Source organism: Phaseolus vulgaris, chromosome 4, assembly GCF_051622355.1.
Source record: "Phaseolus vulgaris cultivar YP4 chromosome 4, ASM5162235v1, whole genome shotgun sequence".
In the NCBI taxonomy this organism is placed as follows: Eukaryota; Viridiplantae; Streptophyta; class Magnoliopsida; order Fabales; family Fabaceae; genus Phaseolus; species Phaseolus vulgaris.
The window spans coordinates 28,524,073-28,596,161 of record NC_143501.1 but is presented as its reverse complement, the minus strand read 5'-3'; the positions used below and the strand labels follow the sequence as shown (position 1 = coordinate 28,596,161).

The following is a 72,089-nucleotide window of genomic DNA, read 5'->3' as shown; positions in this document are numbered from 1 at the left end:
TGGTGTTGATGGAGAACCATCCAAACATATTCAAACACCACACTAGGGCTAAGAGAAGAGACATAGTAGAAGATATTTTCTCTCTTAAACCTTGTAAAAACTTTAAATAGTAGAATAGGGTTTCCAGTTTTTGGCCTTGTATTCTAGGCCAAATATATAGTAGGAGTAACCTTAACCCTATGAGTCTAAAAGGCCCATTGAGAGATTCTAGAAACCTTAACTTGTTTTACAAGCTAGGGTTTGAAGAAGCTTGAGCGGCAAGGCACAAAACCCTAACTCTAACTTGTCAGGTAGCTTCCATGGCATGCTACTCCTCTCCTTTTCTCCTATAAATTTTGCATTCATCCTCTTGTAAATTCATACTTATTTTAGTAATGAAACTCTAGCTAAATTTAGAACCATTCATTCTCTTGTCTCAACTCTCTCTTTGCTAGAGTTCAAGTGAACCTGGGCTAGAAGAAACCGAGAAGTAAGACTCTACTTTCTCAAACTTCTACTCCAATCCTTCCTTCATTCAAATACACTTCCGCTAGCCTCATTTCATTCCAATCGGCTTGAAAATGCATGGAGCATCAAGAACTCAATCGAGGGGTATCAGAGCAAGCTCACAGTCCAACTAAGTGTTCTTAGCTTGTTCTACAATTTTTCATCGTTTAATTTTGCATTTCCATGTTTAATTATTATTTACATGTTTTCTTCAACTTTTACCCATTAAAATTAGGAATTGATCATTTTAATCAGTTAAAACATGTTTCCTTCTTGAATTGTCCAAAACACTAACGCATAGGTCAAATTCTACATGCATTGTACATTTTGAATTTTTTTAATCTTTTAAGTGATTTCAATCGGTGAAAGTTGCTTAGATTCGGTTCATTTTTCATTTCATAATCTGACCTAGTCATGTCAAAGTAATTTGATTCAATTCATTTCATAAATTCATGTGTTTAGCTTGAGTTCATTGCTTGTTTGATGAAATGCCACATAGAAGCATGTTAGGTGTTTGATAAAATGTTTCTCAATTTTTTTATTTTGTATAAGTTGTTGTGTGCTTTTTCAGATTTATGTCTTGAGTTATTGACTTCTTTTTAGCTTCATAACAAGTCTCATATTACACAAACTCTATTATCTCTTGAAGTTTTGTTCCAATTCATTGAGCTCTTTAGGTTTCCTTTTCCTGAAACTATGGATAACAATTGCTTTGGATTGGAATATTACTTCAAAATAATTTATGTTGAATTTTGATGGGAAATTTTAAACCTAGGCATTTCAAGATTTTTAAAACATTGTCTTATAAAGGCACATCTTAATTCCAAACAAAAAAATTGTAAAACTTAGATGCTTAGTGTTGATGAGTTGTAGCGTGGTGAGCGATTTGACTCTCCATTATTGATTTGTTTAAACTAATTCAATGAATGTTTTGATATGAAGTTTGTACCACTTCATTCCTTATTTTTTTATGCATTTGTGGTTAAATTTTGGGACCAAAATTTGTCCTAGAAAAATTTACACAATTTTTGGAAGTATGATTGCCAAAGTTGTGTTTAGTGCTAAAATATTGTGATCAAAGTTACCTTTTTTCTTGTGGTCTCCAATTTATTTCTTGTCATTTCAATGACTGTTTTGTCTCAAATATTTTTTTCCTCGGTTCAAAAATTGTGATAAAAATTTTGTGATTAAATTCGGCTTCCAAAAATTTACCCAATTTTTACAAGCCAATTTCAGAACTCTTAAGAATAATTTTTTGGTTTACTTAATCTATTTATAGTTTTTGGTTGGTGTACTGGAAAAGAGTGCTCGGGACCTCGGTTCAAGCATTTTGGTAGAGTCAGCTCAGCTTTTGGGCCAACATGGGCCCAGAGGGTGGGCCATGCGCTCGGTTCAAACGCTGGTAAGACAACTCAAAAAGATAGTTAAAATAGAAGGAATTTTTTGTTTCTTTATAACACATACTTTAAATGTAAAATAAAAACCGTTGAGAATAATGTTGTTAGCACCCGAGAATAATGGTGCACGAGTAAATATAATATTTTCATGTTGTTAGCACTCGAAGACAAGAGGTTCACGTGAATAGGTGGTTTTTTTGTTATGTTCTCATTAGTAGAAGTTATTGAAGGGAAATCTATAAAAGGGGCTTGAGACCCCCGGTAAAGGTACACTGTTTCTAAATACGTAAGACTGAAACTGATTACTTATTTTGTATGCTCTCACTGACTTGATCGTCGGAGTGTGATCAACAGGTAGAGACCCCCTTTTCCTAGCGGAGAGTTGTTCTAGTACACCAAGAGGAGACAGATTAGAAGAGGATCTCTCCATCCAGTCCAACTAAGGTCAACCGGCAAGAACATTTGGCGCCCACCATGGGGCCCGATAAAACTTGATCTCATCCACACTTGTGATTGAGCCTCTTGACGTGATGAGAAACACAAGACAAATCTTGTAGGGATATGAAGAAAGCGATGCCCCCGTCTTACAACAACTCATGGGTGCCATGAATGCCCTCCAAGAGGCAAACGAGGAGCACATAAAAAAGCAAGAGCGAATCCAAGAAAAAGACAAGGCCGAGCAAGAGAGGCTACGAGCGGAAGCTTGAGTTGAGCAAAAGCTTTTGCAGGATCATCTGATGGCAGAAATCCAGGCCTTCCGGATAGCCATGGGGGAGCACGCACAAACCAATAAGGAGTTGTGCAAAACAAATGAGGAATTACGCAAGAGTCTGCACCAATGTGCCTGACGTTCAACTAGGGAACGATCTCTAAACTTTCTAGCGAGAGATAATCCCAAGCCATTCTTGCAGGAAATCATGGATAAGTCTGTGCTAACTCATTACATTACACCTAAAATTGCCTTTTTCACAAGAATAGAGGATCTTGAAAATCATCTTAGGGCATTTAACGCTAAGATGATTATCTTTGGAGGAACCAATGTAATCCGAGATGTTCATGGGCACTTTTACAGGGACAACCCCACAATGGTTCAGTAAGATCCCAGATGGTCAGATCAACTCTTTCTCTCAGTTCTTCAGGATGTTTTAAGAACAGTTCTTAGTCAACAATGTCAAACCCTCGAGGTTGTATGACCTTTTTGACGTGAGGTAAAGGGAGGGAGAGTTTTTAAAAGATTATCTGAATAGTTTCTACGCGGTTACGGTAAGACTTCAAAAACATGATGAATATATGATGATCATCGCTTTTGAGCAAGGGATCGCAGCGGGACCATTCAATTATTTGTTAATTAGGAATCTAGCGGAGACCTTTTCCGAGGTACGTGAGAGAGCTCAGGAAGAAATCGTGCTCAGGAAGAACGATAGCTCGCACTCAAGGCAACCTAGGTCTAAGGAGAGCAACCGAAGGCCCCTGTGGGTCAACAAAACCTCTGCCGAGAAGAGAACACACTTGAGGTATGTACCATACGTAGGCAGGAAAGATGAGCCCAAAATGAAGGCCAGAGAAGAGTTAATAGCTCGACCCAAGTTTCAAGTATCCTATAAAGAACTCTTGAGCATGCTAGGGGTAGCAAACAAGCTAAAGTTTCCCCAAAAGATGGATCAGAACTTGGGATCGCGGAGAGATGCCTGGTGCGAGTTCCACAAAGCATTTGAGCACAACATTGAATGATGCATAGCCTTCTGAAGGAAGGTTTCCTGAAGGAGTATCTCGAGGATAACCAAGAAGAGCCAAAAGGAGAGATTGTTGTCGGGGATCAAGCACATGAGACACCAGTCCATGGAGAGCAAAACACCACCTTGGGAGGATTTTCCGAAGGAGGAAGCTCTGCCTCCAAACGTAAAAGATATGCATGAGCAGCGATGTGCTTGGATATAAGGAGACCTGATCACTCTAGATCCCACTCTTTGCTTCACGCGTTGCGACCTGGAAGTCATGGTTCCTCGTGAGGATGACCTGGTGGTGATATATGTAGTCACTGTAAGAAGGAAGGTGCATAGAGTCTTAATCAATCAAGGGAGCTCGACTGACATAATGTTCTGGGAACATTCACCAATTTGCAGTTGTCCCCCGACCAGTTACAGCCAATAACCAGGTGTATTCTATTCCTTTCTTTCTTGATCAATGTAATTCTGTGTGATTTGGTGTTGTGCAGTTTCATAGGTTGTTTTGAAAATTGTGTTGTTTGCCAAAGGTGGTGTGTTTTCTTGAAGGGTTCAAGATCACCACTTTGGTGTGTTGTTTGTAATCAAGGTTTGATTACTTAGTGAATTCTCAGTGGTTTCTGAGGACTGGATGTAGCTCTTGGTAAAGAGTGAACCAGTATAAATATTATGTGTTAAGCTCTCTATCCTTACTCTTTTAAAACTGCTTTAGCTTTGATTTTATAAATTGCTGGTATAAACAACCGGTTGTTTCGCAAAAACAACAGGTTGATTTTCTACAATCAAACTAAAAACAATTTTCTAATTCGCTGAACTGATTTCTAATTGATTGATTCTTCATTGTCTTTCAATCTACCTTCAATATTTGCGAAAATCTTTCATAAACAATTCCCCCTTATTCTCTTGTTTAAGGTCTATATTTCTAACAGGATAAGAGCTAGAGTAAGAATTTTCTTTCCGACTTGACTCTTTTCTCAAATTTTGTTGTTCAAACTTTATACAAAGTTAGACCAAGTCATTCAGATCCCTGTAGGGGAAATTTTTACTTTATCTCTGATCTCAAGACTTAGACTACTCAAAAACCTAGAGATAGTGGTGGTTTTTTCCTTCCTAATGGATGCTTTCATCATGTATAGCTCCATTTTTTTGCCTATACTCCTCTACACTCGTGTTCTTTTGTTGGAGTCTTTGGATTTTGTCCATCAACTCCCTATTGTAGTAAGAAGGAATATGGTGACGTCTCAAGACTCCCCTAAGGTTATTCCAATAAGTAATGAGAGGGTCCTTATGGAGACGTCTCTCTCTTTGTAGGGTTGTCCACCAATACATAGCATTTGATTGAAAACTTGAGGTTGCTAAGGGTACTTTCCTTTCCTCACTAACATGATGGTAATCCAAAAGTTGTTCTACTTTCATTTCTCGATATAAATAGACTTCAACATTTTCCTTCCCATAAAAATACAGTAAGTCGACTCTAGTTGTAGTTTTTGGGTTTTCATTGATTCTAAGACTCTCTTCCTCAGCATGAGAATCACTAGACCTATAACTAGATGGATGAGACTGTTTATTTTTTTTTTCTAACATATTCATCTCTTTATTTAAAAAATGTTAACTTTTCAAGAATTGCAAGATGAGAATCCCTTTCTTTCTTTTCTTCAATAATTTGATTCTCATGTTGTGATTGTCTTACTTAAGTGATTGGAGATCTCTAGCCATTTGTTTCAAAATAGAATTTGTAGAGCTCAAATCACTTTCACTAAGATGATAAGTATGTTTAGACACATTTAAAGCTTGTGTTAAGAACAATTCCCAAAGAGAAAAATAGGCTCAATGCACTAGGTAGTTTCCTAGGAAAGGGAGGTGGACCACTAGGATCGCTTAAGTAAGAAGTCTTTATTAGAATTGATGGCTTAAACAAGAGGGGAGGGGGGGGGGGGGGGTGAATTGTTTCTAAAAGATTTTCGCAATTACTTTACTTTAGAATGAATCTTTAACAATCAACTCAGATAAGCATTCCAGAAATTCAATCAAACAGACTAACAGAAACAGATATCAGAATTTCAATCGGTTAAAACACGATTTAATCGGTTGTTTATGGCAGCGAAAATATCAAACAGTTAAAGAGTTTGAGAGAGAGAGATATATATACACACAAGGTTTATATTGGTTCATTCAATTCCTGAGCTACATCCAATCCTCAGTCAAACCACTGAGTATTCCACTAAGTAACCAAACACAGATTACAAACACCCACAAATGGGTGATCTTGAAACTACAAGACCTACTCACCCTTTTTGCACACATCACACACCTCAAGCCAGAATCACACTGACTTTACAGGATTTTACAAACACGTTTACAGAAAGTAATTTGAACAATTACAAGAAACTTGTTAGAATATATGGCTTTAAACTAGAGGGGGGTGAATTGTTTAAAGAGGGTTTTTATAAACTTTTAAGCCTTGAATGAAAATACTTCAAGAAAACCTTGATTAAGAAATCAGTTTTTCAAAACATAAAGCAAAAGCACAACACTGGAAAAATAATCTGTTGTTTTACCGAAACAATCGGTTGTTTATACTAGTTATCAAATAACAAAACTGAATTTAAAGAGATAGGGATAGAGAGATTGTACACAGATGTTTATACTGGTTCACTCCAAACCCAGAGCTACATCCAATCTTCTCAGAAACCCTGAGGAAATCCACTAAGCAACCACAACTTAATCACTTACACAACAACCAAGAGAATGACCTTGAACACCTCAGGAAACACACTCTCCTTGGCCAACACACCAACACCAAGATTGCTGATCTTGATCCCCTCAAGAACACACAGCCAATCTCAGCAAACACAGAAACGAAACTTGTTTTTCAGAGTACAAGGATTACACTTGTTACAGAAGATAATCTGAAATCAATACAAGCAGAATCCTATTCCACAATCTTTGATCAATCACAAACTTTCAGCAATCTCAGCTCTTTTAAAAACTCAAAAACTCTTAGCAAAAACTTGTCAAAGATTAATTCTCAAATCTGTTTTTTTGAATTTATTCAAAGATGTAGTTTGTTATCAAATCTTAACAAACTCTTAAATTGCATTAAAAGATTGGTCAAAGCATTTAATGACTGGAGCGTAAGCAGTTAAATCATTTAAAGCTCAGTCAAAGATAAAACAGTTTTTCTGTTATGGTCCCAAAACAAACAATTGGTTGTTTGCTCGAATCAATCGGTTGTTTTGGTTCTTAACTGTTCAACCATTTGAAAAACAGTTTTCAATCTTTTTCTCAAAACACCTAAGTACAAACAATCGGTTGTTTCGACAAAACAATCGGTTGTTTTAACTTAGTTTGAAAACATTTTATCTTCACAAAGATTGAGATGTTTTATGCTTTAGATTCGATCAAGGGGTGGATTACAAAACGCAAACTACCCCAGAACTATACTAAACCAGCATAGCAACAACAAGCACAGCCAAGGCTTCAACATCCTTCAAAGGGTTTGGATTCTTCAAAGCTTGAACACCACTTGGTTCAACAAAACTAAGACAGGGTAGAAAACACCTAGAATAACAGTAAACCAGAAGCCCTATGATCAGTTCTTGAATCACAGCAAAGCTCAAAAGCAATCTTGCTAAACTTGAAAAACCCCTTTTCACAAACAGATTGTAATCTCTCTTTTTGATCTCAAATCAGAGTGTAAAACTTCTATATTTCTCTCGTATGAAACATTTGAAAGAAGGCTATATTTATAACCTTTGAAAGGCTACCGTTTAAAGAAGATTTGAACAACTTAATCAGTTAAAACAGGTTTTCAAAATAATGTTATGAAAACTTACTTTTAATCGGTTGAAACCACGGTATAACCGGTTGAATGGTTTCAGCAGTTACACAACTGATTCAAAAAGCAGTTTCAAAACTCCTTTGCCAGCTCAGTGACAAACAACCGATTGTCTCGAAACTTTAATCGGTTGTTTTTCCCTTTGCATGGAAAAAACACTTAGTTCTTTAAAACAGATTGAAACAAACTTTCTGTTGGAATCAAGACTGATCTTACAAAGATTCTAAACCCCATAACTAAACCCAAACCTAAACCACAACACAGTTTCAGGTTCCATGAGGATTTGATACATCAAAGCTTCCCATCTTCAATAGTCTTTCCTAACTAGATACTATCCTAACACACTTCACAAAATTTTCTCTAAGCAAATTCTTAGAAACACAACCAAGATGAAAACACTATATAAATCAAAAAATGAAAAGAAATAAATCAATTAAAATTGTTAAGTCTAGAAAGCTTTTATACTAGACGATTTCCTATGTGAGGCTTCTTGACACCTTGGATCTTTAAGACACACTCACCGAACTAAGGCTTAAAATTTAATCCACTAAGAAAAATTTTAAAGAAAATACAACTCAAAGAAATACAATGAAATTAAGTCAACAAATTTTAATGCACTAAAATATTTCTGATACTATGCACCCCAAAATTTGCTCCTCTTGCTTTTGTTTGTGGTATTTTTAGGTTGTTTCTCTCTTGCTTCACCTCTTTAGGATATTCAACCTAATTGATTATTGGCCTTTGCTTCTCCAATGATTTAGTTTTGGACCAATTTTCAACTCCACTAATCACCAAAGATATTCGGCTACTCTAATTTAGAGGTCAAAAAAATTTAAAGCATCAAAAGCTCAATTTAAAACGAGGACTACTTCAAAAGGAGTTTATGACATACATTACTCAAATGATTAGACAATAAAATTGACAAACAAGAAATTAAGGTTCACAAAGAAAAGCTAGCACAAAAATTGAATCCTAAAGAAAGGGTTTAGAATAGATGAATAAACCCAAAAAGCACTACAGAATTTAGTAAGATATTTTCACGAGCTTGCTGGATTTATGTTGAAATTTATATTTAGATTCAACCTTTGAAATTTTTATTACCGAAACTTTAGTGAATTAACTAAATATTGAAGCAGGAATTTTACAAAATCAGTGCTCCAATTAATTGCAATAAATTGTTCAAACTCGCTGCTCAATTCAAATTTCTAAAAACAACTCTTTTGCACTTTGTTCATTTTTTTTTTCATTTTGTTTTCTCTTTTGAATTTTGATGTAATTATTTAAAAAAAAAAATTCTCAACACAACAAAGTACTCAATACCATAATTTCATAATTTTTTATCAAAAACTCAAATTATGATAAATATTTTCATCCATCAATGAATTATGGAAAACAGATGAATCCTTATTGAATTCAAAAATAGATTTCACAACTCAAGATATAATAAATTGATGAAACCGGAACTTGTTTGGAACTAACTGTTAGGTTTGATGGCTACAACAACAATGGGGGGGGGAATGCTTTTGATTAAAATGAAGCTCTAACAAACAACTCAGAAAACCAATTCAATAGTCAAATAGAAACTGAAATCAGAAAATCAATCAGTTAAAATTGCAATTTAACCAGTTGTTTATGACAGCAGAAAATACAAACTGTTTAATGAAAGATGAGATAAAGAGAATCACACATAGAGATTATACTGGTTCACTCAATCATAGAGCTACATCCAGTCCTCATTCAAAACACTAAGTATCCATTAAGTAATCAATCACATATTACACAAACACCACACACAAATAGGTGACTTTAAATCCCACAAAGCCTACTCACCCTTTGTGCACACAACAACCACCTCAAGACAATATCCCACTGACTTTATAGGATTTTACACAGTTATACAGAATATCATATGAACAATTACAAGAACTTGAACATTATTAGAAAACCCCTGGTAAAACACAATACACCACCTATAGATCAGTTCTTTTAACCGCAACAAAGCACAAAGCAATCTTGCTAAAAACTTGGTAGAAACCTTTTCACAAATAGTTTTGTAATCTCTCAAATCAATCTCAACTCAGACTATCAAAAGATTTTTCTTTCATCAATCATTAAACGTTTGAATCAAAAACATATTTATAATACTTGAAATGCTAACGTTGAAGCAAATCTAAACAACCAAATCAGTTAAAACAAATTTTCAAAAAGTTGTTACAAGGACATACATTTAATCGGTTAAAACCACGATTTAACCGGTTGAATGCTCTTGTCAGTTATAAAACAGTTTCAAAACCTTCTTTCCCAGCTAAGTTACAAACAACCGATTATTTCGAAACTTTAATCGGTTGTTTTCCCTTTGCATGGAAAAACTTTTTAGTCTTTACACTAATTGAAATGAGCTTTGTCTAAGATTCAAAACTGATCTTAAAAAGATTCTAAACCCCAAACCAAAACCTAAACCTAAAACATCACACAGCTTCAGGTTTAATTTGGATTTGACACATCAAAGCTTCCCATCTTCAACAATCTCCCCCTATTTGATGGAGACAAATCCCTGGGATGCTTTTAGAAATGTTATTTGTTTAGAATATGTTGAATCCTGTAAACACGGAACAAAAACATAACAGTCTAGTCCAAACAGATATGCACTTTATATCAGTTTTCAAAACTAGCAAAATCTGCGTAAGAACAATCGGTTATAATACAAAGATAACCGGTTGAAATTCTGCTGAAAACTAGAAATAAAAACTAAACAACAAGCCAGATACAACAGATAATGCAGTTTATAAAAGCAAGTAATAAAGCAACCAATATTAAGACCATTACAATCTCCCAATACTTCTCCCCCTATTAGTCTCATCAAATAGACAAATGGTAGGATTAAAAACAACATAAAAGAAATTTAAAACTTTTTAAGCTAAAACGAAGGGTTATCCTCCCTTTGAAATTGCAGTTCCAGAATCTGCCTCTGAACTTCTTCAATCTGTTCATCCAGAGTAGAGAACCTTGTGTCCATGTTTGTAAACCTTGATTCGCACATCTCATAAAGGTTCCTTTGATTGTCAGCAAAGGTGTCCATTCTATTAAGCATTTGCATTTCAAAGGATGACATGCTTGGCATCTTTTCCTCCATGTTGATGTCATGATGCATTTCTTCTTGAGTTCCAACAGCAGGATCATCTTGCATTGCTACCTCTTGAGTTTCATCTCCTTCATTGGTTCCACTTGGGTTAGCATAATCACCATCTTTGCTTACCCATCTTCCATCAATCTTAGTAAACCCCATCTTGCTTAGCGATCCACTATTGATTTCACTGGAGGGCTTGATAACTTTTGCTAGCTCTCCTTCTATATCCACTTCAAAATAAAGAAGGAACTTAGAAATCAAAATAGCATAAGGATAATGAAAGTCACATAACCTCATGGCTTTTTGCATATGCTCTTTGATAGTGTAAATCCAGCTGATCTTCACTTTATTCATGATGCAGTAGATCATGAGAAGATCTTCTTCAGAAAGAGTTGAATGGTTGCTCCCCCTAGGTGTGAGAATCCATGAAACTATGAAGACCACAAGCCTTTCATCAAGCTTCAACCCTCCAACAGAAAAATTCCTCACTTTGGAGTGGGGATTCTTGAGACAACTTTTGTAAAACTGGATTTTGTTGAAATCTTCCACAACTCCAAGGTTTCCTTATTAATTCTTAGTCCATAAGACTTCAGCCCGGTCACAGCAGACCATACCTCACTTGTAATAACCATATCTACACCTTTGACATGAGAAACAAATGAGTCACCATCAAAACTAAGGTTAGTGTAGAATACCTTTACAAGATCAGGATAAATGTTACCTGTGAGTTCCAGAAATCTTTTCAACTTTTTTTCTTTGAGGACACTCGTTACAGAATCTAACTTCTGTTGTTTCATCCAAGTGAAGGAAACAACTTTTGGAGTATTCACATTCTTTCTACTAGTTTCTAGTAGGTACTTGTTGATGACATTGGTATCTCCTACAAACCAACCTTCAGGCTTTCCAGAGCTTTTGACGCCCCTGGACTTTATTCTTTTTGCAAATGGAGGAGATCTAGCCATTGCTTGAATCAAAAATAGTTTCTACAACGAGAACTTTTGAAGAAAGATACAAATAACAGTTCTAGTTTAACCGGTTATTTTTTAGTGGAAACAACAGCTAAATGCATTGGGTTTTATAGTAGAGAATCCCTGGTCAAAGCTGATTGTATTTAACATAAAAACGAATCAAATTTGAACAATAAAGTTGACATGGTCAATCAAATCAGAAAGTACAGATTCACATGTGATATTTGTCCAAGCATTTAAGACATATTTGATTTTCAAGATAGGTAGAGATCTGATCTATTAAAAGCTAATATACCAGAGTTAAATTGTATTCAAACATCAATTAAAGCTAGTTTGACCATACACATCACTAGGTTTGACAGAATCACAAATCTCAAAATTAAAAATAAAAAACAGATTCATCCAGAGCTTATCTGACAGAAATAATCGGTTGTTTTGAGGAAACAATCGGTTAAATCTTTGTTCTGAAAAAAAAATTGTTTTAAGCCAGAACCACATGTTGCATGTAATTATTAGATTTTCACATAACTGCAAGTTATAAAACATATGGAGAGAAGATGGAGCACATAGAGATCATTCATAGAAACATAGAGAAGCATATTGAAATGAATTTTGTACATTGATAGCTCTTAACAAAGTATGAGAGTTTAATCCTTAGATTACTGATTTTCTAATTACAGAAGTTCAAGGAAACCAGCACAAGACTCTGATATGTTGACAAGTACAGAACATCCAGTCCTTACTGAACCTTTCGAAAGAAATCAAAAATCTGCAAAACAGACCTTTGTCAAATCTTAAGATTTGACCCCTTGAAGAATTTGGGACCTTCAGTGTTAAATTTATCTTTTGTATTGACAATACATCTTGGAATCCACTTATAGATGCCTTTAGGTACAAGACATTTACGAAACCTGGAATACCTGACAGAATGACCTTTCTTCATGCAATAGAAGCATGTAACAACCGGTTTAAACGATTTTTTAACCGATTGTTTTTCTGGAAAATTTGAAAAAGATTTTGCAATTTTTTTCTCTTTGCTTTGAGGATAAAATCCCAAACTTGCTTTTCCAAAAACACATTTTTGTGAGGCTAAAACATCTTCAAAGTTGGACTTTCCAATTGTAAGCTTGTCCAAGGTTTTCAAAAGATAGCAAATCTTCTTTTCAAGAAGTTCACAATTTTCACAACTCATTTTCTCACAACTGCAAGAAGAATTCTTGTAGATTAAATCCAGATGTTCTAAATCTTCATTGGTTTTGTACAGCTCTTTCTCAAGATCCTTAACTTTATTTTCTAACCAGTTATTTAATCCTTTCAACTGGTTGAGAGAAAGGGCCAATCAGTTGGCTTCATCATGAGTTTCATAAAAAACATTAAGCAATTGATCATAGGTGGTACCTTTACTAATTGAAGTAGAATCCACACTACTTGTTATTGATGCTACAAGAAAAAGATTAGCTTCCTTATCATCTGAAGAGCTTAAGGATGAGACATCATTGTCATCCCATGCTATATAAGCTTTCTTTGCTTTTCCCTTTTTCTCCCTTTTGAAGCCTCCCTTTTCTTTGACTTCATTATTTAGGCATTCAGACTTAATATGTCCCTGTTCACCACAACCATAACAGGTATACTTATTAAAATTGAATTCACTAGGTTTCTTTGAATCATACCTTTTAGAAGCTTGTTTCTTTCTCAAGAATTTGCTGAATTTTCTTGATAACAAACTTATGTTCTCCTCTTCACTTTCACTGGAAACATGTTGTTTGCTAGCTTTGAGTGTTATGCTCTTGTTATGCCTTGAACAACAAGCCTTTGAATCTCAATTTCATGCTCTCTTAGTTTGTCGAAAAGAGATGCCACAGTCATTGAGGTGAGATCCTTTGATTCTGAAATGGCAGTAACCTTTGGTTGCCATGTTCTATTAAGACACTTTAGTACCTTGATGTTGAGTTCCTCTTCATCAAACTTCTTACCAAGACTCATAAGGTGATTCACAATGTGAGAGAACCTCTTTTTCACATCACATATTGATTCTCCATTCTGCATTCTGAAGAGTTCATACTCTTAGATCAGAGCATGCTTCCTAGCTCTCTTTACATCATTTGTGCCTTCATGTGTGACCTCCAAGATGTCCCACATTTCTTTATCTGAGCTACATTGTGAAACCATGAAAAACTCATCACAACTTAGAGAAGATGTTATAATATTTTTAGCTATCCAATCAAACTTAGCTTTCTTACATTCTGCCTCTGTTCATTCAGATGAAGGTTTATCAACTAAAACATCATCTTTCTTAACTTGAGGTACAAAAGGACCATTTTCAATTGACTCCCAAAGGCCTTTGTCAGTTGAATGTATAAAAATATTCATTATAACTTTCCAAAATTGGTAATTAACTCCACAAAACAAAGGTGGCCTATTTATTGAGGCTCATTTCTCAAAGGGCATTTTATCAGCCATCAAAAGATTTTCAACCACCAGAAATCAAAAACTTGAGTAACTTTCAAGAACCTTGCTCTTGATGCCAATTGTTAGGTTTGATGGATACAACAAGAGGGGGTGAATTGTTTTCAAACTATTTTCACAAATGCTTTTGTTTAAAATGAAGCTCTAACAAACAACTCAGAAAAGCAGTTCAGAAAACCAATTCAATAGTCAAACAGAAACAGGAATCAAAAAATCAATCGGTTAATATTGTGATTTAACCAGTTGTTTATGACAGCAGAAAATACAAACAGTTTAATGAAATATGAGATAAAGAGAATCACACACAGAGATTATACTGGTTCACTCAATCACAAAGCTACATCCAGTCCTCAGTCAAACCACTAGGTATCCACTAAGCAATCAATCACAGATTACACAAACACTACACACAAAGAGGTGACTTTGAATCCCACAAAGCCTACTCACCCTCTTTGCACACAACAACCTCCTCAAGCCAGAATCCCACTGACTTTACAGGATTTTACACAGTTATACAGAATATCATATGAACAATTACAAGAACTTGAACAGGATTAGAAAACACCTGGTAAAAAGAATACACCAGCACCCTATAGATCAGTTCTTTTAATCGCAGCAAAGCACAAAGCAATCTTGCTAAAAACTTGGTAGAAACCTTTTCACAAACAGTAATGTAATCTCTCAAATCAATCTCAACTCATAGTAGCAAAAGCTTTTTGTTTCATCAATCATTAAACGTTTGAATCAAAAACATATTTATAATACTTGAAATGCTAACGTTGAAGCAAATCTAAACAACCAAATTAGTTAAAACATATTTTCAAAAATTTGTTACAAGGACGTACATTTAATCGGTTAAAACCACGATTTAACCGGTTGAATGCTCTTGTCAGTTATAAAACAGTTTCAAAACCTTCTTTGCTAGCTAAGTTACAAACAACCGATTATTTCGAAACTTTAATCGGTTGTTTTTCCCTTTGCATGGAAAAACACTTTAATCTTTAAACTAATTAAAATGAGCTTTGTTTGAGATTCAAAACTGATCTTACAAACATTCTAAACCCCAAACCAAAACCTAAACCTAAAACATCACACAACTTCAGGCTTCATTTGGATTTGACACATCAAAGCTTCCCATCTTCAACACTAACAACAAGTATAGAACTCAATTATTAAAAATTAAAATGTACTAAAGCTCAAATTCAAATTATAGGTAATACTCAAATTAAAACAAACAACCAAAGCAATTAAAATAGGTACTACACGGATCTGATAACAATTTTGGAAGCACATGACTAGACATTACTTAAACTTGAATTCAAAATTAAAATGATTCAAATTAAAACAACTTGCACCAATTAAAATTGAAATAAGACTCAAGCAAATAGAAAAGCACACACAATTTACTCAATGGAAGCCTAAAAAATTTCATATGTATGGTTCAAGAATACAACACATTTGAATAGAAAAAAATTGAAAAACAACACCATAAAAGCGATAAGGAAAATGAATTGAAACAATTCAAGACACTCAAGGACATCAATGAAACAACACGAAAACAAGAAAAAGAATTTAGAAAAAAAAGATATTTATCTCTTGATGAACCAAAGACCTAGATACGAAATGATAACATCCTCTTTATCCCACTACGAGAAAAAAAGGTATTAGCTACTAAAGAAAAGTGACGGTCTCATAATAGATGTTTAGGGTAGTGTCGGACAAAGAAATGGTACACCTACACTAATAATTATAAATATAAATATTGAATGTAGGTTCAGCCTACGCTACCATTTTTTTGAAATTATAAAAAAGAATAAAATAATAAAAATAAAAATTAGCTTCCAAAAATGGACACAAGCTAGGGAGGAAACAGATTAAAAAAAATTGGGAGGCTTAGCGGACGCAAAGAAATTTTATTTATTTATGCTAGCATGGGTCTGGGTAACCCAATGTTAAGGTGGAAAGAAACGTAATGGGCCCACATATATAAAAAAAAAAAACTTTGTGTACGATGAAATTTTTTTCTCACACCCACAATCCCTAAGGTGCATCTTCCTTCTTCTCTGCTCGTCCCCTCTCAACTTTTGGAAACCCTAACATAAACCTTTGTGTGCATGTTTGAATCAGTAAGAGATTGAAGGTAAAAGGAAGACGCTCTTGGTGTAGAGGCGGAGGCTTCGCCTTTCTTGGTGAAGAAGAAGTTGCACGACTAGGTTCCAGTCTCCCACCTTCGCTTTTCACTTTAGATATCTCCTAAATCTGTGATAACTTATGATCCTCAAATTTCCGGTATTTATCTCCACATTGATATCTCCAAGAATAATTTTATCTTCATTGTGTTGCCATTGATGATCATGATTGGTATAAAATACACATGGAACTTTGTTATGTTGTTTACGTATTGAACATTCTGGAATATTAGATAGGCTCTAAGGAACTGGCTAGTGGGTGGTCAACAATTATGGTAAGAAACCCGAAGAAGATTCCCAATGGACATGAACTTAACCAAGTGGTTAAGTAAGTGTGAAGGTTCACTTCTAAGGGGTAAAGAGAAAATACAAATATGGTGATTATGATGATGAAGGTGCGAAAATAAAGGACGTGAAAAGAAGCGTAAGATGATAAAGAAAGCCAAACATAAATGAATAAAAGTATGGAAGAATGGCATGAGGAAAAGGAAAGAAAAACAAAATGATAAAGATATTAAGAGATGCTTATGGAATAAGGAATCTCGCCACTTGGAGGGGGAGGAGACTCCAAGATGAGTGGTAGGTGTTGTGCACTCAAGATAAAACCCAAAGATAATAGGAGACTCAACTTACTAAACATTCAAGCAGAGTTTCTTTTTTATTCAATTTCAATTGTAAAAATACATGAGTTAAGTCACCCTTTATATAGGAGACAGTGACTTGGGGAGCAAAAGTGAGAGGGGTAGGGGTGTCATTTGTGAGAAACTTTTAAGAAGGTAGGTCAAAGAAACCCTAAACCTAGGTACACATGTCATGCAAAGTGGGTTTGGCACAAGCCCAACTTACTAAGCACACCCTACTCAAATTACTAAGCACACCCTACTCTAGATTATTCTTCTATTTGGACCCGCAAGGTGAGCCCAATTTATTTATATAAACTTGTCTTTTAAAAAGATCAAAAGAAAGAACATCTGATGCTCTGGCCTATGTCTAGCTCTTCTTCTACTGAGCGCTTCCTGAAGTTTGGTGGGGTCTTGTCTTGGATGTTGAGATGATTGACTTAATTGTAAAGTGTTTGTTGTGTCCTTAGTCATCTGTTTGTCGAGATGGTTTTTATCAAGTGAAGCCTAACCTAGTTGTCAGGTTCAAAGATCAATGTTTTGCGCCTCTAATTGGCATGTTGCGCATACTTGCCTACCTTCCTTTCGATTTGGCGCTTGATGTGTTGGTGCAAGTGTTTAATAAATTATCCTTTTTCAAAACCATAATTGCACAAAACCTCATCAAGTACAGGAATAGGATGTAGGTCAAGGGGTGTGGGGGCATTAAACCCATACACAACCTCAAAAGGGGTGTAAGAAGTAGTAGAGTTAAATACTCGATTATAAGAAAACTCAATATGAGGAAGTAATTCCTCCCACACCCTAGGGTTACCAGAAATAAGGCATTTTAACATTTGGGCCAAAGTTCTATTTACTACTTTTGTTTGACCGTCAGTTTAGGGATGGTAAGTAGTAGAAAACAAAAGTTTAGTGCCAAGTTTTCACCATAATATCTTCCATAAGTGATTCAAGAACTTAGAGTCTCTGTCAGATACTATACTTCTAGGAAGCCCATGCAATCGAATAACTTCCTTAAAGAAGAGATTTTCAATATCACAAGCATCATCTACTTTGTGGCATGGAATAAAATGGGTCATTTTGGAAAAACGATCCACTACCACAAAGATAGAATCCATACCCTTAGATGTCTTGGGAAGAACTAAAATCAAGTCCATAGAAATGTCTACCCAAGGCATCTTTGAGATGGGAATAGGGATATATAAACCATGGGATTGCACCCTAGACTTAGCCTTCCTACATGCTATGCACTTATCATAAAAGTTGTGTACAGATTTGTGCATGTGGGGCCAAAAGAAATGTTCATTCAAAGTATCTAAGGTTTTTGCCACCCTTAAGTGTCCCACTAAACTACCCTCATATGCCTCCTTTACAAGAGATTGTCTCAAAGACCCTTAGGGCACACAAAGTCTTTTCCCTTTAAAGAGAAAGTCATCATGTATGAAAATGTCTATGTGAGCTCCCTTTGAACACTCTTGAAAGATGAGAGAAAAGTCAAGGTCATCTTTGTAAATTTCCTTGATGTGATCAAACCCCAAGTATTGAGTGTCCAAGACATTAAACAAGGTATGTCTTCTAGAAAGAGCATACGCCACCACATTAGACTTGCCTTGCTTATGTTTGATCACATAGGGAAATATCTCAATAAATCTACCCATTTGGCATGTCTCTTGTTAAGTTTGCTTTGGCTTTTCAAATATTTAAGAGATTCATGATCACTATGTATCACAAACTCTTTTGGAAAAAGGTAGTGTTGCCAATTTTGCAAAGCCCTAACAAGAGCATAAAGCTCTTTATCATAGGTGGAGTAATTGAGATGACTCCCTTTAAGTTTCTCACTAAAATAAGCTATGTTAGAGGCATCACACTCAATCTCAAATGTTTAAGAAAAGTTGGGGAATGCTAAAATGGGTGCCTTGGTTAATTTTGTTAGAATTGAAAGCCTTAAACAAGAAGGGGGTGAATTGTTTATAAACTATTTTTCGCAAACTTTGAAGGTATAATAAAAGTCAAAGAAGAATCACAACCAAAGGAATGAAAGAACACAAGTTATAAAACAGTTTTAGTTGAATTCCATAAATTCAACTGGTTGTTTATTCGATTCAACCGGTTGTTTTTATCAGCAGAGTATAAAAACAACTAAAAACATATATAAAAGAGTTAAGGGAGAGAAAGAATCACACAAGAAGTTTTATATTGGTTCACCCTTATACCAAGAGCTACATCTAGTTCCCAGAAACCTCTGGGTATCCACTATGCAATCAAAAACCAGATTACAAACACACAACCACCAAAGAAGTGATTTTTATCCCCTCAAGAACACACACTTCCTTTGGCACACCACAATCACACCACAGATCATAACACCCTCTGACTTTGTGAACACCAGTACTTACAAAATTATAAATGAAGAAAGAAATAGGATTGATCACACCTGGTACAAATCAAATCAAAGTACACAACAAGTCTTACTTCACTCTTAGAGAAATATCCAAAGCCTTAAGCAATCTTGGAGAAAACTTGATTTCACAAACTGATCTTGTAAAAATTAATTATAGGAGCGTAAAACATAACATATATACTCCAATTAGAAGTTGAAAACATTTATTATAAAAGCCAAATCAGTTTCAAATCATTTAAAGCAGATTTAACAAACTTAACATAATTTTGTTAAGATAGTTAAAAAAATAGTCGGTTGTTTTGTCGAAATAACTGATTGATTTGGTTTGACAGCAAAGTCGACCAAATTCAAATCTGCCGGAACTAGTTTCAAAATCCTTAGGTATGAAACAACCGATTGAAACGATAAAACAACTGGTTGTTTTTCTGCTTCTTCATAAAACACTCTTTTAAAAAATATTTGAATTAAACCAGCTTTGGATTCAAACTAAGAGTGACTTAACAAATTCCAACTACCCCAGAATACACCCGACTAAGCTACAACCAGCCTTCAAGCAATCCATGGAGATTTGGAGTCATCAAAGCTCTTCTTCAACAAATTTGCCTTTCAAGGTTTCAAAAGCATTTGTTTGTTCTTGGCCCCATTTGAACACTACATCCTTCTTTACTATCTCATTGAGAGGTGCAACAGTAGTACTAAAGTCTTTCACAAATCTTCTATAGAAACTAGCTAATCCATGAAAGCTTCCTACTTCACTAATATTGGTGCCTGTAGGCCAATTTCTAATTATTGCCAACTTTTTCTCATCAACATGCACCCCTTTGAAACTCACTACAAACCCTAGGAATTCTATATGGTATATGGCAAAGACATATTTTTTCCGGATTAGCATACAACTCATCTTTCCTAAGGGTTTCTAGAACTTTCCTAACATGCACTTTATGGTCTTGTATGTTCAAGTTGTAGATAAGAATGTCATCAAAGTAGACTACTACAAACTTGCCTATAAAAAAGTCTTAAGACATAATGCATGAGTCGCATGAAGGTGCTCAGAGCATTGGTTAAGCCAAAAGGCATGACTAACCACACATACAACCCAAACTTGGTCTTAAAAGTGGTTTTGCATTCATCTCCTGGTTTAATCCGAATTTTATTATATCCACTTTTAAGATCAATTTTGGTGAAGACTTGAGACCCGTGTAACTCATCTAACAAGTCATCTAATCTAGGCATAGGATGCCTATACTTGATGGTTATGTTATTTATGGCGCGACAATCTGTACACATCCTCCAACTCCCATCTTTTTTATGGACAAGAATGGCAGGCATAGCACAAGGACTCATGCTATCTTGGACCCACCCCTTGGCTAATAACTCCTTGACTTGTTGCTGAATTTCTTTGGCCTTAGTTGGATTGGTTCTATATGCAGATCTATTTGGTAAAGAAACTGATGTGAATGCAACAACAAGAATACATGATTCTTTGACATTCTTAGGAGCAACTTAAGTTGGTCATAAATGGCACCTTACTTAGAATTGGATCAATGTTCTAATTCAAGAACTCACCAAGACTTTGCACCAACCAAAGCTCATATGGAAGTCCATATATTGTCAAATGGAATCAAACAACAAGGAATGAAGAACAAGAATTGAAAGCTGGACAGAAATGAAATAATAAACTACTGCACCGAACAGAAACTAGAAGCAAAGCTGGAAAACAGAAATTCAAACGGTAGAAATGAAAGTAAAAACTAGAAATTAAGAACTACCGAATGAAAATTGAAGAAAAGGAAGAAGAACACTTATAGAAGAAGCTTGCTGGATTTTGAGAATTGGAAGACCACTTCACGCCACTTGGTTCCTTGATCCAAGATAAGTGATGGAGTGCCGCCACTTGAAGCTCACCATTGCTCACAAGATAAGGCAAAGGTAGAAGAAGACTCAAGACTCACAATTTCTCTCCAAATTTGAGTATAGTCTCTCTACTATAAAATTCCAATCTCAAAATTACAAAGGAAAGCACCTTATTTATAGCCTAGAGGTGCTGAAAAATAGGTGGGAAATTTCAAATAAAACTCATTTGAAATTCCCACCAAAAACAAGTCACATGGGAGGTGTGACCTTTTTCTACTATGACACCTCCTAAAAAACTACACCTACACCCCCTACTAAGTCACATGGACAATGTGACTCTCTCTAATACATTCACACCTATTTATTTAATATCCACACCTCCTACAAGAGTCATTCAAATGATGCTCTTTTATTTAATGCTTGGCCTTGCCCCTCATGGTTTGGACTTGGGCTTCTTGGGCTTGGGCCTTCTTGGGCTTGGGCTTTGGGCTTGGGCCTTCTTGGGCTTGGGCTTTGGGCTTGGGCCTCATCTTTTGCAAAGACTAATAAGAAGAACTTTAAATGCTTTGGCCCTTTTCCATTTCTTCTATTGATAACATCTTTCTGATTCTCATCAGAAACCCCAGAAATAAAATCGATTTGATGGATCAATGCCCCTTAAAGGAGGTAATCCTTTAGGTGGCTCTTGAAACACATCCTGAAATTCCTTTAGCAAAGGGTCCAAGCATTTAGAACTATCTACTGCCAACTCTATCCTTAGGTATTTCTTAGGATAGGCTATGAAGATAGCATTACTGATGGAGATCAAGCTCAAGTGGACATGGAGGCCAATCATCAAGAGCAAGAAGAGGTTGAGGCTCAAATGGAGGACGCTCATGGAGTTAATAGCCCACCTCAAAGGCTTACAAGGAGCATGTTCAAATCTTTAGGAGCTAATGGACGTTTGTTTTCTCTTTTTGTAATTTCTTTGTTTGAAGGTGCTTAGAGGGAAACATAAGAAACCTCTTTTGTAAAAGCATCTTTAGGTCTTTAGTTTAGGAAACTTAGGGGGGTGTGCGTTTAGTAGAGAGGTGTAGACGTAATAGGGAGGTGCCAAACTAAGAGAAGAAGTCACACCTTCCTCATGCTATAGTTGGCGCCAACTTTCATGTCATTTGGGGGGAATTTGCATTTGTTTTAGCTTTACATTTCAGCACCTCTTAGCCTATAAATTAAGGTGCTTCCTTTGTATTTTTCATATTTGAATTTTGAATTAGAGAAACTCTACTCAATTTGAGAGAGAATTGGAGAGCTTTGTGCCTTCCTCACTTAGTCTTATCTTGAGAGTTCTTGGTTACCTCAAGTGGCGGCATAGCACACTCATCTTGGAGTCTTCATCCTCTAAGTGGCGTGATCATCCAACCAATCCATCCATCTTCATGAGCTTTCTCTTCTCCTTCCTTCCTTCTTCTTATATGTTCATGTCTTAGCTTGTATTCTTTGCATTTTCAGTTTCGGCATTCTAGTTTCCTTTGTTTTTGCTTCGGTTCCTTTTTCATTTGTTGTTCCTCTTTGCTTCTTCTTCATTTCTAGTTGTTGTTTTGATTCAATTGACAATACATGGATCTTCCATGTGAGTTTGGGTTTTGGTACTAGTCTTGATGAGTTCTTGAACATAGAACCCTGATCCAATTCTATCAAAAAGTGCCTATCTCATATCCAACTCAAGTTGATTCCTAAGAATGTCAAGAATCATTCATATTGTGCTATTGGAATCATATCATGTGGTATCATGAGTTTAGGTGTGTTCTTGTTTAATTTTTTATTGTGTTGCACTTTATTTCAAGAGCTCTTTAATTCTTGCAATTTACCTTTCTGTTTTTAGGCTTATTTTGAGTTTTATTGCTGTTTTTCTTATTTGTGCCTATCATATGTTTGAGTATTTTCCTTTTTGAATCCATACAAGTTTTGTCCTAGTCATGTTTTTCCATAATTGTCATCACTTCTTGTAGTACTTTTATTGAATTTTTTGTTTCTTGCTTTGGTGTCATACAATTTTCTGAGTTTGATATTTGATCCTTTGTGCATTTTCTGTTTTAGAATTGAGTTCATACTTGTATTTTAGACCTATACAAGTTCCTATACATCATTTTCCATTATGTCTTTGCTAGTTCTTAATTCTGTTTTTCATTCCTGTTAGGATTCCTCTGTTTTCTGAAAACGTGCTTACTGTTTTTCCTTATTGAAATTGATTTACTCACTGGAAAATTCTGAAATTCTGGATTTGTGTTCTTCAAAGTGTTAGAAAAGAGTAGAAAAAATAAGTACTCAAAAATTCAAAGTACACAAAAAATGATAAATAAAATACAAAAAGTATACAATTATGCCGAAAAAAAATACAGTAATCTGGCAGCGATTTTGAAAAATTTATCTCAATTAATTGGCTTACTTTTTTTGAGTAATTCCAGTGCCATTTTTTATCTAAGATCTTGAAGTTTCTGTGGTTAAAATTTCATAATCCAATTCGCTTTATATCGTTCCAGTTAAATCAGTGAACCTCAAGCACAGTTTGCATAAAAAAATATTTTCCAGTAGATCTGTTTTTGTTTTCTTCATCTACTCTAGTGCTTTTCTTTAAGTATTCTTTTGTGTGCCTACTTTTTCATTGAGTTCCTTATTTTCTTGCTTGTCTTTTATTCATTATTCTTTGAGTTTGTCATACATCTAGTATTCCTTTTGTTATAGCCTTTTATTGCTTATACCTTTTCTTGTTTGTCTTTATTGCTTCATTGGTTTTGTTGTGATTGGCTTTGAGATTGGTGTGCCTTGCTTTGACATCTTTCATTTGAGGATTCCTAAGGCCTCAAGATCAGCTTGATGCAGGGACATTATTTCTTTGAGAGTGACTTTTTCAGGCCAATTTTACTTCGGCAATTTGGTTGCCAAATTAATTTTTTTTGCTAACTTTGTTTCTTACATTGTCTGCTGTTTTTTTTTTTTTTGTGTTTTCTGTTTTCATTTGCAAATGGCTGCCTATTCAAGTGGTGAATCTTACAAGCAGCACTCTCCTTCCAAAGCTTCAGTCCTTGGTGAATTGCATGAAGCTCAACGCACCATTCGGCGTTTGGAAGAAAAATTGCAAAAGATGGAGGTGCAACAAGTTAGGCCATCTCACTCTATCAATGATGGGCATCACTCACATAGACCTTCATCAAGAGGTTCTTCAAATGACTTAGGCCGTGCAGAAGACCATAGGAGAAGGCGAACTCCACCCCAATTCCATGGACATAGATATCACAACCAAGGGGAGAGACATCACCGTGGAGATGGATACTACCAAGATGCAAAGGCTAGGCTACCTTCGGTCAAGCTTCCTAGTTTCAATGGCTCTAGTGATCCTAATGTGTATTTAGATTGGGAGGCTAAGTGTGAACAAATATTTGAGATCCATGAGATCCAAGATGAGCACAAGCTTAAGCTAGCCACCTTAGAGTTTAGTGATTATGCCATGAAATGGTGGCATGGTGTTGTAAAGGACATTATCTATCACAAGGGTCCTCCTGTGGACTCTTGGAACTCTTTAAAGGATCAAATGCGCCTTAGGTTTGTGCCACCACACTTTAGGAAAGACCTCATGTTGAGACTCCAATGGTTTCAACAAGGCACGCTAAGTGTGGATGAATATTACAAAGAATTAGAAACGCTTTTTCTTAAAGTTGAATTAGAAGAAAGTGAGGAAGCTATGATTGCTAGGTTTGTGAGTGGTCTAAGGAAGGATATTAAAGATGTTGTTGAGTTACAAGAGTATTCATCATTGGGTTCTTTAGTTCATCTTGCAATGAATGTGGAAGCCCAACTTGCTAAGAAAAATTCTTTCAAAAATGCTCCCAATGATGGTTACTACAACAATTCTTGGAGGAACAAAAAGTCTTTTTCTAAATTTCCTTCCAAAGATTCTTCTTTCAAACTAAAGGAATCTAAGCCTTCTACTTCTAGGCCTAAATTCCCAATTAAATCGTCTAGTAAGAAATGCTTTAAGTGTATGGGTTATGGTCACATTGCGGCTAATTGTCCTTCTAAAAGGAATATGTTTGTGCATAATGGCATTGTCATGAGTGAGCATGATTCGGATTCACCTAGGCATTCTTCACCTTCTAGGGCGTCTAGTGAGAATGAGAGTGAGAGTCCACTTGAAGGAGATTTGTTAGTTCTGAGAAGACTTCTTGGACAAGTTTCACAACCTTTTGATGAAAGTCAAAGGGAAAATATTTTCCATACAAGATGTCTTATTCAAAACAACATTTGTTCTTTAATAGTGGATGGGGGTAGTTGTGCTAATGTGGCTAGTACAAGAGTAGTAGATAAACTTGGATTGCCTACTATCTCTCATACAAAGCCCTACAAATTGCAATGGCTTAGTGAAGTAGGAGAAATTGTTGTGAATAAACAAGTCCTCATCCATTTCTCTATTGGAAAATACAAAGATGAGGTATTATGTGATGTTGTGCCCATGGAAGCTACACATGTTCTTTTGGGAAGGCCTTGGCAATTTGATAGAAAAGTTTTTCATGATGGCTTTACCAACAAACTTTCTTTTGATTTCCATGGCCACAAGGTTACTTTAAAATCTCTCTCTCTTAGAGAAGTCCATGAGGACCAAATCATAATGAAAAAAAAGAGGGAGAGTGAAAAGGATAAAAAAGATAAGAGTTTTAAGCCTACACTTCTTGTGTCTAGGCATGAGCTTCAAAGGGAAATAGTGGCTCACCATCCTCTTTTCTTAGCCATCCCTAGAACTCTTAAGTTAGAACCACTTGTTGATAGTCCTCATTGCTTGGAAAAATTGGTAGAAGAGTTTCAAGATGTGTTTCAAGATCCTCCAAAAGGACTTCCACCTTTGAGAGGGATTGAGCACCAAATTGATTTGATACCGGGCTCTTCCTTACCAAATCGTCCAGCCTATAGGACCAATCCAAGTGAAACCAAGGAAATTCGCCAACAAGTTGAGGCTTTGATTGAGAAAGGGTGGGTTCAAGATAGCATGAGTCCTTGTGCTATGCCTATCATCTTAGTGCCTAAAAAAGATGGCACATGGCGAATGTGTTCGGATTGTAGGGCCATCAATAACATTACAATTAAATATAGGCATCCCATACCTAGGCTTGATGATTTGTTGGATGAATTGCATGGTTCAAAAATCTTTACAAAGATTGATCTTAAAAGCGGCTACAATCAAATCCGTATCAAACTGGGTGATGAATGGAAGACGGCTTTTAAGACCAACTTTGGTTTGTATGAGTGGTTAGTTATGCCCTTTGGTTTAACTAATGCACCAAGTACTTTCATGCGCCTCATGCATCATGTTTTAAGACCTTTCATTGGTAAGTTTGTTGTTGTTTACTTTGATGATATTCTCATTTATAGCTTATCTTTGAATGATCATAGGATGCATGTTAGGCAAGTCTTAGAAACCCTTAGGAAGGAACATTTGTATGCTAACCTTGCTAAATGCTTGTTTGCTCTTGATCATATAGAATTCCTAGGGTTTGTTGTGAGTAGCAAAGGGGTCCATGTGGACAAAACAAAGGTGATGGCCATTCAAAATTGGCCTACACCGAAAACTTTGAATGAAGTTCGAAGTTTCCATGGACTTGCTTCTTTCTATAGAAGATTTGTACCAAACTTTGGTACCATTGCTGCACCTCTCAATGATATAGTGAAAAAGGATGTGGTTTTTCAATGGGGAGAAGCACAACAAAAAGCTTTTGAGATTTTAAAAGAAAAATTGACTAATGCTCCCATCTTAGCCCTTCCTAATTTCACTAAAACATTTGAGATTGAGTGTGATGCTTCAAGTATAGGCATTGGGGCTGTCCTCCTACAAGAGGGCCACCCCATAGCTTATTTTAGTGAGAAATTGAAGGGAAGTCATCTCAATTATTCCACTTATGATAAAGAATTATATGCACTTGTTAGGGCTTTGTTTACTTGGCAACACTATCTTTTTCCTAAAGAGTTTGTGATACATAGTGATCATGAATCTCTTAAGTATTTGAAAAGCCAAAACAAGCTTAACAAGAGGCATGCTAAGTGGGTGGAATTCATTGAGCAATTTCCTTATGTGATCAAACATAAGCAAGGCAAAGTAAACATTGTGGCGGATGCACTTTCTAGAAGATATGCTTTGCTAAATCTTTTGAGTTCTCAATATCTTGGCTTTGATCACATTAAGGAACTTTATCATGATGACCTTGATTTTTCTCTCATCTATCAAGAGTGTATTAAGGGAGGACACAAAGATTTTTTTATACAAGATGGCTTTCTTTTTAAAGGAAAACGTCTTTGTGTACCTCAAAGCTCTATTAGATTATCTCTTGTTAGAGAAGCCCATGAAGGGGGTTTAATGGGTCACTTTGGGGTTGCTAAAACTTTGGATGTGTTGCATGAACATTTCTTTTGGCCTCATATGCATAAACATGTTCATAGTTTGTGTGATTAATGCATAGCTTGTCGCAAAGCTAAATCTAAGATGCATCCCCATGGTTTATATACTCCTCTTCCTATCCCTTCAATGCCTTGGGTTGACATATCTATGGATTTCATCTTAGGATTACCCAAGACATCAAAGGGAAAGGACTCCATTTTTGTGGTAGTGGATCGTTTTTCAAAGATGGCTCACTTTATTCCTTGCCACAAAGTGGATGATGCATGTCATATTGCAAACCTCTTCTTTCAAGAAATGGTTCGCTTGCATGGGATCCCTAGATCCATTGTGTCCGATAGAGATCCCAAGTTCTTAAGTCACTTTTGGAAGACCTTGTGGGGCAAGCTTGGAACTAAACTTTTATTTTCTACCACTTGCCACCCACAAACTGATGGTCAAACCGAGGTGGTGAATAGAACTTTGGGACAACTATTGAGATGTTTCATTTCGGGGAATCCTAGAGTGTGGGAGAATTTACTACCCCATGTTGAGTTTGCTTATAATCGTGTAGTAAATTCTACCACTTCTCACTCTCCTTTTGAGGTTGTCTATGGGTTTAATCCCTTAACACCTCTTGATCTTCTTCCTATTCCCATTCTTGATGATGTCTTGTGCAAAGATGGGGATGAAAAGGCTTCTTTTGTGAAAACTTTGCATAAAGACATCAAGAAGAGAATTGAGAAGAAGGTTGGCAACTATGCTGAACTTGCCAATAAAAGGAGAAAAGCATTGTTGTTTAAGGAGGGTGATTGGGTTTGGCTTCATTTGAGGAAGGATCGTTTTCCTACTCAAAGGAAGTCCAAACTAATGCCTCGTAGGGATGGACCTTTCCAAGTCCTAAAGAGGATTAATGACAATGCTTATGAGTTAGATATGCCTGATACATTCCTTGGTAGTCATACTTTTAATATCAGCGATCTAACTCCTTTTTCTGTAGGTCTCCAGAATTCGTGGTCGAATTCTCTCCAACTCGGGGAGTATGATGGAGATCAAGCTCAAGTGGACATGGAGGCCAATCATCAAGAGCAAGAAGAGGTTGAGGCTCAAATGGAGGACGCTCATGGAGTTAATAGCCCACCTCAAAGGCTTACAAGGAGCATGTTCAAGGCTTTAGGAGCTAATGGACGCTTGTTTTCTCTTTTTGTAATTTCTTTGTTTGAAGGTGCTTAGAGGGAAACAAAAGAAACCTCTTTTGTAAAAGCATCTTTAGGTCTTTAGTTTAGGAAACTTAGGGGGGTGTGCGTTTAGTAGAGAGGTGTAGACGTAATAGGGAGGTGCCAAACTAAGAGAGGAAATCACACCTTCCTCATGTTATAGTTGACACCAACTTTCATGTCATTTGGGGGGAATTTGCATTTGTTTTAGCTTTACATTTCAGCACCTCTTAGCCTATAAATTAAGGTGCTTCCTTTGTATTTTTCATATTTGAATTTTGAATTAGAGAAACTCTACTCAATTTGAGAGAGAATTGGAGAGCTTTGTGCCTTCCTCACTTAGTCTTATCTTGAGAGTTCCTTGTAATCTTTTGGAGGTAGGGAGGCTCCTCCGGCGACTGGCGGAGTTGCCTGAGCGGGATTGGCGTGAAAAGAAGCAAGCCTCTCAGCCTAGTTAGAAGGAGCATCAGAGGCTCGTGGTGGATTGCGCGCTGGTGGAGGATTTGCCCCAGGAGCAACCCTACGCGCTTGGGGTGGAGGGTTTCGTGACGAAGAAGGAGGGTTCGCGGTGGACTTCGTGTGAGCCATCGCAGGAACTGCAAAGGAAAGAGAAAGGGATGAAATGAGGACAACAGAGACGACTCGATTGAGGACGAAGAAGACAGGATGAGCGAAAAAGGGTTCGCTGGGATTAACGTTACGAAGAACGAAGCTCTAGGTTACGAGAAAAGGAGAAAAGGAAAAAACAGCCCACAACGTATGCTCCAGACAGATAATGGATGATGCGAATCGGTTAAAATGCAGCAAATATCAACAGAGGAAGTAAAAGGGGTACCTTTTTGTGATCGGATGAGTGTTGAAGAGAGTTGGAGATTGAGAGAGTTGAGAAGCTTCGTCGTTCGCAGAGAAAAAACTTAGAACGTTTGAGAGTGCAGAAAGATGATGGAATAGTGGAAGCGCAAGGGGTTTAAGGGTTTTTTCGAACGTTTTCAGAAGCGCAAACGACAGCTGAAGGCAACCGTTGATGAAGCCACGTGTCGAGCGATTAAAAAAGGGGGTTTGGTGGAGCGTCAGAAAGGCAGAGAGTACGGACGTACGGAAATCCGTACCAGCGCCACGTAGATCGACGGTGACGAAACTTCTTACTCTTTTCGCTGGACAAGTCTCTGCTTAAGACTGGGGGGCTTGTGTACCGACCAGGTAGTCGGGAGTGATGACGTGGCAGCAAGCGATAATATAGGCGTGTTGAGCGGAACACCTGGCTGACAGAAGGGAAGTACATCGGGAAGTCTGTGTAGTCGCCAATCGTTAAGTTGGCGTTCTCCGATCTCTAGCATATCTAACCGGCGGTCACCAGGCTTGTGTCATAGTCGTCGTATGTGGGTTTAGGCGACCAAGTGGTTAGAGATCGCCGATGGGGGGACATCGCCGAAAGATCAGGAAGGCTTGTTCAGGGTCTTCAGAGGGTACGAGTACGAAGGATGAAGTTATCAGATGATCATTCCCTAGCCAGAGGTTGGGGCAAGGGAATAGTTTACCAGAACATGCACGATGAGCAAGTAAAGCAGATCGTGATAGCGGCAGGCGAGACCACAGAGAAGGTGTGCATGGTGACACCCCGTGCTCGCCACTAGAAGAGATCGCGCTCCAAGGCAGCTATGCACCGAGTTACTCCTTGCATGGGTAACTTAGTCGAACAGCCTGAAGAGTAGGAGTGACGCTCAAGTAGAAGACGCTCCAGATGGTGACACGTGTACAGCTGGATGCGAGCCACATGTCCGGAGGTATAACTGTCAGGAGAGAGAAAATGCTCAAGTATATAAGGGACTCTTAACAAATTCTGAGGTACGCGCGTTGAGAACACTTCTTTACGCCTTTGAGAACACTTGAGTACGCTGAGAGAGATTTTGCACGGTTCCTTGAGTTTTAGCTTTTCTCTCTTAGAGTTTTGGTGATTCCGTCACTGACTTGAGCGTCAGAGCGCGATCGGCCGCAGCGGCGCCACTCTGTCTTTTTCAGGTTCTTAAGGAGAATCGAGGTGTGAAGGATGGAAGCTAGCGTCGTGCAAAGCCGATCCAGAGGGAGATACCTTCGACGTGGCAAGACTCTTGCGCTCTGGTCAACCGGCAGGATCACTTTTAATTTGAAATGTGAAAGTTGAAATGTGAATGCACTCAATTTGTTTCTATATTTTTCTTTTATGGATTCAAAATTCCCATATCCTTTTTCATGCATATTTTTAATTGACTTTTCAATTTTCGAAAAAACTATTGGGTTGGGATTCAATTCAATTCAATTTCCTTGTTGAACTTTCTCCTTCTTTGGCGAACAGGTCGGACCTGGGGGTCCATTGTGAGGCGATGGCATAGGAAGTTAATGTCTATGCTAGGCATGTCCGAGACGGACCATGCAAAAGCATCCAGGTGTCGTGCTATGACCTCGACAATCTGGTCCTGCGCCGCTTGGCCCAGAGATTTGCCAAGCTTGAAAATTCTGCCACCGATCTCCCTCTCTAGGACGTCGCCAATCAGTTCGGGTCGCTTCTCCCAGGCGATCTCTGCACGGGCGACCCCTTCTTCACTTGGAGCCCGGGTGGTGACAGTGAACACCCCTCTCTTTGTTTTGAGGTTGTTCTTGTAGCATCTATTAGCCTCCTTCTGGTCTGACTTGATGGTGATCACTGTTCCCCCCAAGTCAGGCAACTTCATCTTCATGCGTCGATGTTATCGCCCTCAACCTGTTTAATGTGGATCTGCCCAACAATATATTGTAAGTCGAGGGAGCGTTAACAACAAGGTACCTGATGTTCTCTGTGCGGGAGGCGACGCCATCTGTGAAGGTGGTTCTCAGCTCTAGGTGTCCACACACCTCCACCTGGTCTCCAGCAAACCCATACAAACAGCCCGTATAAGGCCTCAATTGGTCAGGAGACAGCTGCAACTTGTCGAAAGTCGACCAGAACATCACGTCTGCCGAGCTTCCCTGGTCCACCAAGACATGGTGCACCTTCCTCCCTGCAGTCACTACTGAAATCACCACTGGGTCATTGTCGTGGGGAACGACATCTCGGAGGTCAGCCTTGGTGAAAACAAGGTTGATGTCAAGGGCTTGGTCTGCCTCTCTCGCCTCTACCGTCATCACCGCTCGTACATACTTCTTTCACTTGGAGGCGATGCATCCTCCACCTATAAACCCCCCCCCCCCCCAAAATGGTGTGAATCTCGCCATGGACGGGCATCTCGTGCCCCTGGTCACCTCCTGGTGTTGTCAAAGTCTGGGCTCCCTGTGACTCCATGAAGTAGTCCTTCAGGAAACCATTCTTCACCAGTTCGTCTAACTGGTGTCCAAGCGCCAAGCAGGTACGTATAGTGATGGCATTTCATGTGTTCTTCTTGAATCAAAGTAGTAAAACGTGATGCGGAAGCAATGGGTGAGTGAAACAAAGCCCTCCTAGGAGTTGTGTTGGCTTTGAAGGTGCATGAGGAGTGTGGTGTTTGAGTGGTTCGGCCAGCTCAAGGGAGAAAGGTGAAAGGATTGAAGTTTATAGCCTAGATTTCTAGGAGAAGTAAAGCTAGTGCACAAAAATGGCAGCATAACAATACTCAAATAAACTTGAAAATACAAGGTGTAGGCTCCTCCTTTTATAGGCTAAGGAGGACCATAATGCAACCCTAATGCTAGCCAAATGAAATGTAAATGTGAAGCACATGGGTGCACATGGCACATGGGTGCACAAATGAGCACATGGGGAGGGGTGTGTCTAGTTTTTATGTTCACCCCCTCCATGGGCTTTCTAGACCGGCCTTGGTAAATTTAGAGGTTTTTTTAGAAACTCTAAGTTTACCGAGGTTGGTGTTTTAGGTGCCAAAATTAATTCTAAGAAAATTACAAATAAAGTTCCTATGCTAATTTTGACAAGAAATTAAAGTCTACTCTACACTAGAGTTTATGGCATTTGAACATGTAAAAGAACGTCTTCTTGGATCCTCTTGGCCATAACTCTATGGTTGGCCCAAATCTACCCTTTGGTGGGCTTGCATGTGGGCTTGTGCTTGGGCCTCTTCCATCATATAGGGTGGCCATACGCTTGGTGGAACTCGCACCAGGTGTTCTTATTAGGCACCAACCTCTTGTCAGTCTTCGCGGGCATCTTCAATCTCTCCGCTATGTTGGGGACAACGATCAGCTCCTTCAACTCCACTAGGAAGTTGTGCCTTGGGGGAAAATCCTCCCTCGCGCGCCCCCTGCTTTGGGGCTTCTGGGCTCGTAGGGCTACTGCTTTGTCGGGGCCTTCTTCTCCGTCATTGCCTCATGTACCCTCACGGGCTGAGGTCGACTTGGCCCTCACGGGCGCGTAGGGACGACACTGACGCGCTTCTCTGTAAGTTCTCCTTCAACGACGATATGGGCCACCGCTGGACGCCTGATCTCACTAAAAGTCTTGGGGCAGCTCTTGATGAGTGACTCACTGAAAAGTCCCGGCGTGATTCCTTTCTTGAAGGCGTGCACCATCATATCCTCATCCTTGGTGTGCAACCTCACCACCTATGCCGCAAATCTGTTGAGGTACTCCTTCAAGGACTCCCCTTGGTATTGCCTTACGTCGAAAAGATCGTAAGAGACAGGTAGGGGAGCCTGATTGGCTATGTACTGCTCCCTGAACAGCCTAGAAAACTGCGCGAACGATGTTATGTGCCCATCAGGGAGGTTGATGAACCAATCCAACATCGTTCCTGTCAGCGTGCTCATGAACAGCTTGCAATGCACTGTGTCAGAGCCCCCAGTCAGCATCATCTGTGTGTGGAAGGCCGTGAGATAAGCCTCTGGGTCTTCTACACCTGTGAAGGTGGCCTTTGCACCCACGAACGTGACTGGTATCACGGCATCCATGATTGGCAGCGAAAACAGCATTGGGAAAGCCCTTGGTGGTGATGGTGGCGCTTGCTCCTCCACCACACATTCCCCTGCCTGTTGCTGCAAATTCCTGCGCATTTCCTCATTGGTTCTGCGCAATTCTTCGTTCTAACCTGCGACGCGACCAAATCAACCTGTATACGTTCTTGATCCATCCTTGATGTCGCCACCGTTTCTTGAAGGGCGCGCATCATCTCCATGATTTGTTGCATGGTGATGCTCTCGCCTCCGTTTGGTGCGGCGAGTATCGCTTGCGAGGCACTGGCCCATGTCGGTTGTGGGACCCAGCTTACGTGACCCACCATTACTAGCAATCAACAACATCCGAGGATTGATCGGTACAATATGTAATAAAAAATTTAATAAAATTAATAAAGTATTCTTTTTTCTAGAAAGCTAATAAATATGATCAAAAGTATATTTAAATAACTAAATAGAATTGAATAATAATTTCATGGATTCATTGTTTCTTCTACATATAAAAATTTCTTACTAAATATTTCTTAATTCATTATTTGTTTCAATTTAATTTTTGGGAGAGAATACCACAAAAATAGTTAATAGTTTTCTTTTCATTCGATCTCTAAAACTCCAAATATTTATGTCAACATATTATGATCAACTCTATTTTCGTTCACACTTCCATCCTCCCAAACCATCACCATGCTTTCATTCCCCTCTTTCCTCTCCTCTCCACACTCTAAGGTACTGCTTGTTTCTCATAAAAGAAAAGCAATGATTTATTGTGCTGAGAGAAAATTAGAAAACCAAAACAAAATTTGTTTGAAAAACACAAAAATCGAAACATTTTATGGGTTCAGAACTTTCTTCGCAACTATGCGAAAAAATTTGTATACATATATATTATTTAATTAATTAATTTTAATTTACTTTTTTATTCTTTTATTTTAAACTCAAATTATTATTACTTTTATTTAAAATAAAATTTAAATTTAAATATAAAAAATATAATTAAAATTATAAAAAATAATTATTATAAAATAGCATAATTAATCATATTTCATATATAATAAATTATAAATAATAATAATAATAAAAATAAATATATTTTTTAATAATAAAAAAATAAATTTATATAATAATTATATTAATTATAAAAGAGTAAAAATAAAAATAAAAATTTTATTTAATATAAAAATAAGATTTTATTTAATATTTATAATTCTAAATATTTAAATAATATTTTAATTAAAAGTGATTATAATTTATAAATAAATCAATTAAATTAATTATTTAAAAAAAATTAAATATAAGGATAAATTTGTAAATTTACATTTTTATCAATTAAAAATAATATAATTTCAACCACACCCATCACATCATTCACAAATTTTCATAAATTTTTTCTACATTTTTCACTCTATTTATCTTAATCCAAACATCCTAACTTTTTTTAAACTTTCCCTTCAAATCATCTCAAATCCACTCCCTCGTTTCCACTCTATAATCCAAACAAAGCACAAAAGCACAACCTAAATACCTTCCATAGAGAATCTTTGTACAACTTTTACTACTTTCTTTTGTGAACATAAAATACTATAATTTTTTTCGTTGACATAAAAAGCAGATAGGAGAACACTCTCACTAATGCATCACTGAAGCAAATCAAAGAACTATCTCTCATATTAAGAAAATAATGATTATCAAATTATATGTAATTATTATATATAATTATATGTAATTATACGCAATTAATTTGATAATGATAAAATTTCATGATTAGTGGATTACTACATAATTAACTTGTGATTTGGAGAGAAAGTCTCCATACGATATATTTCCTATGCATAAAATGATGTAAATACACAACAAAGAATAAAGAATTACCATTTTTCTTACCATCTTATATACCATTTTCTTATATCTCACAAACTACTTTTCTCACAAATTATTATATATTATATAATTTGAATTAATGTAGTATTCATTGGTTTGGTTTCAAGAAATTGGTTGTTTTACTTAGTTGACACAACAAGACAAAATCACCACATTCATTTCTTATATGCTTTCATAAAAGTGAGTGAATCTCCAACAAATGAAAACACTGTAATTTAATTTGATGCCTACCAAAGAGGATGAAACAAAAGATTTAGCAAAAGCTTGTCCCACTATGCTCATCTATTTATGAATTTACGTATCCGGAAATCACAAATGGCAATGTCTTATTTGGTGTAAGAAGTATTTATTGATATGTTTGTAGATATCTGATCCCTCTTTGTCAGGAAGCAAACCACAATCCAAAAGTATAAAGGAAGTACGAAAACAAACATGTGGACATAAAGGATCCTTCAAATCCAAACCAATAGAAAATGAGGTATAGATCTCGTAAAGATAACAACCCATTCATCTTCAAGGTATATAATAGGAACACATGCATCAACAAATCATTCATTCATTTACCAAAACTTTTAATTCTTTTATTTATTCTGCAACACAAACATTACAATGGCTGCTTCCACAATGGCTCTCTCTTCACCGTCACTGGCAGGCCAAGCGATCAAGCTTTCTCCTGCCACCCCCGACCTCTCCGGTGGAAGGATTTCCATGAGGAAGACGGCCTCCAAGTCGGTTTCTTCTGGAAGCCCATGGTACGGCCCAGATCGTGCCAAGTACTTGGGCCCATTCTCCGGTGAGGCCCCTTCCTACCTCACTGGCCAATTCCCAGGTGACTACGGCTGGGACACTGCTGGCCTTTCTGCTGACCCAGAGACTTTTGCCAAAAACCGTGAACTGGAAGTCATCCACTCCAGATGGGCTATGTTGGGAGCTTTGGGTTGTGTGTTCCCAGAACTCTTGGCCCGCAACGGTGTGAAGTTCGGAGAGGCCGTGTGGTTCAAGGCTGGGTCTCAGATATTCAGTGAGGGTGGGCTTGACTACTTGGGCAACCCAAGCTTAGTCCATGCACAGAGCTCCTTGCCATCTGGGCCACACAGGTTATCTTGATGGGTGCAGTGGAGGGTTATCGCATTGCTGGTGGGCCTTTGGGTGAGGTGACTGACCCAATCTACCCGGGTGGGAGCTTCGACCCATTGGGTCTTGCTGATGACCCAGAGGCTTTTGCTGAGTTGAAGGTTAAAGAGTTGAAGAATGGGAGATTGGCCATGTTCTCCATGTTTGGTTTCTTCGTTCAGGCCATTGTCACTGGAAAGGGACCTTTGGAGAACCTTGCAGATCACCTTGCTGACCCAGTCAACAACAATGCCTGGGCCTACGCCACCAACTTTGTCCCTGGAAAGTGATCATAACTGTAATGACACAGTGAAGAAGAACAAGAAAAAGAATTGTGAATTTTATCGGCTCTTTTTAAAGTGAATGTGAATTATATTATTATAAATTATATTCCTCTCTACTTAGTCCATTTTGATTTGTCTCCAAAATTATAAATTATATTCCCCTCAAATCATAAATCTTAAATTAAACATATATTAGGAAGCTGTGTTATGTTCTAAAATCTAAAATCTCGTGTTCCAAACCTTCTATCCTTATTTTAACTTTAATTTATAAAATACACCTTCACCCTTTGTTTGTTCGGAGTAAAATGACAAGGTGAGTCAAAGTTGGTTCTTTGAAAATAAAAACAAAGATTTAAATAAAACGAATTTGGGACAGATTTGAATAAACAAAATTATATAGAAATGATAGTGAGCAAGCAGAACTGAATTTTCGCGCGCAAGATTTTGCCGAGTTGAAGTGGACATATCTAAAGCAGAAGTGAACAATGGACAACCATAGAATACTTTTCAGTGCATCTTGTAAAATTACTTTTTAATATTTTTATTGAACTGTTCAAGTGAAAAATCAATCGATATTTCTTTCTTTTCTACCTTTTCTGACAATTCAAAACAATTTAAACTAAAAAATTGCTAGTTTGAATCTCTGAATATTCCCCCACCAATCATTCATCTAGGCTTTGGTTAAAGAATGGTTGTGTTTTGGCTCAATGAGGACATCCACACACGGCTCGTGGTGGTGGTGTTCTTCCCGGCCTTTCAAATTTATTTTTCATGTTTGCATTGATGTTTTAATTTCAGTAAATAGCAGTCCAAACACAGTTTTATAAAATGAGAACCAAATTTTTAACTTCCTACTAAAGTGACAAGGTGAACAAAAAACCATCCTCAGACTTGCGCTTGCACATTCACTCGCCTGTTATCAGACTTCATTTGTGTCAAACTGCCCAAAAATTTGAGTTCATACTATTGACAACAATGACAGTTCAACCAATGATAGACATTGTTGTAATGTCAGAAACAATGCCAAGGGAAGACGAAAACAAAAAGACTCCAAAGCAGACAATAAAACATCTTGGTATATATTCTCGCTAGTATGTGATTGGCATCCAAACATTTCAATCAGCTTCTTTACCGCTGTTCTAAGACGCAATTTGAGCAACTTCGTCGAGAGCCAGTACTGAATTGCTATGTGGAGTAATATTTCTGATGAACACGTCTTATATGTTGTCCATATAATTTAAAGAGAACCTTGCATTCGCATAATATGAACCATTGATTTCCATGAAATTTCGGCGACTCCATTGAGAGATTACACTTACTTTAGATTCCAACATTCGTCCCAAAATTAGCCTAGCCCATCCACAACTTCAGCACTTTATCCTTACCACCAGAGGCAACCTTCTCGCCATCGGGACTCCAATCAACAGAAAAAACCTTTACCGCAAGAAAATAAACTTGGTCAGCAACTAGAACGGAAAAATATTTAGAAAAATAATACTAAAAACATTTGGCTTGTGAAAAGACATACTTCGTCAGAATGGCCTGGAAGATCTTGCTTCAACTTACGAGTCCGAATATCCCAAACCTGGAAAACCAAACATGGTCAAGGTTCTACTTTTGCAAATGAAAATTTATGTATTTTGATGTGCAAGCAAACCCAACTAGAAAATTGTGATACGAAATCCTTCATCAATAGAAACAGAAAATGATGCTTACCTTAAGTGTTGAATCTCTGCTGCCACTTAAAAGAAGTCTACTGTCTGCAGACCAGCTGTACAGTAAAAGCCAATATAAATTTGGATACAGTATTAAATGAAATATCTTTGGCTTCAAGTAAGAAAGAATCAATTAATTATACCTGATCTGGTAAACAGGCCCGACATGGCCCCGAAAGGCAGCAACAAATTTCCCTGTGGTGCCATTCCACAACTTCACAGATTTATCAAAAGAAGCACTTGCCACCCATAGCCCATCAGGTGAAAAATAGACATGGTTCACAAGCTGTCAGCAAGCAAGCAAGCTTAATTTAATCATTAAACCTAAAAGATGTTAGGTATAATATAACAACACAACCAATTTCAACCAGAACCTAATGACAAAAAATGGACATAAGCAAATATTTAATATAGTTTGCACATAGCAGTCCGCAGGACAACCTGCTGTGACTAGAGATTGGCCAAGAAAAGGATATCAGATTTATTAGAATTTTTTTCATAAATTTAGGGTACAAAGATACAGTCATATATCATAATATCCTTTCAAAAGGCCTTAGCTACTCAATAATGCCTTATATAAACCAAAGTGGCATTGCACTTTGATGATCATTTTGGTTTATTCTCATCCCCATTCCCATAATTTGAATGTGAAGAAAAATAAAGAAAAGAGTTGTACCTGCTGATGACCTGTCATGCGAGTTTTGGGGTGCTTGCTAACGAAAGGTTCCCAAAGGAACATAGTAAAATCATCAGATCCAGAGACCAATCTCTCAGGGGCATTGCCTCTCATTGCTTGATACCTTTCCAGAGCAACCTATATTCACCAGTGGCATAAGCTGGTATTAGTAAATGTATAACAGAATGGAAGAAGTTCCTAGAGGAAGGAATCTGTAATAGTTAAAACCTGAGAAATGGGAGGGAAAGAGAAATATAATATTTAATGGATTGAAAGTGTCGACTACTCTGATAATAGCTATGAATACAAAATGGATAGCTAAAAGGAGAGAAGAAGAGAGTTAATTATTTTAAGCCAAAGTTCCAAAACATTAATTAACACATGAGGAAAATGTAACAAAAACAAAATAAATCTTGCTAAACTAAGAACCACACAAATCACCTTATGGACGGTATTAAGCATAACACAAGAGCTAACACTCTAAAGCATACAAAATTACAATCTTCGAAAAACATTAAACTGGTCGTTAAAAAATTCTTAATTATTAAAAGTAATTTCCAAGTTCAAGTCAAAATTTTATAACAACAATCAAGCCTAGTCCCAGTATACGGGATTGCAAACATCAATAAAACAATGCCATTGAGCTCTATCAAAAATAGTGTATTTGGATAAGCAAAAATATAAACGTTAGTTCTTAATTTTATTTTATTGATTCAATACAATAGACCAATCCAAATAATTAAACAAAACTGCCCAGTCTGAGTTTGGGCTTTTACCAATCTGACCAGACAATGCAGCAGGGTTTAGTAACTAAAAACCTAGGTTTAAAGGGCCAACAATACCATTAAACAAAATAAAAAGTTACCTTCCTCATTTCCTCTGGAGATGAATATTGTTTTCCTGTATGATCAAAAGCTCCTGTGCGAAGAACATACTCGGTGCTTAATGCCAAAGAATTAACCCAATGCCCATGTCCCTAAAATTAATTCCAAAAAATTAAAATAAGTATTGGAAAGTAAAGACACTGTAGTGACAGAAAATACATGTATCTGATACAAAAATTAAGAATAAAAACATATCATCGTATCAGTCTATACCAGAATTACTCTTTTGTCATTTCATGATGGACTTTCTTTTCTTAAAAACAAAGAAACTCACATAGACAAAGAATATATTACAAGGAAGTGGATTTCAAGCATAACTCAACCTTACAATGTTTGCATCCACTTATATACTATAATTGAGTTATATCTCTAGTTAATGTGAAATTTCCAACACACCCCTTCACGCCAAGGATTGATATCTCAAGCGTGCAACATGATATTTGGTGGTGATCTATTTCGTCACCAATCCTTTCAACATGGTATTAAGAGTCTAACAAGAAGGGGACTCAAATCCTTGTCTTTCCAATGGACACATTGCCCACAAGAGTGATTTTTAACAAAAACTGAATGCATTTTCCAGTTGGTGTTTTCTCCCTAGTGTCACTGTTCACATTAGATATATTGTTCAGCACCACCATCAATATTTTTCCAACGAATAATGTTTACCAACATTTTTCCGACAAGTTTCCTTATTTTCCAATGAGCTTTTTCTAACTAGCGACCAATGCATTTTCCAGTTGGTGTTTTCTCCCTAGTGTCACTGTTCACATCAGATACATTGTTCCGCACCACCATCAATATTTTTCCATCGAATAATGTTTACCAACAACATTTTTCCGACAAGTTTCCTTATTATCCAATGAGCTTTTTCTAACTAGCGACCACCACCGCTGACATTGCCTTGTAGTGTGAAGACCATTTTTGCTCTTTGAAAGTCGTCATGCCCTCTTAAAACATTTTTGCTTTCAGAAATTGGTGTGCTCTTTGAGCATTTTTGCTTTCTGACAGCCAGTTCTCTGAACATTTTTTTTCATGACAGCCAACATGTCCTCCTCTGAGTATTTTTGTTGGTTTACAACAATCACCATGTCCTATAAGCATTTTTGTTGTGTATCATAGAAGGAAATTTAAAAATAAGGGTTGAGCGGGTTAGTTAGTTGTTGGGTTAGTTAGCTGTTGGGAGGGAGTCTTTAAATAAAGACCAACCTGCTGTGGGGAAGGGGAGCTAATTTGTTGTGTAAAGTTGACAGGAATAAACCTGTGTGAAAGGAGCTATTCTCCTTTGTAACTCTTTTGGGAGTTTTGTTCTGCACGGTAATAAAACAGAGTTTTCTTTCTTCTTGCTGTGTTTGGAAGGGATTTTGGGTTTACTGTTTGGGAACCTAACAACGTGTCTCTTTAGCAGTTGCTATACCCTTTGACCACTTTTAACATTAACATTCTAACATTGATTCAAAATTTACATTAACATTCTAACATTGATTCAAAATAAAACATTGAAATCCTTAGATTGAAATCCTTCAAGATTGAAATAGAAAAATACCAATTGGTAGCTACAGCTGATGAGCATAAAGCAACATGAAAGATATTATCAAAAAACTAAATGAAGAAAAGGTTGACACCAGATCAGAAACAGGTGTCATGCATAACAAAAACCATGTTAAAAGATAAACATGCAGATGAAAAGTTCAACTGAAAAGGGATGAGGCTCACCTTAAGTTCACGGATTAGTTTCCCTTGTGTGGTTTCCCAGACTTTGATAGTACAATCCTGTGAACTGTAATAAAACAACACAGATAGGCTCCAAGCAGTAAATAGAATTACAGAATGATAATTAAGACATTAACTTAATCAAAACAAGGGAAAAGCCCAACTACAGCCATCAGTAAACATTAGGATCAGTTGAGTTAAAGTACTGAAAATAAAAGCTCTAAGATAAAAACATGAGTTAAAAATCATAGAATGAGAATTTAAACATGAGTTTATACTCCAGTCTAACAGGGGTATGCAGGAATATGTAAATAATAACTATGAGTACAAATAAAACCAGACTAAACTTCATAGACACTAGAAGGAAGTAAAGAGAGAAAAAATACCCGGTATAAATCACACCATCTCCACCCCATTTTACACATGTTATTGCAAGTGTGTGGCCACTAAGGCACATAACACATTTCTTTAAAGAAACATCCCATATACGAGCATCCCCATCTTTGCTGGCACTTACAAAGCGACGGCATGGAGCATTCAGGTGGACAGGTTCCCAAGAGATACCAGTAATCCATTTCTTGTGACCCTACATTTAAGAATACTTTGAATTTTTTTATCAAAGAAACATTATAAGGAGTTCATGACACAAAACTCTTCTATTAACATCTGTTATAAAAGTAAATGGTGAACAAACCAAAATAATAGTTGAACTATGTAACCAATAATAAATAAAGACAATTCGTATAAAACATCTCCATAATAAAGTATGATGTTCTTTTATTAATTTTTGGAATTAGGGTAGGGAAGAGGAGGGAAGCTGTGTAAGAAGAATTGTGTAATTCTTATAACTAAATAAATGCTGCACTGCAGCCACTGCTTACTACTGTTTCAATCTTTACTTCACTACGACAATTGACTATTCAGTGTTCAAAGCATCAAGTTTCTTTATTTCAATCTTCAAATGGTGGAAGTTTGGCATGCTCTCAATAAACTTCAATGAAAAAAATTAAGAAAAAAAGACACAGACTTTACAATAGATGTTGGTATTTGTGATTAAGGATCTTACAGTTAGTGGATTGCCTAATGACTTTCCAGTTTGAGGGTCCCAACAAATAAGTTCTCCAGCCTTGCTCCCACTTACAAGATACTTTCCATCCGGTGACCATGCAATACAAAGTACCCAGTTCTTGTGTCCTGCATACAATGTAAACAGCTATAATGCTATATATGCCTCATTAAAATTGCAAAAACATTTTGAAACTATAGAAATTGATATTAATTTAAGGAAGGATAAAGAATAGCTCCTTAAAGCAGAGATAGACCACTGTAATTTTCCCAATACTATAATTTCCTGCCTTCACAGTCCCTATCCTTCCCTCTTATTTTCTCATTCCTTTGCAACAACCCCCACCCTCCCACTACTCCTTGACAGCTTAGCATTCCATTATGATCCAGATTTAATAATGTGAACATTCCCCTTATTCCCCATTTTTTCTCCTTACCCATGTGTATTGATTCCCTACTTCTCATCAGCTTCCTTGAAGTATAAATGAAAGACTTAACCTACTCAAACTATTTTTTTCTACCAATGCAATCAGGAGCATAACCAACGTCCAACAGTTCTGTTGAATAATGATTATCTTTTGTTGTATAGCTTTTATAAAGCTGTTTTTGTTATATCTAGTATGTCATAGGCAGTAACACTGTTTTTCAATCTAAACCTTCAACTTGGTATCAGGGCAGGTACAAACCCGCTCTGTTGTTCTCCCTTCAGTCATTGTCCCAACTGTTAGAAACTGTCATTGTCACCGTCATCATCATAGTCGGTTTTCCTGACAACTTTATGCTTGGTGCAACTAGTCAAGCACAACCTGACCCTAGAAGTTTCAAGTCCAAACTCTGGCCCACATGCTCTCATGCGAGATACTGTAATTTTTCTTGTCACACGCATGCATCTCCCAGGTCAGTCTGCTGCAGTTGGAACATCACTGCAACTGTTTCACATGTCTTGCCAGAGCTTCCTTGGTCCGTTTCAGGCATCATCTTCCTCTACGATTGTACTTTGCTTTGTTCGTTGGCGGCTTGTACACGAACTTCCCATGTTTTTTTCTCTCACCGGATCTGTTATCGCCACTCCTGATTCTGTTGGGTTTGTTTCAGGTCTTGTTTTCTTCGTCTCTGGAACTACGACCATTACCACAGAGAAACTCAACAGTAAAAACTATTATCAAGGGCTGCCTCAGTGGAACTTTGGTTCCTTAGTCAAGGACACAATGAGCATCTAGAGAAAGAGGACTGCATAGGATCAGCAGAGACTAATACTCAGTGGAAGAAGCTTGATTTCAGTTGTGTGTTGTAAAGTGGCAATCTGTGAATCCACATATTTTAAGGGCTATGAGAACCTTTAAAACTTGTTCTTTTTTGAAAAGGGCACAAAGCATTTTTGCTAGAGCTATATATAATGTCTATACGACTCAGCAAAGAAATTAGCTTCTCTCAAATAGGCCAACCATATGATAAGATTTGCTTAACTAGCTCAAGTCCAAGCTGTGGGTGAAAACTGAAAATGTTCTTAGATGTTGACTCATTGGAAGGAATTAAGCAAAAACTTGGCAAGCTAATATGGTACTGATCCTGCAGAGTTTACATTCAAATGTTGATCACATTCATCATCAAATACTAACTGGTCAAGAAGTTCCTTCTTTAGACAGCTTAATTACAAGACTTCTTTGTGTTCCTACCCTTGCAAAAAGGGAAAAATTCACCCAAAGTGGTTGAATCCTCAGCAATGGTGTTTTCCCAAGGAAGACGTAGTAGAAATTGAGGAGGGAGGAGGTCATTCCCAGTGCTCCTATTGCAAAAGAATGGATCATACTCAAGAAAATTGCAACTCTTTTCATGGCTATCCAAACAAGACAACAAACTTGTTGAAATCTGAAATTAAAATCCCAAGGAAGACTTTCAAGAATATATTCAATGGAAAACTGCAAATAAAGCTCAATCTTCCTCCACTCCTAGTGTTTCAACATGTGTTTCTCAATCAATTGTTATCAAAGTTCAAGGATTATTGACTCAGGTACTAATGATCATATAGCTAGTAATGCTTATTTATTATCTTTTATGCCACCTCTTAAATTTCCTCATCCCATCACTTTAATAGTTGGATCCCTGCTTCCAAAGGTGTTGGTCAGGTCTATCTTTCCTCTTCACTAAATTATGTTCTCTTTATCCATGGCTGTCTTTTTAATTTATTCTCTCTTAGTCAATTAACAAGTCCTTAAATTGTTCTATAACATTTAATCTCGATTCTTTCATAATTTAGGAAAGGGTACGAATTTGGATGATTGGTGTAAGACATGAATCTCAAGTGAGGTCTCCATTATTTTGAAGCATATCATTTCTCTTATGTTGTTGTTTTGTCACCTAAGCTTCTTTATTATCATCTGGGGTCACCCTAATCTGTCATAATTAAAAATATTTATTGCAAGTCTCCAAAAGTTGAAAGTGTTAGATTGTGAGTCATGTTAATTAGGTAAACATGTTTAGTCTTCCTTCCAAAAGGAAACTGAAAAAAGTTGTAACTCAACTTGTACTACCATTCATTCAAATATTTGGGCTCCAAGTTGTGTTACATCTTTTGGTTTCAGATATATTTTGTTAAATTTACAAATGAATATTTACAACGTACTTGGGTATACTTAAGAGAAGATAGATCTCAGCTTTTACCAATTATTATGTCTTTCTTCAATGAGATCAAGAATGAGTTTGGGTAAACTATTAAAAATTTTAAAACCGATAATGCCAATGAATATTTTTCCTTTGAATTATCATCCTTCTTATCTTCACATGGTATTCGACTTCAATCCGCATGTGCTCACACATCTCAACAAAATTCACCATGACAACCCTACTACAGAGCCAAGTAATGATATTGTTGGCTAGACCATTTCCCTTAATAACAGTATTCGATCTCTAAAAATCCTCATCATATTTACAAATTTTTTAGTTATCATTATTTATCTCCTTCCTATTTTTCCTTTGTTTCCTCTTTATCTTCTCTCCCTGCACCTAGGAATGTTCATGAAACACATGACCATTGTAGATGACAACAAGCCATGATTGTTAAAATGCAAGCTCTTAGGCATAGTGGTACATGGGAACTAGTTCCTCTTCCTCGGTTGATTGACTCAAAGATAGGTGGTGGCTAAGAGATGCACTCAAATGTAGGGCCTTGATTATGGTCATACCTTTTATCTTGTGCCCAGAGTCCCATTGTTCAGTTTTTTCTTGCTATGGTTGCCATTTAGCAATGGTCTCTCTATCAATTCGTCCTTAAATATGTCTTTCTACATGGAGAGCAAGAAGAGGAGATTACATGGACCTCTTGGGTTTGTTGCTCAAGGGAATTTTGGCTTAGTTTGCAGATTGCAAATATCTCTCTATGATCTCAAACAATCTCCTCAAACTTGGTTTTGGAAGTTTAGTCATATAGTATTAGATTTTGGGCGCAAACAAAGTGAAGAAGATCATTCAATGTTTCATTTCCATACTTCTACCGAGAAATGGATATACTTAATTGTTTATGTTGATGACACTGATTATAGGAAATGATGCTATTAAAATTTCACAATTGAAAAGGCACTTATTTAGCCACTTTCAACTAAAGATCTTGGTTGCCTACAATATTTTCTTGGTATTGAGGTGGCTAAACCAAAGGAAGACATTGTACTCACGCAGAGAAAATATGCTTTAGACATTTTGGAAGAAACTAGCATGACTGAATTTAGGACCGCTAAAAGTCCTATGAATCAAAATCAAAAGTTAATAGTTGATCAAGGCAAACCATTCTCGAATCCTGAGAGATATAGCAGATTGGTGGGGAAATTCGTTTACCTCACAATAAATGCAGGATTTTTGCAGGATCTACATATTGATCATTGGAACATTGTTATACGCATTTTGAGGTATATCAAAAGGGTTCCTGAACAAGGGTTATAGTATGATGATAAGGAAATAGTCAAGTTTATGGATATCGCAATGCTGATTGGGCAGGTTTCCCTATAGACAGATGCACGATATGCTCTACTACTACATATCGTGCATTTGTTGGTGGAAATCTTATTTCTTGGAGGAGCAAGAAACAAAACATCATCATTTGGTTAAATGCAGTAGTAGAATTTTGAGCTATGACTTTAGCTACAAGTACACATGTGTGCATCAAATAACTTCTTAGAGAGTTAACATTTTCTGAAGTCTAACAAATGAAGTTATATTTTGATAATCATGCGTCCTTCACACTGCATCTAATCCATTGTTTCATGAAAGAATTAAACATATTGAGATTGATTACCACTTTATTCAAGAGAAGTTGATATCAAACTTGCAAATATTTTGACTAAATCATTGAGAGGACCCCAAATTCAGTTCATATGTTCCATCTTAGTGTATATCATTTATATACTCTAGCTTGATGGGGAGAGCTGAACAATGATTATCTTTTTTTGTATAGCTTTCAGGCAGTATCCCTTATTTATGATTTCTCAAAGTGTCCACTATTCAGATATAGATATAGATATAGATATATATATATATAGAAAGAGAGAGAGAGATGTGTGTGTGTTGATTCAGTTTTATAAGTATATATATAAATACATACACATCAGTGGAGTAACACTGTTTTTCAATCAAGAACCTTCAACTAATTCTAACTCCTTTTAGCATTTAGTTAAATTGATTATTTTCATTCTTGTACTGAGGAAAGGATAACTAAACATCAATCAACTGTTTCCTGACTTAATTAGCAGATAACAAAAATAACTTCTAACATTTTTAAATGTCAAACCTGTGCAAGTGTACAATGGTGTCTGAGTGCTCAAGTCCCAAAATCGAACACTGGTATCACCAGAACCACTTGCCAGTTGTCGTCCATCAGGACTGAAGGCAACACTAAGTACAGCTTCAGCATGACCTAAAAATACAAGCAACCCCAACAATATGAATTCCAGAGAATACGACAATAACACAAACTTGTGCTACAGTCTTCAACATCCAAACCACACTGCTGCCTCTCACGATTTAGCAAGCACTATACAACATTGTGCCACTATGAATGGAAAAAAACACTATGTCTTACATACCAGAAATAGTTGCTGAACAGCGATTCACAGGACGAATCCGGAAAATAGCTTGAGGTTGACAAACTACAGGCAAAGCCTTCTCTACCGAGACTGGAATAATGTTAAAGTAACATTACAAAGGAAAAGAAAAACATCATTACAAAGTGTGTATTTCTTTGGATCAATTCTTTAGAAAATAAGGATTTTTTTTCGAAATATGTGTCAAAAGCAATAAGTGAAAAGACACGAATTAAGAAAGAAAAAACTAATTTATTGTGAACAAACACGACTAACCCTTGTTTTTCTGCAAGTATGTTTCAAGTGGCACAAGAAGCTCCTCATCTGATATGTAGAAAGCATACGGCAACTTCTCCTCCTAAAGTGAAAGAGAAGATAATCACTCAATGTTATAAATAATAAGAAAATGTAAAATAGAATTTGAGAAGGACAAAGGGGCTTGGTTACATTGTTTAGAAGCTTATTAACAATCTGATTGAGGTGTTGAGGGCCAGCATTTTGAGGTAGGTACATAGGAGAGCCCAAAGGAGTTCCATCTGGGTCTGTCAAAAGGCACATCACATTGTTGATTATCTCCCTCTTCTCCATCATAGTCTCTGTCTCTACCTCCATTGTTCAATAAGGGATTTTCCTTTACTTCTTAGGATGAGATTCTCTTGTCGATGGTGCTTCTTACTCTTCCACTTGCAGTTCTATTTGGTTCTATCTTCTTTGCAGTGCTGAAACTAATAAAAGTATTGAAATAAAGTCACACTGGCACAAACCCTAAATTAAACAGACTTTGGATCAATGATACACAGACCAATTACACGTAGGCATCGTTGTCAAACTCGCGAGTCAACTCGTTGACTCGTCCGAGTTTACGTTTCCACATACCGTTACGGAGTTAACTCGGTAATAAACTCGATTTTTTAGTAAACTCGACAGACTCGGAGTGAACTCGTTTAAACTCGCGAGTCTGCTCCGAGTTGGCGAGTTAAGTTGGGTTTTCGTTTTAACCCAAAACGGTGTCGTTCTGAATGGAGAAAATTAAATGGAATAAACTCACTTTAGGGTTTCGCGTTGCGTTTTGGTTTCAGTCACATTCGTTGCGTCTTCACTGGTGCGGAGGTGGTGCGTCTTCTCTGAACGAGTGCGGTGGTGGTGGCGATTGGGTAGAAGACGTCGCGCGGTGGTGGCTGTTCGTGCGGTGGTTGCAGGTTGCGGTTCCTGCGTTCGTGAGGTGGTCGCAAGTTGCGGTTTGTGCGTTCGTACGGTGGTCGCGGGTTGCAAGTCGACGGTGGTTCTGGTGGTGCCGTTGGGTCGTGTGGAATTAGGGTTACATTGTAATTTAGGTTGTTAGGGATTTGTTTTTTTATTGGGCCGCAGAATACAATATGGACTCCAACTTAGATTTTTTTATTATTATTTAAGACTGTTTCTTCCTACACTTCCATATTTTCTTTTGCCACCTCTATACATAACATGAAAATCATTTTTATCCTTCTTGTATCACCTTCAGAGAGTAGTTTCGAGATTATGTAATCCGGAAATTCATTTAAAAAAAGACTTCTGGATTATATAATCCGAAAATTAAATAAGACTTTCGGATTATATAATACGAAAGGTAATTATGCATATGAAAGAAGACTTCTGAATTATGTAATTCTGAAGCTAATTACAAATTTTAAAAATGACTTTCAGATTAAATAATCCAGAATATTATAGAGGAATATTTTTAGAAATTTGAAAATTTATGGAGGTGAGAGAATAAGTTATGGAGGTGCAGAAAAAAACAGTCTTATTTAATTCAGATGCAGTTTTTTTTTAGAAACTGTTGTCTTTTTCTTTAATTAGGAAAATTTGGTGCAAATTTTATTTTGTTTTGCCAAAAATTGAATTTGGGGCAGTGTATTATATTTTTTAAGGAATGTCTGGGGATTAAATTTAACTAAGGTGAATCTAAATGTATCTTCTATTAGTGTTAACAGTAAAGAAATACATTTATAATTATTTGTGAAATATTATTATTATTTAATAATTTTTTATACTTTTTTTTTTACTATTTTCTTTATGGTATTTTTTGGATTATTTTTATTAAAGTTCCTTACTTTTATCATTTATGTCAATTCTTTTTATCTCTCTATTTATTTGTTTTTTCTATTATTCTTCATATTGTTGTTTCTGTGTTTATTACGTTTTTTCACTACATAAAAATGATTTCTTTTTTTTCTTATAAAAAAATTGATTGCTTTTAATGTTTCTATTGATATAAAAAAATTACGTAATTTACAATAAATAAATAAAAACATAATGTTTTCAGCTTAGTAAACTCCAACAAAATTATGTTGTAAGTGAAATCTGAAAAAACAACTTTAATATCATATAACACTTATTTTATGTATATTAGATGGACAGAACAAATATTGTAAAGAAAACCATAAATAAAACAGTATAATAAACATAAACATGTAAAAATAAATATCCAGAGTCCTAAATATAAATATAAACATAAATATAAGAAAAACATCCGAATTCAAAAACATAAAAATAAAAGTAAACATCCAAAGTTATAATCCTAATTTAATGAAAACATAAATTGTTCAAGTTTTCCGCACATGGAAACAATTAGTCATATCCAATAACTCTAATTCTTGTAAGTAAAATAATTTAGAAAATATTATTTTATTACAGTATTTATTTGAGATTATTATTTAAGAAGGAAATAAAATAATTTAGAATTTTTATTTATTTAGAATTTTAAAAAGTTAGAAATTTATTAATTTTATATTTTTATCTACATTAAATAATTTAGAATGTGAATTTATTTAGAATTTTGATTAATTTATAAATTTTATTGTTTTTTTATGTTTATCTAATGACATTACAAAGTTTTGGAATTTTATTTATTTAAAATTTTGAAAAACATAGAAATTTTATTTATTTTATATTTTTATTTAAATAGGACATAAAATAATTTTTTATTTTGTATTTATTTAGGATTTTTAAAAAATAATTTTTTATTTTGTATTTATTTAGGATTTTTAAAAAGTTTTGAAATTTTATTTATGTATCACATAAAATAAGTTATGATTTGTGTTCATTTAAAATTTTGTATATTTTAAAAAATTTATTTTGTTTCAAATTTTTATTTAAGTAGAGAATTAAATAATTTAGAATTATTATTTATTAATATTTTAAATAACTTAAGAATTTTATTTATTTCAGATATTTTATTTAAGTAGGACATTAAATAATTTAGGATTTTTATTTGTTTAAAATTTTGAATAATTTAGGAATTTTATTTTTAATAATTTAGGAAATTTATTTCTTGTAAATTTTTATTTAAGTATGAGATTCAATAATTTATGATTTGTATTTATTTATAATTTTAAATAATTTAATTATTTTATTTATTGTAAATTTTTATTTAAGTACTATATTTAATAATTTAGGATTTGTAATTTATTTAGAATTTTAAATAATTTAGGAATTTTTTATTTCACTTTTTTTTAGCATGACAATAAATAATTTAGGATTTGTATTTATTAAGGATTTTGAATAATTTAGAAATTTCATTATTTGGTATGTTAACATCTGCTTCAAAAAGTATGTTAAATGACTTTTTTTTGAAGTAATTTAATATACAAAAAATCGTTCAACCCGCTCTAAGTTTTGTTGATTTATTTTATGTTTTTTCTTACACTATTTGGTATAAAAATATAATTTACATAATTAAATATTATATATATATAAGTGTAAATGTAAATAAGAAATTAAATAAAAAATACAAAATAAATATTAGTATATAAGAAATAAAAATAAGCATATCTGAATAAAAAAACTAAACATACTAAAATTAATATAAACAATTAATAATTATAAATAATACATCATAAATAAATAAATTGTTCAACTATCAACAAATTGACACAAAGTTTTAGAAAATAAGTAACAATAAAGAGTTATGTAAAAAAATATATTCATCATAAAAGGGGAATAACTCGAATTTCATAATTTGGTATATTAATCTCTGTTTCAAAAACAATCTTATCGCATTCACATACTTAAATTCTGCTCCAAGTGTTGTTGATTTATTTTACGTGTTTTCTTCACTATTTATATGAAATTATAATTTATATAATTATATATTATATATATAAATGTAAATAGGAAAATAAATAAATAAAAATTACAATCCAATATTAATATATAAGAAATAAAAATAAGCATATATGAATAAATAAATAAACTAGACATATTAAAATTAATATAAACAATGCATAAAGATAAATAATACACGTAAAAAAAATAAATTGTTCAAGTATTAACAAACTAACACAGATTTTGAGGGAAGTAAGTAATAATAAACACTTATGTAAAAAATGATTCATCAGGCGTAGAACTCGAAGTTAATAATTTAGTAGGTTAACATCTACTTCACAAACAATCTTATCGCTTTCTTTGAAGTCATTTAACATACATAAATTCTTTCATCTTACTCTAAGTTTCATTGATTTATTTGGCGCAATTTCTTCACTATTTTGTATAAAAATATAATTTATATAATTAAATATACATATATATATATAAATGTAAATGTGAATAAGAAACTTAAAAAAAATAAAAATCAAATATTAATACATAAGAAATAAACATTAGCATATACGAATACATAAAAAAAAACTAAACATATTAAAATTAATATAAACAATGCATAAAGATAAATAATACACGTAAATAAATAAATTGTTCAAGTATGAACAAACTGAGACAAATTTTGAGAAAGTAACAATAAACCCTCATGTAAAAGAATTATTCATCCTAAAAGGCGAGTAACTTTAATTTAATTATTTAGTATGTTAACATCTACTTCAAAAACAATTTTATCGTTTTCTTTGAAATCATTTAACCTACAAAAATTCTTCCATTCCGCTCAAGTTTTGTTGATTTAATTGACACGCTTTTCCTTACTATTATAAATAATAATATAATTTATTTAATTAAATATATATATTATATATATATATATATTATATATATATACCTATATATCAAGGGGATTCCCCTCTTAACTGCTCTTAATTTTTTTTCCTATTTTATCCTTATATTAATATTTAATTTTATTATTGTATTATGGTCATTGTGTCATTTCTTATTCTCCTGCTCTTAATTTTTTTTTTCCATTTTATCTTTACTTAATAATTTATTGTATTAATTTATTTTGGTTATTTGGACATTTTATAATTTCAAAAATTAATAAAATAATTTTTTAATTTTTTAATTTATTTTATTTGTTATTATTTAACTGGAGAGTGGAGTGATTGATTAGTTACTTTTCTGTTTTAAAGATCTTCTTCTCTATTAAATAAAAAATTAAAGATATTTGTAATATTTTGTGGACCACAGGAGAGTGGAGATTTGGTACGTTACTTTTCTGATTTAAACTGATATTTTTTTTTATTAAAATTGTAGAATTTTAAAATTGATTTAAGAAACAGATTTTATGATTCTCCATCACACATAACTCACGTATCCTACTTCCCACTTTCTCTCTCCTATATAGGTACCTACTTCCCACTTTCTCTCTCCACTACACATAACACATCCTTTTTTTTTTACATACTTATCACTTTCTTTTCTCTTTCCTTTTCACTTTCATGTAAAATCATACTTTCATTTCTTTGATTAATCTTTCTGAAACCCTAATTTGACATTTGTTTCATGAAATTGTAATTGAAGTTTGTGAATAGAGGGAACGAAAAGACTCAAAAAAAGTTGTGTGCTTCATCACAACACTAGGTAATTCTCTTTATATGCATTTCAATTTGTAAAACACTAATTTGTCTTCTGAAATTGTGATTGAAACATGTGACTAGAGGGATAAGAAAGACTCAACAAGAGGAGACAGAGGTACATGATGAAAGTCATCATAAGACCCTTTTTTGTAACAATTTTATGGATTTAAATGAAATCATGCAGAGCATTAACTAAACTATATTCTCATTTCCTCATATTTTACGGAAAAGTTACTTCCAATTTGATTTTTAAGTTTTCTGTCATCGCCATTTCTTTATCTTTGCTCTTCCTCTATATTTTCTTCTTTTAGGTTTTGATTTTTGAAATCATCTTAACTTTTCATAAAGTTATGATTTTAGAGACCACCTTCAAAATAGGTTCTCTCACTAGAGAGCATTATATAGAGAAGGTAGGTATGTCATCGTGTTTTTAAATCTATGTTTTACATGTTATACTAATATTTTGTTTGTTTTTTATTTGTTAATTGTAGAGAGTTAATATTCATAGAAAAATAGAGGAATCAGAGAAGGAAAAACTGAGTTTCGTTGTCGCGCTCACTCCCCCAATCGTAAGGTTCTAACACGAAGGAACATTAGATTTGGGTGCAAAAGATGAGAACAATTTAAACGAGTCTCTATACAGGTCCAAGGGTCTAAGGTGAAGAAAAGAGAAGCAGATTTCATTGCATTTTCTGTAAGTCAGAACATGAATGAACGTAAATTGAACACATACAATTATGTTCACAAATAGATCTTATCATATCATGATTCTCACACAAAACATACAATCAAGAAGGAATAGGCACTTACCTTGATCCATGAGTGATCCTAATTGAGGAGTTACTTCATCTCCTTTATCCCAATCTATCTCTTAGCAATTCCGTACTTGTCACACACTTTCGTGATAGTTAACAGTGAGACAACTATTATTTGCAGAGACAGAACCCTATAGCCTTTAGTACCCAATCTCCATCAGATGTAGGTTTTCCATTAGGTATATCATCATATATATATTTCTCACATTAACCAATGGGCCTTTATTCTATTATTATTATTAAATCATATTTGGGCCCAAAGCCCAAACTCTAAGTCATGTGAGTCACTTTATAGAAATTAATTTACATAATTTCTTACATTCTCCCACTTGACTCATATGAGTTATAATACTTTCATGATTTAATAATGACATAAATGCGCATTTAAAAGGCCTTACATAAATTGGTTCTATCATTATTCATAATCAAGAATACAGAAATAATAAGAGTCATGGCGGTTACATGTCATTTGAATCAACACATTTCCTTCCATGTACTACTATATCATTCTTTCTCCTTAATATGAATTTATAGTGAGAAATTCATAATAGGTTCAAACATAATGTCATTGTCATCAATAACAACATAATTTGTTTTCCACAACACAATAACATAATTTGCATGCATATACATAAAGTACAAAACAACATAAATTTCATAAACTTTATTTATCAATGAGCTCAGAGTGTCAAATAAGCATTAACAACATTCATAATTCACTAGTAGACATAATGCCCATATTTACAACATGACCAGTAAATATTTTGGGCAGTAACCCTTTTGTTAAAGGGTCAGCAATCATAAGATCAGTGCTAATATGTTCTATTGACACTTTATGTTTCTGAACTTCTTCTTTAACGGCAAAGTATTTCAATTCCATATGTTTAGCACCTTTGGAATACTTGTCGTTTTTAGAAAAGAAGACTGCTACGGAGTTATCACAATAAATTTTCAGCGGCTTGGCAATACTGTCAACAATTCCAAGTCCTGAAATAAAATTCCGCAACCAATTAGCCTGAACTGTGGCCTCAAAGCATGCCACAAATTCAGCCTCCATAGTGGACGCAGCGATGACTGACTGCTTCGCACTTTTCCATGAAATCGCTCCTCCGGCTAAAAGATACACATAACCAAATGTAGACTTTCGTGTATCCACACAGCCAGCAAAATCTGAATCTGTATATCCAATCACCTCAAGGTGATCAGATCTTTTATAAGTAAGCATGTGATCCTTCGTTCCTTGCAAGTATCTTAAAACTTTCTTTGCAGCTTTCCAATGATCCAATCCTGGATTACTCTGGTATCTACCAAGCATACCAACTACAAAACTAATATCTGGTCGTGTACAAGTATGAGCATACATTAAACTCCCAACAATAGATGCATAAGGTATATTCTCCATCTGTTTTCGTTCCAAGTCATTCTTTGGACATTGCATGAGACTAAATTTGTCTCCTTTCTGTATTGGAACAGGAGATGTCAAACATTTATCCATTCTGAATCTCTCTAAAACTTTATTAATATATGCTTTCTGAGACAAACCTAACCGTCCTTGTGATCTGTCACGGAATATTTCAATTCCTATCACATAGTATGCCTCGCCCATATCTTTCATCTCAAAGTTATTAGAGAGAAAATTCTTAGTCTCACTTAATAGACCAAGATCATTAGTTGCAAGCAAGGTATCATCAACATACAGAATCAGGAATATAAACTTGCTCCCACTGACCTTCAGGTATATACACCGATCAATGATGTTTTCCTTAAACCCAAAGGACACAATAGTATCATTGAACTTAAGATACCATTGCCTAGAAGCCTGTTTAAGCCCGTATATTGATTTCTTAAGTTTACACACCATGTGTTCCTTTCCTTCTTCAATGAACCCCACTGGTTGGTCCATATAAACATCCTTATAATCAATGCCATCCTTTTGAGTAAAACCTTTGGCAACAAGTCGGACCTTGTAACATTCGATATTGCCATGAGAGTCACGTTTAGTCTAAAAGACCCATTTACACCCGACTCTCTTGCATCCTTCTGGCAATTCTATAAGGTCCCATACATCATTCTGTGCCATTGATTTAAGCTCATCTTTCATGGCATCTAACCACTTATCAGAATTATCATCATTGACGGCGTCTGAAAATGAAACTGGATCATTATCAATACTTAAGTCATTTTCTGACTCTTGTAGATAAACCACATAATCATTCGAAACAACAAACTTTCTTTCTCTTTGAGATCTTCTTAATACTATTTCTTGTGGTTGTTCTACTACAGGTTCATTGTTTTCTTCATGATCATTAATTTGTTGTTCTTCTTCATCGTTGAGTGACTCAACTACATTAGGAACAACAATACTTGAAGTAAAGGTACTAGTTAAAGGAACTTGTACTCTAACTTCCTTAATCTCCACATTTTGTGAAGTATTACTCCCACTGATTTCACCATTTTCAATGAACCGTACATTTCCAGATTCAACAATTCTTGTGCTATGGGTAGGACAGTAAAACATATACCCTTTTGACTTTGTTGGATAACCAATGAAATATCCACTGATTGTTCTTGCATCCAATTTCTTCTCTTGCGGATTGTATATTCTAACTTCTGCCTGACATCCCCAAACATGCAGGTGTCTCAAACTGGGTTTCCTTCCTGTCCACAATTCAAAAGGTGTCTTTTGAACTGCCTTACTAGGAACCCTGTTCAACAGATACATGGCAGTTTTTAAAGCATACATCCACAATGAAACAGGTACAGTTGACTTACTTAACATGCTCCTAACCATATCCATTAGGGTTCGATTACGCCTTTCTGAAACACCATTTTGTTGTGGTGTACCTGACATTGTGTATTGAGCACAAATACCACGTCTTTCAAGGAACTTAGCAAATGGACCAGGGTGTTGTCCACTTTCATCATACTTTCCATAATATTCACCACTTCTATCTGACCTGACAATTTTCACATTTATGTCTAATTGCCTTTCCACTTCATTTATATAAACTTCCAAGGCATTCACCGCTTGCAATTTTTCATGCAGTAAATAAACATAACCATAACGTGAAAAATCATCAATAAAGGAGATAAAATACCTTTCTTCATTGAAAGAACTTGCATCAAAAGGTCCACATATATCTGTGTGTATAATTTCAAGAAGCTGAGTACTTCTTGTGGCTTTTTTCTTTGTGTGTTTTGTTTGTTTGCCTTTAAATATAATTCACACAAACATTCAAATCAGTAAAATCCAAACTTGAAAGTATTTCATTCTTTACTAATCTTTCCATCCTTTCTTTGGAAATATGCCCCAAACGTTTGTGCCACAAGAAAGCAGAACATTCATTCAATAAACTACGTTATGATGCAAGGTCATAAGAGTTTCAGCATATATATTATCAAGGTTCAATCTATATAATCCATCATAAAAAGTACCAAATCCAATTTCTTGCAGAAATGACATTTGTCATTCTTCTTCTGGAGCTTAGTAGAGGACTCATTTATCTTCACTGGTCCTTTACCCTTTCCATGTTTCTTGAAGACCTTCTTTCCAGCTCCCTGATTGTTCACATAGTGTATAGAGTGGTTTCCTCGATTCTTCAATCTAGTCTTTTCCTGAACTAACATGTTATAGTTCTCATCCACTGCCATTCCAATAGGCTTAAGTCTTGCCGCAATATTATTCATTTCAATGACATGTTCGTGCATAGTACGAGAACCATCAAATTCCATGATGGTTAATGTACTCATTAATGTCCCAACAAGAGACTTATCAGTAGTTTGGGAACACTCTTCCACAAATTTCATAAATTCTTTTGCACCATCAGTTTTGGGAAGAGCAGACTTAATATTACTTGCTATGCTCATTCGCATAAAGATACAGGAACAATACTTGATCACACATGCTTAACATTAATACTTTGAGTCATAAACTAAACATACTATACAGATTCAGAAAACATTCTATGTATATTAATGTTCTCCTTTGGGAGATTCATTAATACACAAAACATAATGATGCTAATAGTATTAACTTTATTTGGTAAGATATATGCATTAACTAGAAACACTTGTTATCTTTGGATATACAAGCAAAACTAATAACACATACTCACTACCAACAATCATATCCATTAATTATAAGGACAACTAATCAACCTTTGGGTGATCCATAATGCCCTATAATAATGAATTTCCATTTACCCATATATATAAATAATTTAGCATCCATTCTATAGGTAATTGGAATAAAATTTATCAGTAATCTGGAATTAAATAAAACTTAAAGTTTTGATCACTTTGGTGATTACAAATCTATCATACAAATAATTCCATAAATAATATCATTAATTGAAATAAAATTTCATCATCCATAATTTGGAATTAAATAAAACATAAAGATTTGATCACTTTGGTGATTACAAATCTATCATACAAATAATTCCAAAAAATAATATCATTATATGAAATAAAATTTCATCCATAATTTGGAATTAAATAAAACTTAAAGATTTGATCACTTTGGTGATTACAAATCTATCAAACAAGTAATTCCAAAATTTCAATTTAAAATTAAATACATAAAGCGGAAATACAGTTTTCCATTCCTCACTTTCAGTCAATTAATTAAAATTTAATTTAATGAACATAATAAAATTTCATTAAAACTTTAATTAAACTTTAATTTAATGCAAATAAAATTACATTAAAACATAATAAAATTTCATTAAAACTTTAATTTAATGCAAATAAAATTACTTTAAAACATAATAAAATTTCATTAAAACTTTAATTAAACTTTAATTTAATGCAAATAAAATTACATTAAAACATGATACATAAAACAGAAAATAATTTTTCGTTACTCACTTTTAATTAATTAATTAAAGTTTAATTTAAATGTAAATTTAATTACATTATAACATAACCTAAATTACAGAAAAGTAACAATTGATTAAACTTTAATATGGGTGCAACAAAGAATTTATGCATTTCATGATGGCAAAGAATAATTCATACATGGATTCATTAATTGGATTATTTTCATGCATTTTATTATATTATATTATAATATAATATTAATAAAATTGATAACCTAAGGCACAGTAAATCAAAGCAAAATTGCTTAAGCTGCAGGGATGCCGTTAACCACCCCTCTCACAATGAGTCACTGTGTCGCAGCAACAACCACTTTCTTGCGTTTGGGTTCAAAAGGTTTTACGCCGTTAATGGCGTTGATCCATAAACCCTAATTTTAAAAATTAGGGTTCTTCAATTGGGATTAATTAAAATTAGGGTTCTTTAATTTTGATGGTTTAGGACAATTAGGGATCTATTATAGAGGAATGAAAACCTTGATCTATAAATCCTAATTTTAAAATTAGTGTTCTTAAATTGGGAATATTTTAAAATTAGGGTTCTTCAAATTTTGGAAAAACATTAATGGAGAATCACAAAAATGAGCAACAAGGCTCTGATACCACATGTAAGTCAGAACATGAATGAACGTAAATTGAACACATACAATTATGTTCACAAATAGATCTTATCATATCATGATTCTCACACAAAACATACAATCAAGAAGGAATAGGCACTTACCTTGATCCATGAGTGATCCTAATTGAGGAGTTACTTTATCTCCTTTATCCCAATCTATCTCTTAGCAATTCCGTACTTGTCACACACTTTCGTGATAGTTAACAGTGAGACAACTATTATTTGCAGAGACAGAACCCTATAGCCTTTAGTACCCAATCTCCATCAGATGTAGGTTTTCCATTAGGTATATCATCATATATATATTTCTCACATTAACCAATGAGCCTTTATTCTATTATTATTATTAAATCATATTTGGGCCCAAAGCCCAAACTCTAAGTCATGTGAGTCACTTTATAGAAATTAATTTACGTAATTTCTTACATTTTCTTCTTTTGTATATAATATTTTTCAAACAATTGAGGATGAATTTTTGGTTTATTTTTTAATGGTGTAATATGTATTGTAATGATTGTCATATATTATTGGTTGTTTATAGACCCAATGGAAAATATTGGTTTAATTCCTATAATTGATAAAATATTAAAAATTATTAAAAAAAATATGAAACTCAAATTCTATTTAATTATTTTTTCGGTTGAGTTTGTAGTTTTAAATAAATTTTAACTATTACCAAATACATATATTTTTACCCATAATTAATAAAATATTAAAAATTATAAAAAAAATATGAAACCCAAGTTCTATTTAATTATTTTCTACCTTGAGAGACGGTTTTGAATTCAAATAGTAATTTTAAATTTTAAATTTTGAAAATTCATTCATTCTCTTTACCATATGTAACTTTTAATTACCGCTCTCCACTATTTTTTTAACCTACTTTTTAACTGTATACTCTTTAACTTCTCATTTTAATGTTAGTAAGAGAAATTGTTTTTGAAGAATAAAAAAATACTAAAGAAAGAGAAATAAAAAATGCGGATACACACTACTCTTTTAACGGTATACTATTTAACTTCTCATTTTAATGTTACTAAGATAAATTGTTTTTGAATAATAAAAAAATACTAAAGAAACAGAACTAAAAAATGCGGATACACAGGCACGTCACTGCCTGTGTTCCCGCTAGTATATATAAATGAAATTGTAAATGTAAGTAAAAAAATAAATAAAAATAAATACAAAAAATACAAAACAAATATTAATATATAAGAAATAAATATCAGCATATGCGAACGGATAACAAAACTAAACATACTAAAATTAATACAATGCATAAACTTAAATAATTAAATTTTATAATTATATATATAAATACACATGTAAATAAGAAAATAAATAAAAAAATACAAAAAAATATTAATACATAAGAAATTAACATCACCTTATACAAATAATTAAAAAAAAACTAAACATACTAAAATTAATATAAACAACACATAAACTTAAATAATACACGTAAATAAATAAATTGTTCAAAAATAACCAAAATTCCTCCATTTTTTGATATATTTATTTCAGATTTTATTTAAGCAGGACATTAAATATTTTAAATTTGTATTTATTTCAAATTTTGAATAATTTTATAATCGTTCAACTATCTACAAATTGACACAAAGTTTTAAAAAAATAAGTAACAATAAACAGTTATATAAAAAAATGATCCATCATAAAAGGGGAATAACTCGAATTTCATAATTTGGTATGTTAACCTCTGTTTAAAAAATAATCTTATCGCATTCTTTGAAATCATTTCACATACTTAAATTCTTTCATTTCGTTCCAAGTGTTGTTGATTTATTTGACGTGTTTTTTTTCACTATTTTGTATAAAAGTATAATTTATATAATTATATATATATATTATATAAATGTAAATGGGAAAAAAAATTACAATCAAATATTAATATATAAAAAAAATCAACATATACGAATAAATAAATAAACTAAACATACTAAAATTAATATAAACAATGCATAAAGATAAATAATACACTTAAAAAAAATTGTTTAAGTAGGTAACAAACTGATACAAATTTTGAGAAAAGTAAGTAACAATAAACACTTATGTAAAAAAAATGATTCATCCTAAAAGGTGTATAGCTCGAATTTAATAATTTAGTATGTTAACACCTACTTCACAAATAATCTTATCGCTTTCTTTGAAGTCATTTAACATTTCATCCCACTCTAAGTTTCATTGATTTATTTGGCGCAATATTAATAAGAAAATAAAAAAAATACAAATCAAATATTAATATATAAGAAATAAACATCAGCATATACAAATAAATAAATAAAACTAAACATACTAAAATTAATATAAACAATGCATAAATATAAATAATACGCATAAATAAATAAATAAATTGTTCAAGTATCAATAAACTGACACAAATCTTGAGAAAGTAACAATAAACCGTCATGTAACATCCTAAAAGACGAGTAACTTGAATTTAATTATTTGGTAGGTTAACCTCTACTTCAAAAACAATTTTATCACTTTCTTTGAAACTATTTAACCTACAAAAGTTATTTCATCTCGCTTAAGTTTTTTTTATTTAATTGACACGTTTTTTCTTCCTATTATAAATAATAATATAATTTATATAATTAAATATAAATAAATGTAATTGTAAATAAATAAAAAAATTACAAATTACAAATATATAAGAAATAACCATTACCATATGCGAATAAATAAAAAAGCCTAAACATACCAAAATTAATCTAAACAATCCATGAACATAAATAATACACATAAATAAATAATTTAAGTATAACAAACTGAAAAAATATTCGAGGAAAGTAAGTAACAATAAACAGTTATGTACAAAAGAACTCATCATAAAATTCGGATAACCCGAATATTTGTTATGTTAACCTTTTCTTCAAAAACAATCTTATTGTCTTCTTTGAAGTTATTCAACATAAAATTATTTCATCCCACCCCAAGTTTTGTTGATTTATTTGATGCGTTTTCTTTTACTTTTCTGTATAAAAATATAATTCATATAATTAATATATATATATATATATAATTATGTATGTATAAACAGGTAAAAAATGATTCATCTTAAAATTTGGATAACCCAAATTTCATTATTTGTTATGTTAACCTCTCCTTCAAAAACAATCTTATTTCACATTTTATTTAGGATTTTGAATAATTTAGAATTTTTATTTATTTCACATTTTTATTTAAGTAGAATATTCAATAATTTAGAATTTGTATATTTAGAAGGTTGAATAATTTAGAAATTGTATTTATTAAATTTTTTTATTTAAGTAGGACATTAAATAATTTAGATTTGTATTTATTTTAGATTTTGAATAATTAATATTTTAAATAATTTATGAATTTAATTTATTTCAAATTTTTATTTATGTATGATATTAAATAATTTAGGTATTTATTTATTTACGATTTTGAATAAATTTGGAATATAATTTGTTTTGGATTTTTATTTAAGTAGAAAATTAAATAATTTTGATTTTAAAAATTTTAGATATTTTTATTTCTTTTAGATTTTTATTTAAGTAGGATATAAAACAATTTAGGATTTGTATTTATTTATGATTTTGAAAAACTTAAAATTTTTATTAATTTTATATTTTTATTCAAGAATGACATTAAATAATTTAGGATATGGATATATTTTGAATTTTGAATCAAAATTTGGTTTAAAAATGATATTAAAAATTTCAGGATTTTTATTTATTTAGGATTTTAAAAAATTTAGAAATTTTATTTAATAATTTTAGATATTGTCTAAGAAATACAAAGTTTTTAATAATTCAATTGACATTAATAAAAATATATAAATACCTTTTTAAATTAATAATTTATTGTATAACTCACGTTAAGTTTCCATTTAATTACCAATATTATTTCATTTTATTCATTAATTTGTTAATATTATAATTTATATTTTGTTCATAAAATCATATGGAATGAAAATCAAAGCCAATAAATTTGTTATTTTTTTTTGTGATTTAATTTATGGTTTAAAAAAATTACTAAGAATTAGTTACCAAATTTTTTTGAAGAAGAAAATGAAGAAGGTGAACATTGCAAAATATAAAATACACTACAGATTAAAGTTAAAATAACAAAGAAAAATACATATTACATAGAAATTACATTAAATTTAAATATTAAATAATAAATTCCTAAAATAAATGTAATTAATCTTATTCCTATAAGTAACACTTAAATAATTTGTCTTTTTCATCAAAGAAATACACATGCACGTTTGCTTCTGACATTTTGGTAAGTTATATAATATATTACTAATATTACTAATTACTAAGGTCAGAAAAATGGAGTTATATTATAAGGCCCAACTCTGAAAAAAAAATGTTGTGAGATGACATTTAACAGTAAGACTTAATGAATGTAATAATGAATACATAGGGAGTGATGAGCAATAAACCATCATTACACGTAATTAGTGATGGAAACATAAATAGATTCCAACAAAATAAACTTTCAAAGTTGGATAAAATGAACAAATTAGATGAAGAAAAATGGAACACTAGACTGCAAAAAACAAACCGTTAATGAGATGAACTTAATGAACTCAAAAGCTAAATGCAAGAAACACTGAACAGCTAATAAGAAAAAAAACTGCAAAATACGAAAAGAATGAGATGAACAAAATGGACAGAAAAGGTAAATGCACGAAACACTGAACAAAAAAAGAAAACAAACTGCAAAAAACGAAAAGAATGAGATGAACAAAATGGACAGAAAAGCTAAATACAAGAAACACTGAAAAAAAAGAAAAAAAAATGCAAAAAATGAAAAGAATGAGATGAACAAATTGGACAGAACCAATAAACGCAATAAACATTGATCAGAAAAGAAAAAAGCAAGCAACTTTGATCAGAAAACCCAAAAAAGCAAGCAACTAAGAACAACTCAAAACGTAAGAAACATAGAGCCACGAACATAAATAAAACGGCAGAAAATGCACCACAAAATGGAAATAAATGATAAAAGAATCACCTTTTATGTTCGGAGCAAATCAAAGTTTGAAACTTTAATAAGAAACCCCAAGAACAACGAAAAACATAAGAAACATAGAACCACAAACATAAATAAAACGACAAAAAATGCACCAAAAGATTGAAAGAAATGATAAAAGTCTCACCTTTTATGTTCGGAGCAATTCAAAGTTCAAAACTTTAATGAGAAACCCAAGATCAGCGAAAAGCATAAGAAACATAGAACCACGAACATAAATAAAACGGCAGACAATGCCCCAAAAATTGAAAGAAATGATAAAAGTCTCACCTTTTGTTTTCGGAGTAGATCAAAGTTCGAAACTTTAATGAGAAACCCTAAGAACAACGAAAAACATAAGAAACATAAAACCACGAACATAAATAAAACGACATAAAATGCACCAAAAAATTGAAAGAAATGATAAAAGTCTCACATTTTATGTTAGGAGCATATCAAAGTTAGAAACTTTAATGAGAAACCCCAAGAACAACGAAAAACATAAGAAACAGAATAATGAAAAGAGGAAATGAGATATGAATGGGTCTTTGCAACTATATATTCTCAAGAACCAATCTTGATAACCATTTCAAAATTTCAAAATTCAAAAATCGCGCCAAGGGAAAAATACCTTAATGAAGAGATTTGTAGTGGTGGTAAGGCAATGAGCAGAAGGTGTGCAATTGCCAAATTGGTGAAAGAGAAGAGGAAAGTAGAAGAGAGAAAGCTAAGAGTTTTGGAGGGAATGGAGAAAGTAAGGGTTTAGTGTGTGGAGGGAATGAAGAGAGTGAGAGACGTGGTGTGAGAGAGGGAATACAGAGGGTTAGAGTGAAAAGGTGAATATGGGGTGAGAGACGTGGTTAATTTTTTATGCGTCACGTGTCGTGCATTTAGAGAGTCACGATGATGTGCCCTGAGAGTAACACGTGAAAACAATTCCCTTTGTGGTAAAAAATGTTTTTGAACTTTGTTTTCCAAAAATTTAAGGTTGTGACACGTGTCTAAACCGACCTGTTTGTGCTCCCTCAATTGTTATATATATACATCAAAACTAAACAAAATCATCATTTGCGAATAAAAAATACATCAAAACTCAAGAAAAATGAAAAGAGGAAATGAGATATGAATGGGTCTTTGCACCTATATATTCTTAAAAACCAATCTTGATAACCATTTCAAAATTTCAAAATTCAAAAATCGCGCCAAGGGAAAAATACCTTAATGAAGAGATTTGTAGTGGTGGTAAGGCAATGAGCAGAAGGTGTGCAGTTGCCAAATCAGTGAAATTGAAGGGGAAAGTAGAAGAGAGAAAGCTAAGAGTTTTGGAGGGAATGGAAAAAGTAAGGGTTTAGTGTGTGGAGGGAATGAAGAGAGTGAGAGACGTGGTGTGAGAGAGGGAATACAGAAATTCCCTTTGTGGTAAAAAATGTTTTTGAACTTTGTTTTCCAAAAATTTAAGGTTGTGACATGTATCTAAACCGACCTGTTTGTGCTCCCTCAATTGTTATATATATAGATATAGATATAGATTTCTAATAGAAGTAAAATTACTCTAAAAAATATATGAAATATTGAATAAAAGTATGGGATAAATATTAATGAGTATAATTAGAAGATTGGATATAGAAACTTGATATTTATCAATTTTTAATTATTTAATTTTTATAATTTGAATAATTTAACTTTTATAGTATTTATATATTTATAGTTGACTTATTCTTTTAACTACTTTGAAAATAATTATATTGTTAAATTTCTTTTCACGTGAAGTAAATTCTTACAAATTTACTAATAAGTCTATGAGTCGTTTATAGAATTTCTACAAATCTGAGTAGATTCTCGAGTTTCACAACCTAGTCACACATCCACTTTCCATATTTATTTATGTCTTTTCTTTGTTAAACTATAATCATTTTAAATTTTAGTACAGATTCCAAAACGAAATCACCTGGTCTTTTTTATTAATTTAACTGTAAATTAATGCTTAACTATAAAATATTTGGAATGTAAAATTGTCATGACTAGGATCTTCTTACATGACACTCACGGACCTTTCTACTTTATAAAACCACTCACTTCTCTTCAAAGTTTAAATAGGATAAAAGAATAAGTCTAGTAATAATACTAAACTATCACCCCAAAAACAACAAAAAACAACAAAAAACATGTAGTGAAAAGATAAATGAGATAAACATGATGAAAGATGAAGCAGTACACTTTAAAAACAATTCATGGCAGAACCCTAGAGAATTTGAGGGCATATAGTATATCTTTACCTCTACAACATGCATCAACTTTTGGGGTTTAATTTTGTGAAAGAACTCTTCTAGTTGTCTCACTGTAACAGAACAACGTTTGTTATATTGCAATGACGTTTGCTTAAAAATATGAGGTGGCGTTAGTTTCATCTGAGAATACCTTATAGAAGAAGAGTGCAATTTTTCCAGAGGAATTGCAACTAACGAACCTCTACAACAATGGCAGTTTATCGCAACAAAGCTATGCCGACACAATGAAGGCAGATATACAGTTCCGCGGCGGAGACGGTGGCTTAGTGAAAGTGAAGGCACTCTATCAGAGTTTCAAGAATGTCTAGGTTTCTCTGTGGCGAAACATTCACGGCAAAACAAGGGAACTTTCTGTTATAATATTTTATATTGTGTTTATATCTTGTTTTAATATTTCTAAAATATCTATTTCTTTCTTAATCTTTATAATAATTGGTTTATTTTAAATCCATCTCTTTAAGAAAATATTTTTTTTTTATGGAACCTATTTAAGAAAACATTTGGTAAAAACTAAAATAAATTATGGATGAAATATTTTTTTCGTTTACATAAAATGATTGGTGTTTAATTCTGGTTTTTCTTATGTAGTCTTTAATTGCATCAGTAATGATGGTTTTGAAACACACAGAAATACTAAAATAATTTAAGATGAAAATTTAAATATTTAAAATTTATAAGAATGAAAATGATATTTTATTCATAGATTATTTACGTATTATAGGATTAAAAATACTAAAATTAAATAGTAAAATATTACACAAATTATAGGACCACAAGTTAAATAAAAAAATTTAGATAGAAAAAAAAATACAATTATATTTGAATATTAAAAATTTAGATAGAAAAGCAAATACAATTATAATTTTTATTTTAAAAAAGAAAGACTACTAGTTTAATCTCTAATATTATTTAATATATATATATATATTATTTATTTATTTAGTACAATACTTGTTTTTGCCGGTTGACTCAGTTGTTGTTGACTTTAGAGGCAGATGGTGGCTCCTCCTATTTCTAGTGGTCTTCAGGTGATATAGAGTGGCTCCGTTGAAACAGAGGGGGCCCTACCTGTTGATTACACTCCGACGATCAAGTCAGTACTGGGCTAAGAAACAATGAGTAAGTAAAATAGTTTCAGTCTTAGAAACGGCGTACCTTTACCAGGCACCTCAACTCCCTTTCTATAGGTTGTTTTTAGGGTAACTTCCATGTCCCACTAGAACCTCTTTGCTAGTGAGATTAGGGTTACTAGGAAGACATCTTGTCGCGTTGTTATGCAATCTTAACACAACAGCTGCGCAAAACCTTCCTCTTCTGGAGTGCAAAGTCTAACGGTATGGTCGTTAGGGTACCAACTCATGTACCAGCTCTGCGGGGTCCATCCGTTCTGTAGGTGACCTAATTCTTCACGTGTCCTGCATGCAGCTTTCCCTGGAAACCCTAGCGCTCATGGGCTTAGGTGCCTTCAAGGATTACTTATTTATGCTGCACCCGAATGTGCTATACACACCATGTGCATGAGATCTCCTGTGAATTATGTTTTTCTTATATCTAGGTTTCAACACATACTATTCCTGGGGCCCCGCTTTCGTAGCCCATCATCGCAACCAGATCACCGATGACCGATGTCGATGTTTGATGTCGATCTCTAATACCGATGTCTGAGGTCTGGCCAGTACACAAGCTCCCCAGGCTCGAGCTGAAAATTGTTTCAGCGAAGAGGCTAACTTCTCGCCTATGGCGACCTACATGGTGAAGGAGTGACAGGACGCGCACAGTGCCTCAAGGTGACGTTTCACCATACTTTTTGCCCAGCGTACACGTGGCTAGATCAACGGTTGGGGCGCGTGGGCGTTTGCGCTGCCCCTCATAGGTTAAAACCTTCGATTCTCACGCTTCCTTCACTGTTCCATTCCCTCTCTCGTGCATTTTTCAAACATTTCTGCTTCCAAACGCTCTGTCTTCTTTCCCATAACTCTTCATTTCCTCGAAGCATAATCACCTCAAGGTATGTTTCTTACTCCATAACCGCCTTTGCCTTGTAATTCTGATGCTCTTAATTTGCTTTAACTGTTCTGGGACTGTTTATATTTTTCACATTTAGGATCGTTGTTCTTCGTTTTTCTTCTTATTTGCTTTCTTTTCTGAAGTGCTGACATTTCCTCCTCTAAGCTTTGTGTTTTTCTTCTTCTTTGTTTTAGCTCTTTCTCCATAAGATGGATCAAACAACCCCAACTCCTCCCTCCCCCAACTACAAATCCCTATACCGTTTGGCACCTAGTAACCTCTTAGAGGAAACCTCTGATATTACCACCCATGCGAGCATAGTGGCATATAGGAAGAGCGAGAGTTGCCATAAGTCTCGTATTTTTGGAAGAGAGCATGACAAATTTGTGAGGGTTGTGCCTTGTAGGGTAGGTGAGCCTGTCTGCTGTGATGAGTCATCGGACTCGGAGTGACCATTTTGTTTTATCTATTCCACCGTCTTCAAAAAAATCTCCCTCCGCTTATCCTTTACTGGCTTCGAGCGAGCCCTCCTCACCGAAATTAATGTTGCCCATACCCAACTACACCCAAACAGTTGGGCGTTTGTTAGGGCCTTCTCTATCCTGTGTCACCACTTCAGCCATTCTCCGTCAATGGACGTGTTTCTTTACTTCTTCGAAGCTAAGAACCCAGGCGAAAAGTTGTGGGTGAGCTTCAACGGGGTTGTTGGGAGGGTTCTGTTGACCCTCTTCCAACAATCATACAGAGGCTTCAAGGGGAAGTTCTTCAAGATTCGGTGCAACAAGAACGACCCTACCCTCTTGGATGGGTTTCCTCTTTACTAGTGGAGAAGCCTAGACTTAAGAAACCCAAACGCCTCGAGGACTTACCCCCACGGGAACGAGAGGTGTGTAACTTCTTCTCCGACCTTCAAGCAGTGTTTAACTTTATCGAGCTACTTAAACTCGAATTCAGCCCTGCACCTTGGTACCCTATTTTCCCCTACTCCTGCTATAGTTTTCCTTGCTTGTGTGTGTTGCTTGTTTGAATTATCATGTACTTTTATCCTCTTATGCAGGCATGGTGTTGGACGCGGAGAAGAGGAGACACTTGGCTGTCGTGGCCGTGCAAAAGTAGATTGCTCCAGGTCCCTCTACTCCTGTTCCTTTTGCCCCTGACCCCTCTGCCAAAGATAAGAGGCTCAAAGGGGTGGCTGAGGTTGCTGAGGTTGATCCTTCTAAGGATGAGGATACTTGCTCAGGCCTCATCTTTAGGAGGAAACGCAAGGCTGATGCTGTCGTTCCTGCGTCGTCGGACTCAAATGGCCAAGCCCCTTCCTATAGGGAGTGTTCTCCTAGCGCCTCCTCTCCTCGATACGTCGTAGTACATGAAGGCAGGGGGAGAGCACTTCAGAAGAAGACCAGTGGGACTCCTCGGCTGACCTGTCCTCCTTCCTTTAGAAGGTGCTACAATCTGCCCGAACCAAAGAAACACTGAAAGGCTTGGAGTAAGGCCCTCTGTTGGAGCACGTATTGGGGAAACCCTAGTTGGGTCCAACCTTCTGCTCTCCAAGATGCGGTGGGTACAGGTACTGGCTAGCCAAGAAATCCTCCAAACCACGGAGCTCAAATGCCTATTAACCGGTCTTCCCCTAGAGGTGGATGAGCTTCGCAAAACCGATCAAGAGACAAAGAAACTCTTGCTCGAGAAGGCTCAAGAAACCTTAAGGTTATACACTAGGAATGGCGACCTTCAAGCCGAAGTGGATGGCTTGAAGGAGAAGCTTGGCAGCAGGGACGAAGAGGTGACCCAACTAAAAGAGAAATCGACCAAGCTAGAAGAGGAAATGGCCAACCTGAAGGAGGAGTTGGTCCGTACAGATGAGCTCTTCCAGCAAACTAAGGATGAGCTTACTAGTGATGCCGCCGAGTCTTACGCAACGGGGTTTGAGGATGCCATGGCCCAGGTTGCCTTCGTGCATTCGGGGGTGGACCTTTCTCAAACTGGCCTAACCAAGACCATTGCAGATGGGCAGTTGGTGGATGCTGAGCAACAGGGGTGACTCTTCATGCTATCGCCTTTATTTTGTAAATTGACGAACACTTGGTGATTTTGTATATATTTATTATGTATGAAGTCTTTCTATTTTCAATTTGTCTCTTGTATGTGTGAATGTTTCCCTCTTCGAACTTAATCTTGTGCCTGCTATTAGTTAACTTGCGTGTTTCAAAACAATTTTGTTGACTAGCAGCGCGTTAACGACCCTTTACTAACTTGCTTCTGCCCGATCTTTACCTTTCTCGATCTTAACACGTAGAGGCAGAAGAGACATTTGTTCGAACTCTAACTAGTCTCGTCCTTGGCATACAAAGACAAGGAAAATGTTTACTCGCTGCTCTCGACCTTGGCGTATAAGGGCAAGGGAGATGTCTTACTTTGAACCATACTATTCTCAACCTTGGCGTATAAAGGCAAGTGAAAGATTCGCTTGCTGTTCTCGACCTTGGCATACAAAGGCAAGGGAGAGGTTCACTTTACTGTTCTCGACCTTGGCGTATAAAGGCAATGGAGACGTTTTACTAGGAACCATACTGTTCTTGACCTTGGTGTATATAGGCAAGGGAGAAGTTCAGTTTACTGTTCTCGACCTTGGCGTATAAAGCCAAGGGAGACGTTTTACTGGGAACCATACTGTTCTTGACCTTGGCGTATAAAGGCAAGGGAGAGGTTCACTTTACTT

General features: G+C 34.6%; 3 protein-coding genes and 1 pseudogene across 5 annotated transcripts; 3 read left to right on the top strand and 1 right to left on the bottom strand.

The window, feature by feature from the left end:
* The first annotated feature begins 35,990 nt into the window (after positions 1 to 35,990).
* Positions 35,991 to 36,959, top strand: LOC137837463 (chlorophyll a-b binding protein 1D). The gene has a single exon (XM_068646448.2). It carries the CDS (start codon positions 36,565 to 36,567, stop codon positions 36,859 to 36,861), a length of 297 nt encoding a protein of 98 aa, XP_068502549.2. The 5' UTR covers positions 35,991 to 36,564; the 3' UTR covers positions 36,862 to 36,959.
* On the top strand, positions 36,068 to 36,565 carry LOC150027987 (chlorophyll a-b binding protein 21, chloroplastic-like). The gene has a single exon (XM_090300986.1). It carries the CDS (start codon positions 36,068 to 36,070, stop codon positions 36,563 to 36,565), a length of 498 nt encoding a protein of 165 aa, XP_090157112.1.
* A 715-nt stretch (positions 36,960 to 37,674) lies between the features above and the next one.
* Positions 37,675 to 49,362, bottom strand: LOC137837462 (WD-40 repeat family protein / notchless protein). Of its 3 annotated transcripts, none has more exons than XM_068646446.2 (14): positions 49,023 to 49,362; positions 48,422 to 48,699; positions 48,251 to 48,332; positions 47,978 to 48,067; positions 47,683 to 47,808; positions 42,907 to 43,034; positions 42,227 to 42,426; positions 41,844 to 41,907; positions 40,112 to 40,222; positions 39,247 to 39,384; positions 38,714 to 38,856; positions 38,572 to 38,626; positions 38,384 to 38,440; positions 37,675 to 38,289 (listed from the first exon to the last, which is right to left on the bottom strand). In XM_068646446.2, exons 2-14 carry the CDS (start codon positions 48,584 to 48,586, stop codon positions 38,206 to 38,208), a joined length of 1,443 nt encoding a protein of 480 aa, XP_068502547.1. In that variant the 5' UTR covers positions 48,587 to 48,699; positions 49,023 to 49,362; the 3' UTR covers positions 37,675 to 38,205. The 3 variants fall into 3 exon arrangements, with proteins under 3 accessions (XP_068502547.1, XP_068502548.1, XP_090157893.1); XM_068646447.2 differs by having other exon boundaries at positions 48,422 to 48,693; positions 49,023 to 49,345; XM_090301767.1 differs by lacking the exons at positions 47,683 to 47,808; positions 47,978 to 48,067; positions 48,251 to 48,332; positions 48,422 to 48,699; positions 49,023 to 49,362 and adding an exon at positions 43,592 to 44,208.
* LOC150027986 (uncharacterized) lies at positions 43,790 to 46,451 on the top strand (annotated as a pseudogene).
* Positions 49,363 to 72,089: the final 22,727 nt, after the last annotated feature.

Coding starts and splice junctions, on each gene's coding strand:
- LOC150027987 (XM_090300986.1), top strand. CDS start 36,068: ATGGCTGCTTCCACAATGGCTCTCTCTTCACCGTCACTGGCAGGCCAA.
- LOC137837463 (XM_068646448.2), top strand. CDS start 36,565: ATGGGTGCAGTGGAGGGTTATCGCATTGCTGGTGGGCCTTTGGGTGAG.
- LOC137837462 (XM_068646446.2), bottom strand. CDS start 48,586: ATGGAGGTAGAGACAGAGACTATGATGGAGAAGAGGGAGATAATCAAC. Junction 42,427..42,906: donor CATTAGGCAATCCACTAACT/GTAAGATCCTTA, acceptor TCTTAAATGTAG/GGTCACAAGAAATGGATTAC. Junction 38,441..38,571: donor GCAGAGATTCAACACTTAAG/GTAAGCATCATT, acceptor TTGGTTTTCCAG/GTTTGGGATATTCGGACTCG.